This window comes from Diorhabda sublineata, chromosome 1, assembly GCF_026230105.1.
Source record: "Diorhabda sublineata isolate icDioSubl1.1 chromosome 1, icDioSubl1.1, whole genome shotgun sequence".
NCBI classification, from domain to species: Eukaryota; Metazoa; Arthropoda; class Insecta; order Coleoptera; family Chrysomelidae; genus Diorhabda; species Diorhabda sublineata.
In genome coordinates, this window is record NC_079474.1 from 1,096,960 (window position 1) to 1,169,048 (window position 72,089).

Sequence of the window (72,089 nt, forward strand, 5' to 3'; positions counted from 1 at the left end):
TAGAGGATACATTCAGTTGTGTTTTGGCCCACAAACATCCCTTTGGTTATCAAATCTACGTTAGAATTGATAAGATTTAAATCTGTCGAAAGTGCGAAAGAAAAAGCGGCGTAAGTCGTAGAAAAACTGACAAAAAAGGCCTTTTCTAGCAATGGAAGATCCACTTGGAGGTATGTAGGGCTAGAGGATACTTTCAGTTGTGTTTTGACCCACAAACATCCCTTTGGTTATCAAATCTACGTTAGAATTGATAAGATTTAAGTCTGTTGAAAGTGCGAAAGAAAAAACGGCGTAAGTCGTAGAAAAACTGACAAAAAAGGCCTTTCAGAGCAATGGAAGATCCACTTGGAGGTATGTAGGGCTAGAGGATACTTTCAGTTGTGTTTTGGCCCACAAACATCCCTTTGGTTATCAAATCTACGTTAGAATTGATAAGATTTAAATCTGTCGAAAGTGCGAAAGAAAAAGCGGCGTAAGTCGTAGAAAAACTGACAAAAAAGGCCTTTTCTAGCAATGGAAGATCCACTTGGAGGTATGTAGGGCTAGAGGATACTTTCAGTTGTGTTTTGACCCACAAACATCCCTTTGGTTATCAAATCTACGTTAGAATTGATAAGATTTAAGTCTGTTGAAAGTGCGAAAGAAAAAACGGCGTAAGTCGTAGAAAAACTGACAAAAAAGGCCTTTCAGAGCAATGGAAGATCCACTTGGAGGTATGTAGGGCTAGAGGATACTTTCAGTTGTGTTTTGGCCCACAAACATCCCTTTGGTTATCAAATCTACGTTAGAATTGATAAGATTTAAATCTGTCGAAAGTGCGAAAGAAAAAGCGGCGTAAGTCGTAGAAAAACTGACAAAAAAGGCCTTTTCTAGCAATGGAAGATCCACTTGGAGGTATGTAGGGCTAGAGGATACATTCAGTTGTGTTTTGGCCCACAAACATCCCTTTGGTTATCAAATCTACGTTAGAATTGATAAGATTTAAATCTGTCGAAAGTGCGAAAGAAAAAGCGGCGTAAGTCGTAGAAAAACTGACAAAAAAGGCCTTTTCTAGCAATGGAAGATCCACTTGGAGGTATGTAGGGCTAGAGGATACTTTCAGTTGTGTTTTGGCCCACAAACATCCCTTTGGTTATCAAATCTACGTTAGAATTGATAAGATTTAAATCTGTCGAAAGTGCGAAAGAAAAAGCGGCGTAAGTCGTAGAAAAACTGACAAAAAAGGCCTTTTCTAGCAATGGAAGATCCACTTGGAGGTATGTAGGGCTAGAGGATACATTCAGTTGTGTTTTGGCCCACAAACATCCCTTTGGTTATCAAATCTACGTTAGAATTGATAAGATTTAAATCTGTCGAAAGTGCGAAAGAAAAAGCGGCGTAAGTCGTAGAAAAACTGACAAAAAAGGCCTTTTCTAGCAATGGAAGATCCACTTGGAGGTATGTAGGGCTAGAGGATACTTTCAGTTGTGTTTTGACCCACAAACATCCCTTTAATGATAACATTTTGCTTATCTTATAGTGTGAAATCTTGTCTTGCATATTTCTAGGTTATGTTTCTGTTTTTTTTCCTCCAACAGCATTTTGTTGGTGCTTTCGTATCTATAATTTCCCAGCTATCCCTTTATAGAGTATCTATTGATCCTTTCTATCTATTTCTTCAATTTCTTCAATTTCTTTCCTTGTATTTTGTCATTACATCCAGTATCTTCATCAAAACAGAAGCTTCTGGACGTTCCCTCTTATTGTAGGTGTCCTCTAGGTCCGTCATTGAGGTATCTTCTTCAGAAAGCTTGTCACACCTCTTTCTGCATCTCCTAGTTTCTTTTCGATTTCATTCACGAACCCAAATGGTTTAATTTAATACGATGAAGCTTTAACTCCAATTCCCGCATAATTTCAAAGCTTCAAAAGCAAAAAATTTAGAAAAATCCACTTTAAAATGAAAGGACACTAATTTTCGACTAGAATCGACGAAGGCAACGGCTAAACTGATTCTTCTACAAACACATTAAAACGAGTAGACTAAACGGCTGATATATTTTTTGTTTTTGTCGAATAATATTTCGATTTCAAGTATTTTCGAATCGAAAAACTGTTTTTTTGTACAATAATTTCGATTTTGGTTCGTTGCGCATCAAAATATTTTCCATCTACCTGAAGTTTTACAAAAGAAAAGACGTTTCGAACTATTAATCTATTTAATACCGAAATGTCAGTCTATAATTTGTTTTATAAATTGCTGTATAATAAATATCTTTCTAATAAGGCCCACTTTAAGAATGGTTTCCAAACATCTGTAAAAAGGGTGTAAAAAGGGCTATTAAGTATTATAAAGGTTTTTACCACAACGTTTTGTCGGTTTTCTTAATTTTCTTTACGAAAATATGAACCGTCGATGTGTCGATATAACAAACGATTTTTTTTTGTTGTTGTTTAAAGTGCCAGTTTGATTGACGGGCGTAAAATGGGAATTTCGCAACCTAACCTAACCTCAACCATCAAATTGTTTTCAAAATAAAATCTAGTATCCCCAATAATCATTCTTCTTTTTTTGTAATCGTCATATTTCATTTCCAAGTAAAAAAACATTTCACTATTCACTAAACACTTAACTAATTCTCACTACACTAATTTATTTCGATACGATCATCACTTGTACGAAAAATTTGATTATTCAGTTGAAGTTCTGAGATTTCTATACAGTTTTTTTCGAAATAGCTTTCGTCAAACCTTCCACAAGCCTTTTATTTAGTTTTAGAAGGTTTTACAACTCGGGAAAACCTCAAATTTGCCAAACGGCCGCCCGAAATATTGAAGACAGTTTTCTATAATTAATTTTTCCTTGAAACACCCTGTATATGTATTTGCATAATGAAATTTCACTCCACTATCTATAATAATTGATCAAATACGATGAAATTGCAAGTTTTCAGTACGCCAAATAAGGTAGTACCAACCGTACATACTTAAAGAAAAAAAAAACACTAAATTAATTTTAAAATAAAAAATTTGGTAATCGAATTTAGGTAGAATCACAGTCTAAGATACGATTTATATATACAAAATCCAATTAGACTGTGTTTTATATAAGCGCCTCCACCAAAATTTTATTTATTTACATTGTAAATTCATATCTTTATCAGATTGTTTTATATTATTTTATTAAATATTCCTCCTGGTGCTGGTGGTTATTTCTTTTTAGTAAATGGGGTATTTGAAATCAAACAACGTACTAAGATCTCGTTTATATACGATTTTATTTCATATTTGATTCTGGTACACATTTAAATTTCAGTTTTGGTAATAATTTCTTCGTCTGTGATATATAAGACCGGAATTAGTTAATAACAAGCTGCCGTAGTATCGATTCGTCTCCAATTTGAAATGATAGAGCCTTAAAAATGTAAAAATCATAGAGAAAACGCAAAAGAAAAGGTTTAAAATGATTGTATTTGCTATTCGATACAATTACAAGTCGAAATAGAAGATCATTCGATAAAAAAGAAGAAAAAATCATAGAGAAACCTAAAGAGTAGAGGTGTAATATTAGTGTACGTGCAGTTTGACACAATCATCAGTCAAAATAGAAGAAAATTCGATGGAAGTAAAGGAAATCGTAGATAAAATGAAAGCGTAGAGGTTTAATATTAATGTACGACTCACTCAAAAATAAATTAAAAAAAAATTCATTAAAAAAAAGGGAAAATCGTAAAGAAAACGGAAGTGTAGGGATTTAAAATGACTGTAATTGTAGTTTGACACAATTACAAGTCAAAATAGAAGATTATTCGATAAAAAAGAAGAAAAAATCATAGAAAAATAGAAGTGGTGAGGTTTAACATGAATATAAGTACAGTTGAATACACTTAAGAGTCAAAATACAAGAAAATTCGATGGAAATGAAGGAAATCATAGATAAAACGAAAACGTAGAGGTTTAATATTAATGTACGTACAGTACGACTCACTCAAAAGTTAAAATAAAGGAAATTCGATTCAAAAAAATCATAGAGAAAACGCAAAAGAAAAGGTTTAAAAATGACTGTATTTGCTATTCGACACAATTACAAGTCAAAATAGAAGATAATTTGATAAAAAAGAAGAAGAAATCATGAAAAAATAGAAAATGGCGAGGTTCAACTCGAATATAAGTACAGTTGGACACACTTAAGAGTCAAAATACAAGAAAATTCGATGGAAGTCAAGGAAATCATAGAGAAAACGAAAGAATAGAGGCTTAAAATAATTGTATTTGCTTTTCGACACAATTACAAGTCAAAAAAGAAAATCATTTGATAAAAAAAAAAAGAAAAAACATAGAGAAAACGTAAAAGAAAAGGTTTAAAATGACTGTATTTGCTATTTGACACAATTAAAAGTCAAAATAGAAGTTCATTCGATAAAAAAGAAGAAAAAATCATAGAGAAACCGAAAGGGTAGAGGTGTAATATTGGTGTACGTGCAGTTTGACACAATCATCAGTCAAAATAGAAGAAAATTCGATGGAAGTAAAGGAAATCATAGATAAAATAAAAGCGTAGAGGTTTAATATTAATGTACGTGCAGTTTGACGCAATCATCAGTCAAAATAGAAGAAAATTCGATGGAAATGAAGGAAATCATAGATAAAACGAAAACGTAGAGGTTTAATATTAATGTACATACAGTACGACACAATTATGAGTCAGAATAGAAGTAAATTCGTTAAAAATAAAGGAAATCATAGATAAAACGAAAGAATAGAGGTTTAAAATGACTGTATTTTCTATTTGACACAATTACAAGTCAAAATAGAAGTTCATTCGATAAAAAAGAAGAAGAAATCATAGAGAAACCGAAAGAGTAGAGCTTTAATATTAATGTACGTGCAGTACGACACAATTATGAGTCAGAATAGAAGAAAATTCGTTAAAAATAAAGAAAATCATAGATAAAACGAAAGAATAGAGGCTTGAAATGACTGTAATCGCAGTTCGACACAATTACAAGTCAAAATAGAAGTTCATTCGATAAAAAAGAAGAAAAAATCATAGAAAAACGTGAAAGAAAAGGTTTAAAATGACTGTATTTGCTATTCGACACAATTACATGTCAAAATAGAAGATAATTTGATAAAAAAGAAGAAAAGATCATAGAAAAATAGAAAGTGGTGAGGTTTAACATGACTGCACTTTCAGTCTGACACAATCATGAGTCAAAATAGAAGAAAATTCGATGGATATAAAAGAAATCATAGATAAAACGAAAGAATAGAGGTTTAAAATGACTGTAATCGCAGTTCGACACAGTAACAAGTCAAAATAGAAGATCATTTGATAAAAAAGAAGAAAAGATCATAGAAAAATAGAAAGTGGCGAGGTTTAACATGACTGCACTTTCAGTCTGACACAATCATGAGTCAAAATAGAAGAAATTTCGATGGATATAAAAGAAATCATAGATAAAACGAAAGAATAGAGGTTTAAAATGACTGTAATCGCAGTTCGACCCAGTAACAAGTCAAAATAGAAGATAATTTGATAAAAAAGAAGAAGAAATCATAGAAAAATAGAAAGTGGCGAGATTTAACATGAATATAAGTAAAGTTGGACACACTAAAAGTCAAAATACAAGAAAATTCAATAAGTGGCTATTAAAAAATATGAAAAAATCTCGTATTCAAATCCTGGAAGTGAAAATATAATAGCGAAGAAAATCAGAGCGAAGAAACTGTTATATTTCGACCATTTTGAAGCCAACAAACTAAAGAATATCGATAAGTAACTGAAAATTTGAAATTTTCGACCAATTTAACTCAAAATTGTGCATAAAACATAAACTGCGTACAGAGCTCGTTATTTCGAAACGATTCACCGTTTCACTATGAATTCAAATTATTTAAACGCCCATTTCGTGATCCCGTCAATTATCTACTGGTTTTCACTATTATTTCGTACCTCTTTCAACTATCGAAACAAACAAAAAACGTACAGAAAGAAGCCTCGCTCTATAACTTTCCCGTAGATTAAAACGAATATCTCCCGAACGCTTTTATTAAAAAAAAAAAAAAGAAAACAATTAAAGACGACGAACGATGTTATTTCGAAAAGGAAATGTACAATTTGTACTTATACACACGATATTCGTGACACCTTCGGAACTTCCTCGTCCGCTACTCCGTTCATAGATAAACTATTTTTCATTTCAGACGTTCGAAACAATTATAGAACACGACGACGTCGTCCACCTGCAATTATTTTCGTCTCTAAGACGATTCAAAAATTTTTCGACCGCCAATTATCATATTATAGTTGTAGAATAGATAAAAACACGTGTCGAGATGTACGTAGACGATAAAATTAAATAAGAACGATCATCGGATGTGGTTTAACATATTTTTTGATTATATATACGGGGTACGTCCGAAGTAACGTCGATTCTTCTACTACAAGCGAAAATTTGAGGTTAGGAAACATTGAAACGTCGACGAATGACGAATTTTTTTAGCGACGTCGCGCGATTTTGTGAATATTTGCCTTTGGTATTGAAACTGTCGACGAATCGTTACTCGCTTTTCGATATCGCATCGAACTAATGGAAACCATAAAGTTGTTTTGATTTCATCTTCATCGACATCGGTTGCAGAGGCGTGAAAGAAGACTTAAAAACGACTTATCTACGATTTCACCGAACCAGAAAAATTCGAAAAGTATCATAAAGTCAATAGATATGATACGAAAGTTGGTTTTTAAAACACGATATCATCTAATTTGGAAAAAAAAACAGTCTAAAATTCACTGTACTTAACATAATATACGTAGGAGATACGAAAAATACATAAATAAACAACTTCGATAAATGTTTTTGTGTTTTTATTGTTTATTTAAATTTGTTATAACCCTCGTATGTATTTGTTGTTTTGAACGTGCCAGATACTAAATACAACCCCGTATATCTTATAAAAATTCATTTTTTGTTGATAAAACTTAACCTAGCAATCGTATTTATGTTTTTGTACAAATTTTTTTTATTGTTTATCAATTTTGAAAAGTAGCAGCACCTATCGGGTACAACATCAATTAATTAAAACTTTTTTAATGTCAAATATTCATAAGGTTAGAAATATGACGTTAAATTAATCGGTTACTGTTACTGCCAACTTAAAACGTTCAAATTCAAACCTCAGACAAAGTCAACGGTAGAAAAAGAAGAAAATTCGGTGGAAGTTGATGAAATCATAGATAAAACGAAAGCGTAGAGGTTTAATGTTAATGTACGACTCACTCAAAAGTCAAATTAAAAAAAAATTTAAAAAAAGGGAAAATCGTAAAGAAAACGGACGTGTAGAGATTTAAAATGACTGTATTGGTAGTTTGACACAATTACAAGTCAAAATACCAGAAAATTTGATCAAAGTAGAGGAAATCATAGATAAAACGAAAGCGTAGAGGTTAAAAATGACTGTAGTTGCAGTTCGACACAATCATGAGTCAAAATACAAGAAAATTCGATGGGAGTAAAGGAAATCATAGATAAAACGAAAGAATAGAGGCTCAAAATGATTGTATTTGCTATTTGACACAATTACAAGTCAAAATAGAAGTTCATTCGATAAAAAAGAAGAAGAAATCATGGAGAAACTGAAAGCGTAGAGGTTTAATATTAATGTACGACTCACTCATAAATAAATTAAAAAAAAAATCATTAAAAAAAAGGGAAAATCGTAAAAGAAAACGGAAGTGTAGAGATTTAAAATGACTGTAATTGTAGTTTGACACAATTACAAGTCAAAATAAAAGATCATTTGATAAAAAAGAAGAAGAAATCATAGAAAAATAGAAAGTGGCGAGGTTCAACTTGAATATAAGTACATTTGGACACACTAAATAGTCAAAATACAAGAAAATTCGATGGAAGTCAAGGAAATAATAGAGAAAACGAAAGAATAGAGGCTTAAAATGATTGTATTTGCTTTTCGACACAATTAAAAGTCAAAATAGAAGTTCATTCGATAAAAAAGAAGAAGAAATCATAGAAAAACGTGAAAGAAAAGGTTTAAAATGACTGTATTTGCTATTCGACACAATTACATGTCAAAATAGAAGTTCATTCGATAAAAAAGAAGAAGAAATCATAGAAAAACCGAAAGAGTAGAGTTTTAATATCAATGTACGTGCAGTACGACACAATTATGAGTCAGAATAGAAGAAAATTCGTTAAAAATAAAGGAAATCATAGATAAAACGAAAGAATAGAGGCTTAAAATGACTGTAATCGCAGTTCGACACAATTACAAGTCAAAATAGAAGTTCATTCGATAAAAAAGAAGAAGAAATCATAGAAAAACGTGAAAGAAAAGGTTTAAAATGACTGTATTTGCTATTCGACACAATTACATGTCAAAATAGAAGTTCATTCGATAAAAAAGAAGAAGAAATCATAGAAAAACGTGAAAGAAAAGGTTTAAAATGACTGTATTTGCTATTCGACACAATTACATGTCAAAATAGAAGTTCATTCGATAAAAAAGAAGAAAAGATCATAGAAAAATAGAAAGTGGTGAGGTTTAACATGACTGCACTTTCAGTTTGACACAATCATGAGTCAAAATAGAAGAAAATTCGTTGAAAATAAAGAAAATCATAGAGAAAACTAGAGTGTAGAGTGAAAATATAAGAAAATCCCATCGAAATAGAAGAAATTATCGTTCAAACGAAAGGACAGAGACTTAAAATGGACGTATTTGTAGATAGACTCACTCAAAATTCAAAATAGAAAAAAATTCGATAAAAAAGAAGAAGAAATCATGAAGAAACCGAAAGAGTAGAGTTTAAAACGAGTGTACGTACAGTTCGACAAAGTTAAAAGTCGGAATAGAAGAAAAACCGATCGAAAAAAAGAATATATCATAGAGAAAATGAAAATGTAGAGATTGCAGTTCTTAATTTTTCGATGCTTCTTTATTTACTTGTCATTTTATGTTTCTAATCAAATGTCATTGTCACTTAACCTATTTTTCAAATAATCCTAACTTTCACTTGCATTTAATAAATTAATATATTCAATTATATCAAATACAACAATTATTATGTTAAATTCTTTATAAATATCACAATATTTTACTTAAAAATATACAATATGTACTTAAATCTCGATATACGTGTATTAATTCGCGGCATCTGTTGGTTGATAATTTAATTATATACTAGTATCGCAGCCTACTATTTATTTGTAATAATACCTCCTGTTTTAACCAAACGTACGGCTTTAATTCATCTTTAATTTTATTTTAACTACAAAATGTGTTGGAAATTATTAATCATAACGTTATTCAAATATTTATTAGATCATCAAGATTAAGATCCCTTTCGAAGATAGTGTATAATAACTGCTACTAAGAAAACAGCCACGTCCGTAAAAAAAAAAAGAAGAAGAGGAAGTTAACTTCAACGTGTCATCTCTATCAAAACTGTTTGTCATATTTAAATTTTTCACTTATTTAACAAATATAAATTGCAGCATTCGCATTAGGCATAACTACGAAATTAATTAGATACGACGAAGGTGTTATTCTGACAGCAAATTAGTGGCAAGTTTTCAGCTAATTTATAATTATTGTGGCCATTGAATCTGACTTTTACCACGGATAAATGCGTTACATCGTCGATATATTTGACAGTGATTTACGTCGTGGAATTTATCCTAAGAACGCAGCACGCCATTAGCGATCTTATCGGACTGGTTATTTGAGGATCAATTTCGTTCGAACGTCAAGCCACCGTCCGACTACTTGATGCAACTCGCTTCGTCTACCGATCGAAAGACCGAATCACAATATAAAATATATTTAAAAATTGTTTTTATACGAAATAATAAATAAAAACCATTTAAATCGATGATGATTATCAATTTTATATTAAAAACGTCGTATTTTGCTGAAAAAAGAAAGTTTTATATCGAATTTTATAGGTTATCATCAACATTATATACGTGTTTGTATTTGTGGCATTTGTGCTGTGTGAAGTACCTTTCGAAATGGTACCTGATGTCGTGATTTACGTCGGGCGTATACAGAGACGAAGATTAGACTGAATATGTTAGTTTTATCGACATCCATATCTTCGGAGAAGAAGTGACACCCTCGATACAAGTCCTTACATTTTTATTCCGTTGGCTCTATTAGTCAGACGGGTTTTTTTCGATTTTTTTTTGCTGCCACCTTTTCAGCATCGATTTTATCTCGGACGCGATGTCAAATTAGTCCGAAAAGATAAATTAGTCTAATAGAAAATTGAATTTTGTTACCCCTAATTAGGGATATTGCGAAAGACGTATTACGTTCAAGATGGCGCATTGACGTACAACGATTCTTCATAAAATTGTTAATTTCGTATTATCGCGTTTAGAAATCCAATATGGCCGTACAATATATCATAGCGGCACGTAAACTCGGTGCAGTACCATTATTTCGAAAATTTGAATAAATGCCAGATAAGGGGAAATTTGCATATTAATGTAAATCGGGGTTAATGTCGTGTGCGTGCCTCCGCCGGTAAGGTAGGTAACTATAGCTAACCGATAAGCTGATTTCGATGATATTTACATATTTGACAGAGACGTCACCATACGGAAACAGAAGAATATCGAACGTGTATTATTCAATATAACCTAAAAATACGGATAATATTATGAAAAATACTTACGTAAAAAAAATTTTCCTACGTCCATGTCTCTATTTGCATATTAATATTGTTCTCAAGGAAAATATTTGCCACAATTATTTGGAACACGACATGGAATAATATCTAGGTGCATCGGCGGGTGACATTTTGTGCTGATGACGAAATTATGGAAATTATGAGGTAGGAAAGAAACACTTTTGATTTATCGTACAATGATATGAAATTCATATGGAAACGGATAAATCGATAACTATAGTTTGTTCATTACAACATTTTAAATATAAATAAATTAATAAATAATTCATTTAACCTTAATAATTCTTCTTCTTTTATACACAAAGACGTACCTTCTACATATTTAGACGTAATGTTGTTATAGTAGGCGTGGCTAGGCGTCAACTCCGCCTTATTATAAATCCGGCCTCAACTTTTTGGGTGGAGTTTTAAATTGTGTGCGTCGAAGGCCAATGAGAAATGAGCGTTTCATATAAACCGTCGGGGGATATATAGAGATGTACCGCTTACTTTTCAGTACAAATAATAACGTATTAAGTAACTGTTTAATTAAATACAGAAAAAAAATCTGTTATTTGATATTTTAATTGTTGGATTAGGAAAAAAAAAAACGTAAAAAATGGAATTTTGACATCTCCACGTTCTCTTTTTGAACTTATTTTCGAGGAGAACGAAAAATTGGGATATTAAGAAGACAGAAACCACCGTCTTCAAGCATCCGAATTCCCTGCTCGAAAAAAATCAATTACAAAACTTCCAATTGAAATTTTTGGGAGATAGGCTCAAGATCCGTGGAAAAATCGTCTATTTGGGAGGGAATTTCACGTAAATATTCAGCTGGGAGGTGGATTCGAATGATAATACGGCTCCTGCAGGACCATGGTCTTAAACCCCAAGAGAAAACTCCTCTTCAGCTGCTAACAACAGCATCCGCGGATCCAACTCAAGTTATCGGATAATTCTTCCGTTATATTTAACAAAAAAAGCGAAAAGAATAAAAAAATTACGAAATATACCCTTAAAACCTGGAAAGAATAGTTTTTTTTAAGGTTGGAGCTTTTTTTTCATCTTCCAACCCCTTTTGGTCGTTTTTTCTTTTACCACCCCCAAGTAGTGTCATCAAAAATCAATCACCACAACCGCAGATCTGCAAAATGGCGGCTGTGTTTATTAAATTCGAAAAAACTAGTCAATAATCAAAACGAAGATTTGTAAGGGAGAAAAGACTATTTGGAAGTTGAAATACTGCACCGAACTTATATAATTTGTTTTATTTTTCATCCCTGAATGCATTAAAATAGAAAAAACCGGGTGGTTCAATTAAAAATTTGATATTTATGAAGTTGAACTTTGAACACTTTTTACACACTCCCTGTATAAAATAAAAAAAATTTCAACATAGATTCAAATACGTCCGACTTTGATAAAAGTAATCGAATAGAAATAATTTTCATATTTTCAAGGGTATCCTCGTAAAAAAATAATTTATAAGGGTCAAATTATTTACAAAAAAATTAATAACTCAAAAAATACGCATTTTTCGAAAAAAGTTTTCAGACAAAAGTTCACTAAAATTTCACGTAGATTTCAAAACTGCATTAATATATAGGGTGTTCTATTTAAAATAACAAAGTTATAATCAATTTCCGGTAGAACCGGAAGTCGGCCATCTTTAAAAATATTCTATTTAAAAAGACCGTATCCGAAAACTCAAACGTAGAAATTTTCATGATTCTACTATAAGTATCTTGCCATATATACGGATAGTTTTAATTCGTCGTGGGACACCCTGTATACAAAGTCATTGTTAAACAGCAACATGATTCTTCTAGTCGTCAATATGACATCCTGTATATATATATATATATATATATATATATATATAAAGTCCCAAATCTAGTCTCATTTATTTCAACCTTAATTGCTGCGATAAGAATTCTTCCCGAAGTACAAAAAAAAAAGAAGAAAATAACCTCTGTATCTGTTGTCATTTATAAATAAAACACCTCCATGTAGACAGTAGGTATCTCGTACATATAGAAGCCGAATACGTCAATAAATCCATATCATTTATCAGTTATCTATTAGGCATTCATCTCTGTCTTACACGACTATTCCAATCGATATTCCGTCTCTGTTTCGTGCTCGAGTGGGTTGAGCACCGTTGGGTAAAGCCTGCCTATCACATGCATACAATAGCCAACCGTAATGAAGGTAGTAGCGTTAGCAACCTGTAAAAGTAGTTGGTTAGTCATTCTTTGTCGTGGTCGCGTACCGTGAGCTTCATCAACGTTTTCGAAATTATATGGAACGTGAATGTAGTGGCTATATGTAAAATGTTGATTTCGAACGGAAGTGGATTAAGTGCGGCAGGAAACGATTTTTCTAGTGTGGCAGCCCTGTCGGGGTGTTGTCCCGTTCCCGTCACTCCCGCGGCACGATCGGCGATTGTTAATTGGAAAATGGACGCCGTCGGATTGTCTAATTCGGGTGCTAATGTCTTACCGCCGACGGCCATTTCGATTTCACCCACAGGTTCGACATATTCATTCAAATATTAAATTATTTTAATAATTTATCATTCAATATTCGAATAAACGATCGTATTATTTATTAATTATTGCGTATAAATGTAGATGAACATTTTTTTATTGCATATATACGAGGGTTATCAAAAATGATAAATTTATGCAAGTATGCGCGTTCTAAACGATTAATTGAGGTGTAAAATTGATCAAAACATTAAATTTCGATTAATATCTTCACAACTATTCGACTTTTGATCTTCTTTTGTGGAATTTAATGAATTTTTGTATCGTATACACACCCAGTTTTGGAAAAAACATATTTTTCGTAGTTTTTCACCTGATTCGATTAGTTTTACGAGAATATATCGTTTCATTGATGGATTTCGTCATAATTTCGTCAATTAATTTGAATAGTATACAAAAAATACTCCTCGAAATGATTTTTAGGGTTTTCGAGGTTATTTAAGTAGTTTCCGCGGTGGATTTTTTTCAATCAACTACCGACATCTCTAATTCACGTCTGGTACTTCTGGAACCATGGAAAAATGATAAGCAATTATATAAATTGTAAAAAATGGCGTGTAGAATATAAAACAGAGCCGCCGGAGTTGAACTTATATGGCGATACAATTTGTCATGATATGTTTTTATAATTGTTTCGCTTTTTCTACTGTCCAAATGGACCTAATTATATAACAATTATTTATCGAGAGATTTACAGGTTTAACGAGTTCGATTGCCGTATCGGCATCCTCGATTCGACGCAGTATAAATATTAATTATTATAAACATTGCTCGAGTTTCTTGAATCGATTCCGAACAAAAAAAAATATATAAAAAGCTTCAAATTATGGTAAAACTACTTTCGTTAATAATACTACGATTTAAAATTGTAAAAAAATCGATTAAACGATAGAAAATAATCGATTATTCGACGAAAAGACATTTGACAACTTCAGTTGTCATATTTGGAACCTCTTGTATTTTGGACGTGGTATATATCTCAAAATGCTTTAACGGCTCTATCTCTATAATTTTGTATTGTAAACTCGCTTGATTTTGAGTATTTGTTGGAGATATTGCGATGAAAATTCAATTAGAATGTTTGTATTGATGGGAATGATTTAAAATTTGGAATTTAATCGAAAATGCGGTTCGAGTAGAGATGCGAATGTCCTTGTTGGATTTATACTGAATTTTTAAGTATTTGATGTTTGTTTTCAGTTTCTTCGTCAACTGTTATACCTAGTCAAGTGTCTGTAGCGTCTTCGGTTTCGATGCCTACTTCGCTAGGTCCTGCTGCTCTTCGAGAATTATACGGAAGCACGGCTACAACTCCAGGACATCCTCTGGCTTCCTTAGTGTCTCAACAGAGGTTCCTGGAGTTGTCTAGGTTTGGACTTAGGCATTACGACTTGGCTCAACACATGCTGACTCAACAAGGGGCAGTGACAAAATTATTAGGTGAGTGAGGCGATATCTCAGAAATGGTGGGCTCTATTGAAAAAAGTAATGGAAGAAATTTTGTAGAAAATTTTATAATCTACAAGTTTTATTTGAAAATTTTTTTGATTTAATTGAATGTTTTTGAAAAAAAATTAAAAAAACCGCGTATTTTGTGTAATTTATTTTGGTAGCCGATATCTCAGAAACGGTGAGTTGTTTTAATAAAAGTTATTGAACAAATTTTGTAGAAAATTTTATAATCTACAACTTTTATTTGAAAATTTTTTTGATTTAGTTGAATATTTTTGAAAAAAAACTAAAAAAACCGCGTATTTTGTGTAATTTATTTTGGTTTTCATTTCGAAGCCGATATCTCAGAAACGGTGGACTGTATTAAAAAAGTGTTCGAACAAATTTTGTGAAAAACTTTATAATCTATAAATTTTATTTGAGGATTCTTTCGATTTAAATGAATGTTTTTGGAAAAAATATAAAAAACCGCGTATTTTGTGTAATTTATTTTGGTTTTCATTTCTATTCCGTTATCTCAGAAACGGTGAGTTGTATTGAAAAAAGTGATAAGACAAACTTTGTAGAAAATTGTATAATCTACAATTTTTATTTGAAGATTTTTTCGATTTAACAAACTGTTTTTGGAAAAAATCTCAAAAACTGCGTATTTTATAGTAATTTATTTTGATTTTCATTTCGAAGCCGATATCTCAGAAACGGTGAGTTGTATTAAAAAAAGTGATTGAACAAATTTTGTAGAAAATTTTATAATCTACAACTTTTATTTGAGAATTTTTTCGATTCAAGTGAATGTTTTTGGAAAAAATCTAAAAAACTGCGTATTTAGTATTAATTTATTTTGGTTTTCATTCTAATCCTATATCTCAGAAACGGTGGACTGTATTAAAAAAGTATTTCAACAAATTTTGTGGAAAATTTTATAATCTACAATTTTTATTTGAAGATTTTTTCGATTTAACAAACTGTTTTTGGAAAAAATCTCAAAAACTGCGTATTTTATAGTAATTTATTTTGATTTTCATTTCGAAGCCGATATCTCAGAAACGGTGAGTTGTACTAAAAAAATTGATTGAACAAATTTTGTAGAAAATTTTATAATCTACAACTTTTATTTGAAAATTTTTTCGATTTAAGTGAATGTTTTTGGAAAAAATCTAAAAAACTGCGTATTTAGTATTAATTTATTTTGGTTTTCATTCTAATCCTATATCTCAGAAACGGTGGACTGTATTAAAAAAGTATTTTAACAAATTTTGTGGAAAACTTTATAATCTACAATTTTTATTTGAAGATTTTTTTGATTTAATTGATTGTTTTTGAAAAAAATTTAAAAAACCGCGTATTTTGTGTAATTTATTTTGATTTCCATTTCTAAGCCGATATCTCAGAAACGATGAGTTGTATTGAAAAAAGTAGTGAGACAAATTTTGTAGAAAATTCTATAGTCTGCAATTTTTATTTGAATATTTTTTCGATTTAACTGAATGTTCTTGGAAAAAAATTAAAAAACTGCGTATTTTGTAGTAATTTATTTTGGTTTTCATTTCTAAGCCGATATCTCAGAAACGGTGAGTTGTATTGAAAAAAGTGATAAAACAAACTTTGTAGAAAATTTTATAATCTACAATTTTTATTTGAAGATTTTCTCGATTTAACTGACTGTTTTTGGAAAAAATCCAATTCATTTTGTAGTAATTTATTTTGATTTTAATTTCTAAGTAGATATCTCAGAAACGGTGAGTTGTATTGAAAAAAGTAGTGAGACGAATTTTGTAGAAAATTTTATAATCTACAATTTTTATTTGAAAATATTTTCGATTTAACCGAATGTTTTTGGAAAAAATCTAAAAAACCGCGTATTTAGTAGTAATATATTTTGATTTTCATTTCTAAGCCGATATCTCAGAAACGGTGAGTTGTATTAAAAAAAGTGGTGAGACAAATTTTGTAGAAAATTTTATAGTCTACAATTTTTATTTGAAAATTTTTTCGATTTAACCGAATGTTCTTGGAAAAAAATTAAAAAACTGCGTATTTTGTAGTAATTTATTTTGGTTTTCATTTCTAAGCCGATATCTCAGAAACGGTGAGTTGTATTGAAAAAAGTGATAAAACAAACTTTGTAGAAAATTTTATAATCTACAATTTTTATTTGAAGATTTTTTCGATTTAACTGACTGTTTTTGGAAAAAATCCAATTCATTTTGTAGTAATTTATTTTGATTTTAATTTCTAAGTAGATATCTCAGAAACGGTGAGTTGTATTGAAAAAAGTAGTGAGACAAATTTTGTAGAAAATTTTATAATCTACAATTTTTATTTGAAAATATTTTCGATTTAACCGAATGTTTTTGGAAAAAATCTAAAAAACCGCGTATTTAGTAGTAATATATTTTGATTTTCATTTCTAAGCCGATATCTCAGAAACGGTGAGTTGTATTAAAAAAAGTGATGAGACAAATTTTGTAGAAAATTTTATAGTCTACAATTTTTATTTGAAAATTTTTTCGATTTAACCGAATGTTCTTGGAAAAAAATTAAAAAACTGCGTATTTTGTAGTAATTTATTTTGGTTTTTATTTCTAAGCCGATATCTCAGAAACGGTGAGTTGTATTGAAAAAAGTGATAAAACAAACTTTGTAGAAAATTTTATAATCTACAATTTTTATTTGAAGATTTTTTCGATTTAACTGACTGTTCTTGGAAAAAATCCAATTCATTTTGTAGTAATTTATTTTGATTTTAATTTCTAAGTAGATATCTCAGAAACGGTGAGTTGTATTGAAAAAAGTAGTGAGACAAATTTTGTAGAAAATTTTATAATCTACAATTTTTATTTGAAAATATTTTCGATTTAACCGAATGTTTTTGGAAAAAATCTAAAAAACCGCGTATTTAGTAGTAATATATTTTGATTTTCATTTCTAAGCCGATATCTCAGAAACGGTGAGTTGTATTAAAAAAAGTGATGAGACAAATTTTGTAGAAAATTTTATAGTCTACAATTTTTATTTGAAAATTTTTTCGATTTAACCGAATGTTCTTGGAAAAAAATTAAAAAACTGCGTATTTTGTAGTAATTTATTTTGGTTTTCATTTCTAAGCCGATATCTCAGAAACGGTGAGTTGTATTGAAAAAAGTGATAAAACAAACTTTGTAGAAAATTTTATAATCTACAATTTTTATTTGAAGATTTTCTCGATTTAACTGACTGTTTTTGGAAAAAATCCAATTCATTTTGTAGTAATTTATTTTGATTTTAATTTCTAAGTAGATATCTCAGAAACGGTGAGTTGTATTGAAAAAAGTAGTGAGACAAATTTTGTAGAAAATTTTATAATCTACAATTTTTATTTGAAAATATTTTCGATTTAACCGAATGTTCTTGGAAAAAAATTAAAAAACTGCGTATTTTGTAGTAATTTATTTTGATTTTCATTTCTAAGCCGATATCTCAGAAACGGTGAGTTGTATTGAACAACGTGATAAGACAAACTTTGTAGAAAATTTTATAGTCTACAATTTTTATTTGAAAATTTTTTCGATTTAATTGAATATTTTTGGAAAAAATCTAAAAAACCGCATATTTTATAGTAATTTATTTTGATTTTCATTTCGAAGCCGATATCTCAGAAACGGAAGGCAATATAAAAAAAAGGGATTGAACAAATTTTTTAGAAAATCTTATAGTCTACAACTTTCGATTGAAAATTTTTTCGATTTAACAAACTGTTTTTGAAAAAAATTTAAAAAACTGATTATTTTGTAATAATTTATTTTCAATACCCACGGTATAGGTGGGAAATGTCGATCGAACCAATTAATTATCACTTTGATATGAATAATTCTCCATGTTTTAATGGTAGTTATTAAAAAATCGATGGTTATCGAGGAGCACCCGTAAAAAACGAAGATCTTAATCGAGTTCTTCGATATACAATTAAAACCTATAACAAATCTTTGGATTACATTCAAATCCTATCATTTATTAAGAATTAAAGTCATAAATTTCGATATAACCGGATCGTATAAATCGTGTGGTCGCTTTTCACCAACAATTAACTTTGAATTTATGGTCTGGCGTTTTTGCCCTTTGGACAACAAAACCCGGCGTTTTGGTGATATTTTAGCCACTACTTATTGCTTCCCGAATGATTTTTATCTTTTTTTTTCTTTGAGCGGCAAGATGCCTTCGCTTATGCTGATTTTCCCTACACCCGTCTACGTGTGCTCTCTTCTATGATTACTTTATAAAATGCGTTTGTTTATTATCATTTTTTGATATACTTACTTCGGTCAGATACGGTTTTACGATACACTCTGTCAGATATGTCCGATTGCTGATTTTTTCGATATAACTCACTCAGATGCGTTCGTTTATAATGATTTTTGATAATACTCAGTCAGATGCGTTCGTTTGTGATAATTTTTCGATATATATCGGTCAGATGCATTCGTTTTCGATTATTCTTTAATCGATTACGGTCAAAAGCGTTCGTTTATAATGATTTTCGATATAATTCGGTCAGATGCGTTCGTTTTCGATGATTTTCGAATCGATTACGGTGAGAAGCGTTCGTTTATAATGATTTTCGATATAATTCTGTCAGATACGTTCGTTTATGATGATTTATCGATATATATATCGCTCAGATGCGTTCGTTTTCGATGATTTTTTAATTGATTACCGTCAAAAGCTTTCGTTTATAATGATTTTCGTTATAATTCGGTTAAATGCGTTCGTTTATGATGATTTATCGATATATATCGCTCAGATGCGTTCGTTTTCGATTATTTTTTAATCGATTACCGTCAAAAGCGTTCGTTTATAATGATTTCCGATATAATTCTGTCAGGTGCGTTCATTTATGATGATTTTTCGATATCACTCACTCAGATGCGTTAGTTTATGTTGATTTCTTAGTATAATTCGGCCAGATTCATTCGTTTTCGATGATTTTTTAATCGATTATGGTCAGAAGCGTTCGTTTATAATGATTTTTTATATAATTAAGTCAGATGCGTTCGTTTATGCTGATTTCTTAGTATAATTCGGTCAGATTCACTCGTTTTTAATGATTTTTCAATCAATTGAGATCAGAAGCGTTCATTTATAATGATTTTTAATATAATTCTCTCAGATGCGTTCGTTTATACTAATTTTCCATCTAATTCACTGAGATACGTTCGTTTATACTGATTTTTCTATTTAGTTCTGTCAGATGCGTTCGTTTATACAGATTTTTTAATCTAATGCTCTTAGATACGTTCGCTGTAACTAGTTTTGATCATTTTCGGCACTACGCGTTCGTTTATGTTAATTATTTCCACTGTTTCTATGAGATACGTTCGTTTATATGAAATTTTATAACAACCTTCGATGCGTTCGCTCATTTGCTCTTTAAAACAATTTTGGATTGACGTTGAACGTTGTAATTTCTATGGAAACTCAATTTCACTTTTTTCCATATGAATATTTCGTTTATGTAGAGCTATTTGAAGGCTACATCGATTTAAGCTGTCAATGATCGATGATATCGTGTATATAATTGTTAAACACATTTCAGTTGTCAAAAATATCTAGCACGTCACTAAATATTAACCTCACAGTTATCTATCTACATTAAATAACCATAATTAGAATAATTTACATAATTTTCATTAAAAAAAAATACGATTTTCATGCACCATGAACTAATAACATTGGATATTTCTGCTTGATCCCTGTCATTATGATAGACGTTCGTAAAATTATCCCAATCAGTTCGAATATTAGCTATTGCGTGTACACCATAACCGTTTATTTGACTTTACTAGCAAGCAGCACCGTTAATCGATCATATTTTCATCAATCGAAATAATGACGAAATAATCGAACTAAAATGCGTTCGTTTGTTATGAATTTTTGATATAATTCGGTCGGATGCGTTCGTTCTCGATGATTTTCGAATCGATTACGGTGAGATGCGTTTGTTTTCGATGACTTTTCAATCAGTTACGGTCAGAAGCGTTCGTTTATAATGATTTTCGATATAATTCAGTCAAATGCGTTAGTTTGTGATAATTTTTCGATATATATTGGTCGGACGCATTCGTTTTTGATGATTTTTTAATCGATTACGATCAGAAGCGTTCGTTTATAATGATTTTCGATATAATTCGGTCAGATGCATTCGTTCTCGATGATTTTCGAATCGATTACGGTCAGAAGCGTTCGTTTATAATGGTTTTTAATATAATTCAATCAGAAGCGTTCGTTTATGATAATTTTTCGATATTTTTGGGTCAGATGCATTCGTTTTCGATGATTTTTTAATCGATTACGGTCAGAAGCGTTCGTTTATAATGATTTTCGATATAATTCGGTCAGATGCGTTGGTTTTCGATGATTTTCGAATCGATTATGCTCAGAAGCGTTCGTTTATAATGATTTTTAATATAATTCAATCAGAAGCGTTCGTTTATGATAATTTTTCGATATTTTTGGGTCAGATGCATTCGTTTTCGATGATTTTTTAATCGATTACGGTCAGAAGCGTTCGTTTATAATGATTTTCGATATAATTCGGTCAGATGCATTCGTTCTCGATGATTTTCGAATCGATTACGGTCAGAAGCGTTCGTTTATAATGGTTTTTAATATAATTCAATCAGAAGCGTTCGTTTATGATAATTTTTCGATATTTTTGGGTCAGATGCATTCGTTTTCGATGATTTTTTAATCGATTACGGTCAGAAGCGTTCGTTTATAATGATTTTCGATATAATTCGGTCAGATGCGTTCGTTTTCGATGATTTTCGAATCGATTACGGTCAGAAGCGTTCGTTTATAATGGTTTTTAATATAATTCAATCAGAAGCGTTCGTTTATGATAATTTTTCGATATTTTTGGGTCAGATGCATTCGTTTTCGATGATTTTTTAATCGATTACGGTCAGAAGCGTTCGTTTATAATGATTTTCGATATAATTCGGTCAGATGCGTTGGTTTTCGATGATTTTCGAATCGATTATGCTCAGAAGCGTTCGTTTATAATGATTTTTAATATAATTCAATCAGAAGCGTTCGTTTATGATAATTTTTCGATATTTTTGGGTCAGATGCATTCGTTTTCGATGATTTTTTAATCGATTACGGTCAGAAGCGTTCGTTTATAATGATTTTCGATATAATTCGGTCAGATGCATTCGTTCTCGATGATTTTCGAATCGATTACGGTCAGAAGCGTTCGTTTATAATGGTTTTTAATATAATTCAATCAGAAGCGTTCGTTTATGATAATTTTTCGATATTTTTGGGTCAGATGCATTCGTTTTCGATGATTTTTTAATCGATTACGGTCAGAAGCGTTCGTTTATAATGATTTTCGATATAATTCGGTCAGATGCGTTCGTTTTCGATGATTTTCGAATCGATTATGCTCAGAAGCGTTCGTTTATAATGGTTTTTAATATAATTCAATCAGAAGCGTTCGTTTATGATAATTTTTCGATATTTTTGGGTCAGATGCATTCGTTTTCGATGATTTTTTAATCGATTACGATCAGAAGCGTTCGTTTATAATGATTTTCGATATAATTCGGTCAGATGCGTTCGTTTTCGATGATTTTCGAATCGATTATGCTCAGAAGCGTTCGTTTATAATGATTTTTAATATAATTCAATCAGAAGCGTTCGTTTATGATAATTTTTCGATATTTTTGGGTCAGATGCATTCGTTTTCGATGATTTTTTAATCGATTACGGTCAGAAGCGTTCGTTTATAATGATTTTCGATATAATTCGGTCAGATGCATTCGTTCTCGATGATTTTCGAATCGATTACGGTCAGAAGCGTTCGTTTATAATGATTTTTAATATAATTCAATCAGAAGCGTTCGTTTATGATAATTTTTCGATATAATTCGGTCAGATGCATTCGTTCTCGATGATTTTCGAATCGATTACGGTCAGAAGCGTTCGTTTATAATGTATTTTGTTATAATTCCCTCAGAAGCGTTCGTTTATGATAATTTTTCGATATTTTTTGGTCAGATGCATTCGTTTTCGATGATTTTTTAATCGATTACGATCAGAACTGTTGGTTTATAATGATTTTCGATATAATTCGGTCGGATGCATTCGTTCTCGATGATTTTCGAATCGATTACGGTCAGAAGCGTTCGTTTATAATGTATTTTGTTATAATTCCCTCAGAAGCGTTCGTTTATGATAATTTTTCGATATTTTTTGGTCAGATGCATTCGTTTTCGATGATTTTTTAATCGATTACGGTCAGAAGCGTTCGTTTATAATGATTTTTGATATAATTCGGTCAAATGCGTTCGTTTATAATAATTTTTCGATATATATCGGTCGGACGCATTCGTTTTCGATGATTTTTTAATCGATTACGATCAGAACTGTTCGTTTATAATGATTTTCGATATAATTCGGTCAGATGTATTCGTTCTCGATGATTTTCGAATCGATTACGGTCAGAAGCGTTCGTTTATAATGTATTTTGTTATAATTCCCTCAGAAGCGTTCGTTTATGATAATTTTTCGATATTTTTTGGTCAGATGCATTCGTTTTCGATGATTTTTTAATCGATTACGATCAGAAGCGTTCGTTTATAATGATTTTTGATATAATTCGGTCAGAAGCGTTCGTTTATAATGATTTTCGATATAATTCAGTTAAATGCGTTCGTTTATGATAATTTTTCAATATATATCGGTCAGATGCATCCTTTTATGATGGTATTCTGAATTTGATGAAAAATTTCTGTCAGACACGTTCGATTTTGCTGATTTATTCAATTATTCGTATGAGGTAAGTTCGTTTTTGCCTCACTTCAGTTGAGCTTCGTTTGAATTCTGTCATTATAAAAGACGTTCGTAAAATAATTACAATCAAATCGAAAATTAGCTATTGCGTGTACACCTTAACCGTTTATTTGACTTTACCGGTAAGCAACACCGTTAATCGATCATATTTCCATCAAGCTCCTATTCCTATATCAAAATAACGACAAAATAATCAAACTAAGTAAATAAATATCGATTCCCGCATACACTATGATCATCGATATCACCATCATCTCGAACGCTTCAGGGTTCGAGCCACAACAATCTTTCCCTCCCATCATCGAACAAAGCAAATAACAGAATCAAACAGAGCAATTAGTTGTTGGTACACAACACTAAGACAATTAAACATCGAATAATAGGCAGTTGGAATACTGCAATTCTCGTTGTTCGAAAACGGAAATTATTACGTTGTTTAGATCGGTAGCACCGCGTCAATTACAAAATGTCGGCATTCAATGCAGATTTTCCGTCGCTACCGTATTGAAATTGTAGCATCGCACCGTGTCGGTAATGCAGGGATCTACATTATATTTCTTGTATCATAGATAAACTGTTTTCGTAGAGGTTTCGCCGGATAAATACGAACGAATCTCTTGTTGCGATATAGTCGAACTCCCTGGTATAATACGAAGCGAGTTTAACGGCACCGAACGTTTCGGATGCTTCAGATAACGAATCGAAAGTATGCAAAACACCTCTTACTGTTTAAATGGTAGGAAAAGATCGTTGGTGTGATCCTGTATGAAATATTACAAATAATAATAGAGAATTAATCGTATTTACTCGCTTGTTTTCATCTTCCGTTGTTTGTTCTGAGCCAGACCATGACACGGACCTACAGATACCGATCATTACCGTAAATGTTCTCGCGACAGGGCCGGACCAAAAACGATTTAGATCTATTTTGTTTTTATTTGGTTTATTAGTAGTTCGTTTGAATTATTTTTTTTTTTAAATATTTTGGTGAGAAGCGTTCATTTGTGGTGGTACTATCAATCTAATTCGGCCGAATGCGTTCGGTTTTTGACAGATGCGTTCATTTGTGTCGTTTCCTCCATCTGATTGGGTTAGTTACGTTAGTTTGAGCTTAGGTGATGTGCGTTCGTTTATGCTGTTTTCCTTACACTTACAATGACAGTTTCGTTGGTCAGATGCGTTCTTTTGAACGTATTCAATGAAACGCGTTCTTTATAATGATTCTCTTATGAACATTTGTCAGATGCGTTCCTTTATATTTCTTGTTTGAGAGTTTTTGTCAAATGCGTTCGTTTGTGGTGATTTTATCCATATAATTCAATCAGATATGTTGATTCGAGCTTATTTGACCAAGTAAGAGGATGTGCGTTCGTTCATGTTGCTTTTTTTACACATACAATGACAGTTCAGATGTCAGATGCGTTCTTTTGACGTATTCAATGAAACGCGTTCTTTATAATGATTCTCTTTTGAACATTTGTCAGATGCGTTCCTTTATATTTCTTGTTTGAGAGTTTTTGTCAAATGCGTTCGTTTGTGGTGATTTTATCCATATAATTCAATCAGATACGTTGATTCGAGCTTATTTGACCAAGTAAGAGGATGTGCGTTCGTTCATGTTGCTTTTTTTACACATACAATGACAGTTCAGATGTCAGATGCGTTCTTTTGAACGTATTCAATGAAACGCGTTCTTTATAATGATTCTCTTTTGAACATTTGTCAGATGCGTTCCTTTATATTTCTTGTTTGAGAGTTTTTGTCAAATGCGTTCGTTTGTGGTGATTTTATCCATATAATTCAATCAGATATGTTGATTCGAGCTTATTTGACCAAGTAAGAGGATGTGCGTTCGTTCATGTTGCTTTTTTTACACATACAATGACAGTTCAGATGTCAGATGCGTTCTTTTGACGTATTCAATGAAACGCGTTCTTTATAATGATTCTCTTTTGAACATTTGTCAGATGCGTTCCTTTATATTTCTTGTTTGAGAGTTTTTGTCAAATGCGTTCGTTTGTGGTGATTTTATCCATATAATTCAATCAGATATGTTGATTCGAGCTTATTTGACCAAGTAAGAGGATGTGCGTTCGTTCATGTTGCTTTTTTTACACATACAATGACAGTTCAGATGTCAGATGCGTTCTTTTGAACGTATTCAATGAAACGCGTTCTTTATAATGATTCTCTTTTGAACATTTGTCAGATGCGTTCCTTTATATTTCTTGTTTGAGAGTTTTTGTCAAATGCGTTCGTTTGTGGTGATTTTATCCATATAATTCAATCAGATATGTTGATTCGAGCTTATTTGACCAAGTAAGAGGATGTGCGTTCGTTCATGTTGCTTTTTTTACACATACAATGACGGTTTAGATGTCAGATGCGTTCTTTTGAACATATTCAATGAGATGCGTTCGTTTATGTTGCTTTTTTTACACATACAATGACGGTTTAAATGTCAGATGCGTTCTTTTGAACATATTCAATGAGATGCGTTCGTTTATGTTGCTTTTTTTACACATACAATGACGGTTTAAATGTCAGATGCGTTCTTTTGAACATATTCAATGAGATGCGTTCGTTTATGTTGCTTTTTTTACACGTACAATGATGGTTTAGATGTCAGATGCATTTTTTTGAACTTATTCAATGAAACGCGTTCTTTATAATGATTCTCTTATGAACATTTGTCAGATGCGTTGCTTTATATTTCTTGTTTGAGAAATTTTGTCAAATGCGTTCGTTTGTGCTGATTTTATCCAAATAATTTAGTCAGATACGTTGATTTCAGCTTATTTCACTGACTACGAGGATGTGCGTTCGTTTATGTTGCTTTCCTTACACTTACAATGACAGTTCAGATGTCAGATGCGTTCCATTGACCATATTCAATGAGATGCGTTCGTTTATGTTGCTTTTTTTACACATAAAATGACAATTTAGATGTCAGATGCGTTTTTTGAACGTATGTGTTCGTTTATGCTGATTTTCCCAGATATATTGTGACAGATTCCTTGATTAGGTGCGTTCTTTTGAACATATTCCATGAAAGGCGTTTGTTTATCATAATTTCCTTTTAAAAACTTCTCGTGTACGTTTTGTTGTATAACTTTAAATATAAACTAACTAAAGCGGTTTTAAAATGACAATTTCACGATTTAGTCATATTTTTCAAAATTTTTATCAATATAAACAAGTTTTTATTGAAATAATGGATCGAGATTGGATGTGTGACGGTCATGGGGTGGCCCGAGGACATAATTGAGTCCGTCCATTATGTTCTTCGTTGCGTTTTGGTGGTTTGAATTAAAATATTTGAAAGTACGGTCACATGAACCCAAATTGAGTTACATTAAAAGAATTGTCCAATCTGTAGGTGCACAACCAGCTTAGTTGCGTGTTCGGTATGTTGGCATGCAATCCGAAGACCAGTGCCGTCAGGAGAATTTTTTTTTACTAAAAGAACCCTGTATCGAGGAAAGTACGGATCATTTGTTTCCAAATCACAAAGCTCCTAGTGATAAAAAATTAACCATCAAAGTAAATGCATGAATAATTATACATATTAAATACATCAGTGTTCATTTACGATAATTTTTGACAGATGCGTTCGTTTGTGCTGTTTTTTCTATCAAATTGGGTCAGTTGCGTTAGTTTGAGCTTCGGTGATGTACGTTCGTTTATGTTATTTTCCATATAGTGACAGTCAGATGCGTTCTTTTGAATATATTGATAGATAGATGATGAAGTGCGTTCTTTTGTATTAGTTTTAGACACTTTTTGTGATATACGTTCGTTTGCGCTGAATTTTTTGTTATAATTCTGTTAAATACATTCGCTCGAGCTCATATTTGATCACTTTCAGTGATACGCGTTCATTTATACAGAAATTCCGGTACTTATGTTCATTTACGATAATTTTTGACAGATGCGTTCGTTTGTGCTGTTTTTTCTATCAAATTGGGTCAGTTGCGTTAGTTTGAGCTTCGGTGATGTACGTTCGTTTATGTTATTTTCCATATAGTGACAGTCAGATGCGTTCTTTTAAATATATTGATAGATGGATGATGAAGTGCGTTCTTTTGTATTAGTTTTAGACACTTTTTGTGATATACGTTCGTTTGCGCTGAATTTTTTGTTATAATTCTGTTAAATACGTTTTCTTGAGCTCATATTTGATCACTTTCAGTGATACGCGTTCATTTATACAGAAATTCCGGTACTTATGTTCATTTACGATAATTTTTGACAGATGCGTTCGTTTGTGTTGTTTTTTATATCAAATTGGATCAGTTGCGTTAGTTTAAACTTCGGTGATGTACGTTCGTTTATATTGATTTTTATATTATGACAGTCAGATGCGTTCTTTTGAATATATTGATAGATAGATGATGAAGTGCGTTCTTTTGTATTAGTTTTAGACACTTTTTGTGATATACGTTCGTTTGTGCTGAATTTTTTGTTATAATTCTGTTAAATACATTCGCTCGAGCTCATATTTGATCACTTTCAGTGATACACGTTTATTTATACAAAAATTGCGGTAAAAATATTCATTTACGATAATTTTTGACAGATGCGTTCGTTTGTGTTGTTTTTTATATCAAATTGGATCAGTTGCGTTAGTTTAAACTTCGGTGATGTACGTTCGTTTATATTGATTTTTATATTATGACAGTCAGATGCGTTCTTTTGAATATATTGATAGATAGATGATGAAGTGCGTTCTTTTGTATTAGTTTTAGACACTTTTTGTGATATACGTTCGTTTGTGCTGAATTTTTTGTTATAATTCTGTTAAATACATTCGCTCGAGCTCATATTTGATCACTTTCAGTGATACGCGTTTATTCATACAAAAATTGCGGTAAAAATATTCATTTACGATTATTTTTGACAGATGCGTTCGTTTGTGTTGTTTTTTATATCAAATTGGATCAGTTGCGTTAGTTTAAACTTCGGTGATGTACGTTCGTTTATATTGATTTTTATATTATGACAGTCAGATGCGTTCTTTTGAATATATTGATAGATAGATGATGAAGTGTGTTCTTTTTTATTAGTTTTATACACTTTCTGTGATATACGTTCGTTTGTGCTGAATTTTTTGTTATAATTCTGTTAAATACATTCGCTCGAGCTCATATTTGATCACTTTCAGTGATACGCGTTTATTCATACAAAAATTGCGGTAAAAATATTCATTTACGATAATTTTTGACAGATGCGTTCGTTTGTGCTGTTTTTTCTATCAAATTGGGTCAGTTGCGTTAGTTTGAGCTTCGGTGATGTACGTTCGTTTATGTTATTTTCCATATAGTGACAGTCAGATGCGTTCTTTTGAATATATTGATAGATAGATGATGAAGTGCGTTCTTTTGTATTAGTTTTAGACACTTTTTGTGATATACGTTCGTTTGCGCTGAATTTTTTGTTATCATTCTGTTAAATACGTTCTCTTGAGCACATATTTGATCATTTTCAGTGATACGCGTCCATTCATACAGAAATTGCGGTAAAAATATTCATTTACGATAATTTTTGACAGATGCGTTCGTTTGTGCTGTTTTTTCTATCAAATTGGGTCAGTTACGTTAGTTTGCGTTTCAGTTATGTACGTTCGTTTATATTGATTTTTATATTATGACAGTTAGATGCGTTCTTTTGAATAAATCGATAGACAGTTGATCTAATCTGTTAATTTTGATCTAATTAGATTAAATACGTTCGTTCGAGTTAATTTTCGACACCTTTTGTGATATACGTTCGTTGGTGCTGAATTTTTTGATATAATTCTGTTAGATACGTTCTCTTGAGCTCATATTTGATCACTTTCAGTGATACGCGTTCATTTATACAGAAATTCCGGTACTTATGTTCATTTACGATAATTTTTGACAAATGCGTTCGTTTGTGTTGTTTTTTCTATGTAATTGGATCAGTTGCGTTAGTTTGAGCTTCGGCGATGTACGTTCGTTTATGTTATTTTCCATATAGTGACAGTCAGATGCGTTCTTTTGAATATATTGATAGATAGATGATGAAGTGCGTTCTTTTGTATTAGTTTTAGACACTTTTTGTGATATACGTTCGTTTGCGCTGAATTTTTTGTTATCATTCTGTTAAATACGTTCTCTTGAGCACATATTTGATCATTTTCAGTGATACGCGTCCATTCATACAGAAATTGCGGTAAAAATATTCATTTACGATAATTTTTGACAGATGCGTTCGTTTGTGCTGTTTTTTCTATCAAATTGGGTCAGTTGCGTTAGTTTGCGTTTCAGTTATGTACGTTCGTTTATATTGATTTATATATTATGACAGTTAGATACGTTCTTTTGAATAAATCGATAAACAGATGTTAAACTATCTAATTTGTTATTATTCATACCGATAAACTTGACCTAAAAGTTCAAGCGTCTTATTCTATTCGTTTTTTTTATAAAACAAAATTTTATTCGTTCATTTATGGTTATAAAACAAAGTTTATTACATTCTATCAGTCGATACCTTTCCCTATATAATTTGTCTTTTATACCGAAGCGCAAATAAACATATGTCATTGATGCATTGTTCGTTTTTCCATGGAACACAAACAGATGATGAAATAAATATAAAAGTCTTGTCACGACATCACTTAAACAAAAATTAAACGATATTATATATTGTGGTCTTCAATAAAAGGGTAATTTTTCATTGAAACAACTTTCCAAAGTTTTATAAACGAAATTTCAGTCAATTAATGTATCAAATTCCTTATCGTAGCTCAAATTTTCGAATTTATCGCATAATTATCATTATATTTTTCACCGAGAGTAGAAAGACGATAATTTTCGTGCTTTCTGGTTGTTAAGTTGATATCAAGGCGAATCGGTTGTTTGTTTACGATGTAGACCAAATTATTTGGTCTTTACTTCGTTTTTGATATCAAAATTGTCTTTTACTTTCTGAGTAGCCCTCGTATTGATAGGATTGTGAGAGATCGTTCGTATCTGTTCGGAAGGTTTCTGTGATTTAAAATTCAGAACACATTTTCGAACGCGAGCGCTACGAAATTCTACAAAAACTCGTGTCATTAAAATTGTCATCGGCTCTGATAATTATAAAAATTGATATGATTCAGCCACCTAAAATACTATGTGCAAACTTGGTTGTTGTTCAGTGTAAACAACATGGCGGATTTTAAATGACAGTTTTAAATTTAAGTCAAATTCATTTCCGATTTCACAGTTTCCTGAATTCACGATCATAGAATTGTTCATTTACAAAATTATCATCTATCTTGACAATTGACATTGACAGTAATGACACATTGGTAGAATTGAATTTATGTGGATTTATATGAATAATTCATGACTGTCAAATGTCAATTTGGATGTAATTTTCATATTATTTGTTTCATTGTTGTTTACACCATAGACAAATGACGGGAAGTTATCACAAAATACACTAGTGGGCAAAAAAATCGACTCGAGTCGTAGGCCCGCCGTTTATAGTTTATAGCAAAAAATCTACATCTTTGATTCTTTTTTTGATTTCAGTATCTCAAAGATATTAATCTTAGCTTTATAATGAATGATCTATGTGGTACCTGCAGTATGTGAATGGGCATTTTCCCGCATTAGCCCCATGCTCTACCGCTAGTTTTGATAAAAACCAACCAGGCTTTCGCTTCAATTGATTCCAATGGCATTTGGACCCACAAAACATCCAAGAACCTCCTCCAAAAGCCTAGTTTCTTGAATGTAAAACTTCGCGAATCTTTCTCCAAGTCCAGGTTAATTTAAGGCCAGTAGACAGTCTTTTTGTTTCAAGGTTTATTGCTAAAACCAACCAGGTTTTCGCTTCAATTGATTCCAATGGTATTTGGACCTACAAAACATCCAAGAACCTCCTCCAAAAACCTAGTTTCTTGAATGTAAAACTTCGCGAATCTTTCTTCAAGTCCAGGTTAATTTAAGGCCAGTAGACAGTCTTTTTGGTTCAAGGTTTATTGCTAAAACCAACCAGGTTTTCGCTTCAATTGATTCCAATGGTATTTGGACCCACAAAACATCCAAGAACCTCCTCCAAAAGCCTAGTTTCTTGAATGTAAAACTTCGCGAATCTTTCTCCAAGTCCAGGTTAATTTAAGGCCAGTAGACAGTCTTTTTGTTTCAAGGTTTATTGCTAAAACCAACCAGGTTTTCGCTTCAATTGATTCCAATGGTATTTGGACCCACAAAACATCCAAGAACCTCCTCCAAAAGCCTAGTTTCTTGAATGTAAAACTTCGCGAATCTGTCTCCAAGTCCAGGTTAATTTAAGGCCAGTAGACAGTCTTTTTGGTTCAAGGTTTATTGCTAAAACCAAACAGGTTTTCGCTTCAATTGATTCCAATGGCATTTGGACCCACAAAACATCCAAGAACCTCCTCCAAAAGCCTAGTTTCTTGAATGTAAAACTTCGCGAATCTTTCTCTAAGTCCAGGTTAATTTAAGGCCAGTAGACAGTCTTTTTGGTTCAAGGTTTATTGCTAAAACCAAACAGGTTTTCGCTTCAATTGATTCCAATGGCATTTGGACCCACAAAACATCCAAGAACCTCCTCCAAAAGCCTAGTTTCTTGAATGTAAAACTTCGCGAATCTTTCTTCAAGTCCAGGTTAATTTAAGGCCAGTAGACAGTCTTTTTGGTTCAAGGTTTATTGCTAAAACCAACCAGGTTTTCGCTTCAATTGATTCCAATGGTATTTGGACCCACAAAACATCCAAGAACCTCCTCCAAAAGCCTAGTTTCTTGAATGTAAAACTTCGCGAATCTTTCTCCAAGTCCAGGTTAATTTAAGGCCAGTAGACAGTCTTTTTGTTTCAAGGTTTATTGCTAAAACCAACCAGGTTTTCGCTTCAATTGATTCCAATGGTATTTGGACCCACAAAACATCCAAGAACCTCCTCCAAAAGCCTAGTTTCTTGAATGTAAAACTTCGCGAATCTGTCTCCAAGTCCAGGTTAATTTAAGGCCAGTAGACAGTCTTTTTGGTTCAAGGTTTATTGCTAAAACCAAACAGGTTTTCGCTTCAATTGATTCCAATGGCATTTGGACCCACAAAACATCCAAGAACCTCCTCCAAAAGCCTAGTTTCTTGAATGTAAAACTTCGCGAATCTTTCTCTAAGTCCAGGTTAATTTAAGGCCAGTAGACAGTCTTTTTGGTTCAAGGTTTATTGCTAAAACCAAACAGGTTTTCGCTTCAATTGATTCCAATGGCATTTGGACCCACAAAACATCCAAGAACCTCCTCCAAAAGCCTAGTTTCTTGAATGTAAAACTTCGCGAATCTTTCTCTAAGTCCAGGTTAATTTAAGGCCAGTAGACAGTCTTTTTGGTTCAAGGTTTATTGCTAAAACCAAACAGGTTTTCGCTTCAATTGATTCCAATGGCATTTGGACCCACAAAACATCCAAGAACCTCTTCCAAAAGCCTAGTTTCTTCAATGTAAAACTTCGCGAATCTTTCTCCAAGTCCAGGTTAATTTAAGGCCAGTAGACAGTCTTTTTGTTTCAAGGTTTATTGCTAAAACCAACCAGGTTTTCGCTTCAATTGATTCCAATGGTATTTGGACCCACAAAACATCCAAGAACCTCCTCCAAAAGCCTAGTTTCTTGAATGTAAAACTTCGCGAATCTTTCTCTAAGTCCAGGTTAATTTAAGGCCAGTAGACAGTCTTTTTGGTTCAAGGTTTATTGCTAAAACCAACCAGGTTTTCGCTTCAATTGATTCCAATGGTATTTGGACCCACAAAACATCCAAGAACCTCCTCCAAAAGCCTAGTTTCTTGAATGTAAAACTTCGCGAATCTTTCTCCAAGTCCAGGTTAATTTAAGGCCAGTAGACAGTCTTTTTGTTTCAAGGTTTATTGCTAAAACCAACCAGGTTTTCGCTTCAATTGATTCCAATGGTATTTGGACCCACAAAACATCCAAGAACCTCCTCCAAAAGCCTAGTTTCTTCAATGTAAAACTTCGCGAATCTTTCTCCAAGTCCAGGTTAATTTAAGGCCAGTAGACAGTCTTTTTGGTTCAAGGTTTATTGCTAAAACCAACCAGGTTTTCGCTTCAATTGATTCCAATGGTATTTGGACCCACAAAACATCCAAGAACCTCCTCCAAAAGCCTAGTTTCTTGAATGTAAAACTTCGCGAATCTTTCTCTAAGTCCAGGTTAATTTAAGGCCAGTAGACAGTCTTTTTGGTTCAAGGTTTATTGCTAAAACCAAACAGGTTTTCGCTTCAATTGATTCCAATGGCATTTGGACCCACAAAACATCCAAGAACCTCTTCCAAAAGCCTAGTTTCTTCAATGTAAAACTTCGCGAATCTTTCTCCAAGTCCAGGTTAATTTAAGGCCAGTAGACAGTCTTTTTGTTTCAAGGTTTATTGCTAAAACCAACCAGGTTTTCGCTTCAATTGATTCCAATGGTATTTGGACCCACAAAACATCCAAGAACCTCCTCCAAAAGCCTAGTTTCTTCAATGTAAAACTTCGCGAATCTTTCTCCAAGTCCAGGTTAATTTAAGGCCAGTAGACAGTCTTTTTGGTTCAAGGTTTATTGCTAAAACCAACCAGGTTTTCGCTTCAATTGATTCCAATGGTATTTGGACCCACAAAACATCCAAGAACCTCCTCCAAAAGCCTAGTTTCTTGAATGTAAAACTTCGCGAATCTTTCTCTAAGTCCAGGTTAATTTAAGGCCAGTAGACAGTCTTTTTGGTTCAAGGTTTATTGCTAAAACCAAACAGGTTTTCGCTTCAATTGATTCCAATGGCATTTGGACCCACAAAACATCCAAGAACCTCCTCCAAAAGCCTAGTTTCTTGAATGTAAAACTTCGCGAATCTTTCTCTAAGTCCAGGTTAATTTAAGGCCAGTAGACAGTCTTTTTGGTTCAAGGTTTATTGCTAAAACCAAACAGGTTTTCGCTTCAATTGATTCCAATGGCATTTGGACCCACAAAACATCCAAGAACCTCTTCCAAAAGCCTAGTTTCTTCAATGTAAAACTTCGCGAATCTTTCTCCAAGTCCAGGTTAATTTAAGGCCAGTAGACAGTCTTTTTGTTTCAAGGTTTATTGCTAAAACCAACCAGGTTTTCGCTTCAATTGATTCCAATGGTATTTGGACCCACAAAACATCCAAGAACCTCCTCCAAAAGCCTAGTTTCTTGAATGTAAAACTTCGCGAATCTTTCTCTAAGTCCAGGTTAATTTAAGGCCAGTAGACAGTCTTTTTGGTTCAAGGTTTATTGCTAAAACCAACCAGGTTTTCGCTTCAATTGATTCCAATGGTATTTGGACCCACAAAACATCCAAGAACCTCCTCCAAAAGCCTAGTTTCTTGAATGTAAAACTTCGCGAATCTTTCTCCAAGTCCAGGTTAATTTAAGGCCAGTAGACAGTCTTTTTGTTTCAAGGTTTATTGCTAAAACCAACCAGGTTTTCGCTTCAATTGATTCCAATGGTATTTGGACCCACAAAACATCCAAGAACCTCCTCCAAAAGCCTAGTTTCTTCAATGTAAAACTTCGCGAATCTTTCTCCAAGTCCAGGTTAATTTAAGGCCAGTAGACAGTCTTTTTGTTTCAAGGTTTATTGCTAAAACCAACCAGGTTTTCGCTTCAATTGATTCCAATGGTATTTGGACCCACAAAACATCCAAGAACCTCCTCCAAAAGCCTAGTTTCTTCAATGTAAAACTTCGCGAATCTTTCTCCAAGTCCAGGTTAATTTAAGGCCAGTAGACAGTCTTTTTGTTTCAAGGTTTATTGCTAAAACCAACCAGGTTTTCGCTTCAATTGATTCCAATGGTATTCGGACCCACAAAACATCCAAGAACCTCCTCCAAAAGCCTAGTTTCTTCAATGTAAAACTTCGCGAATCTTTCTCCAAGTCCAGGTTAATTTAAGGCCAGTAGACAGTCTTTTTGGTTCAAGGTTTATTGCTAAAACCAACCAGGTTTTCGCTTCAATTGATTCCAATGGTATTTGGACCCACAAAACATCCAAGAACCTCCTCCAAAAGCCTAGTTTCTTGAATGTAAAACTTCGCGAATCTTTCTCTAAGTCCAGGTTAATTTAAGGCCAGTAGACAGTCTTTTTGGTTCAAGGTTTATTGCTAAAACCAACCAGGTTTTCGCTTCAATTGATTCCAATGGCATTTGGACCCACAAAACATCCAAGAACCTCTTCCAAAAGCCTAGTTTCTTGAATGTAAAACTTCGCGAATCTTTCTCTAAGTCCAGGTTAATTTAAGGCCAGTAGACAGTCTTTTTGTTTCAAGGTTTATTGCTAAAACCAACCAGGTTTTCGCTTCAATTGATTCCAATGGTATTTGGACCCACAAAACATCCAAGAACCTCCTCCAAAAGCCTAGTTTCTTCAATGTAAAACTGCGTGAATATTTCTCCAGGTTAATTTAAGGCCATAAGGTCGAAGGAACAATTTTTGACACATTATTCAACGGTAGATCAATGGAATCAAATGAAGGACCAAAACGTAAACATATAAGAGCGACTTCTACGTGACACTACGACAAAATAGGTGGCATATGACAGGACAATCTACGATTCTTCTTCTTCTAATCCAAAATGGTCACAAGTCATTAAAAATCGACGTATTTCGCCGTTATACTTTTCGATGGACATCGTATATAGCATCACGATATCTACATATATCTAAATCCAATATTTTGGTTACCAAAAATCGATTTCATAGTCGACGATCTATCTGGGAACATCCACTAAAAAGGATAAATTCAAGTAACAAACATATTCTAACGGCATTGTGTATTCGGTTCGATTCTTCACGCTTTTGAACAAATTTGTTATTAAATGATTCTCGTAAGTACGAGAAATCAATTACGAAAATTGATTCCGGTAAGTAGAGTCGAGAAATAAAAAAAAAAAAAACGTATCTAACCTCAAAGTTTCGATGCGTGTGGTCTCACAATTTGTAAATTCTTTATTAAGAGACAGAAAAAAATGACAAAATAAGTTCTCGGTGATCCGTATAGAAAAAATGGTTATTACTGAAGAAATATACAGGGTCGCATTCAATGCGAGTCGAATAATAACAAGAATAGATCGTTAAAAGAAGATTGAGGTTAGTGGCGGAGACTAGAAGATATGAAAGAAGAAGATGTCATGGAAAACACGTTTCCGCTTAATATGTCAATCGTCTGTTGACATTTTGACAGTTGCGGAAGAAAGAAAAATTGTAGATTTCTGTAATTTTATGATCTGCTATTTATAATGTAAACGTACAATGAAAATTCCGTTTCGAAAACCTTCCATTTAACATTTATATTGATAAACAATACCTAGTAGTAAGTTAAAAAGCTTCATTGGTAGGTAATAAAGTAACATACAGTAGATAATTATCGTGTGGAACTAAAAATTATACAATAGTGGTTTTAACGGCAAACGTGGTTAAATAAATAATTCCGATACGATAATTTCTGTTATTATTGTAGGCAGTCGGCCATTTTGTATATAACATGTTACGTAAAACTTGGTTGTGAGTAATAGAGAATCTAGTCTGCTCGAGCAATGATATTATACGACTATATGTGAGATGTGTACTCTAATAATTAACTATTGACATCGACTATTAAGAAAAAGACGTGACCGTACTGGCCCAGATGTTTTGAAATTGAAAAAATTCAATTATCGAATTATTGACAGATATGACAGTTGACACATTGTTGTCATTGTTATTTTCATTATTAATTGACGTAATTGGGATTTTGTGATTATTAGGATACAGGAGATACCAAAAAATGTATGGAATACTAGATTATGATGAAGAAATTGAATAGGACGAATATAAACGAAACAATTGTCATAAATCACTTCAAAATTGATAAGTAAAGACAAGAAATGATGAGAAATGTCGTGAGTTTGTTAAATAAGATCGACAAGCATCTGAAATGGATGAAATATTCGTAAAATTTCTAGGTTATGATGAAGAAATTGAATAGGACGAATATAAACGAAACAATCGTCATAAATCACTTCAAAACTTATGAGTAGAGACAAAAAATGAAGGAAAATGTCGTGAGTTTGTTCAAAAAGATCGACAAGCATCTGAAATGGATGAAATATTCGTAAAATTTCTAGGTTATGATGAAGAAATTGAATAGGACGAATATAAACGAAACAATCGTCATAAATCACCTCAAAATTGATAAGTAAAGACAAGAAATGATGAGAAATGTCGTGAGTTTGTTAAATAAGATCGACAAGCATCTGAAATGGATGAAATATTCGTAAAATTTCTAGGTTATGATGAAGAAATTGAATAGGACGAATATAAACGAAACAATCGTCATAAATCACTTCAAAATTGATAAGTAAAGACAAAAAATGATGAGAAATGTCGTGAATTTGTTAAATAAGATTGTCAAGCATCTGAAATGGATGAAATATTCGTAAAATTTCTAGGTTATGATGAAGAAATTGAATAGGACGAATATAAACGAAACAATCGTCATAAATCACCTCAAAATTGATAAGTAAAGACAAAAAATGATGAGAAATGTCGTGAATTTGTTAAATAAGATCGTCAAGCATCTGAAATGGATGAAATATTCGTAAAATTTCTAGGTTATGATGAAGAAATTGAATAGGACGAATATAAACGAAACAATCGTCATAAATCACCTCAAAATTGATAAGTAAAGACAAGAAATGATGAGAAATGTCGTGAGTTTGTTAAATAAGATCGACAAGCATCTGAAATGGATGAAATATTCGTAAAATTTCTAGGTTATGATGAAGAAATTGAATAGGACGAATATAAACGAAACAATCGTCATAAATCACCTCAAAATTGATAAGTAAAGACAAGAAATGATGAGAAATGTCGTGAGTTTGTTAAATAAGATCGACAAGCATCTGAAATGGATGAAATATTCGTAAAATTTCTAGGTTATGATGAAGAAATTGAATAGGACGAATATAAACGAAACAATCGTCATAAATCACTTCAAAATTGATAAGTAAAGACAAAAAATGATGAGAAATGTCGTGAATTTGTTAAATAAGATCGTCAAGCATCTGAAATGGATGAAATATTCGTAAAATTTCTAGGTTATGATGAAGAAATTGAATAGGACGAATATAAACGAAACAATCGTCATAAATCACCTCAAAATTGATAAGTAAAGACAAGAAATGATGAGAAATGTCGTGAGTTTGTTAAATAAGATCGACAAGCATCTGAAATGGATGAAATATTCGTAAAATTTCTAGGTTATGATGAAGAAATTGAATAGGACGAATATAAACGAAACAATCGTCATAAATCACTTCAAAATTGATAAGTAAAGACAAAAAATGATGAGAAATGTCGTGAATTTGTTAAATAAGATTGTCAAGCATCTGCAATGGATGAAATATTCGTAAAATTTCTAGGTTATGATGAAGAAATTGAATAGGACGAATATAAACGAAACAATTGTCATAAATCACTTCAAAATTGATAAGTAAAGACAAAAAATGATGAAAAATGTCGTGAATTTGTTAAATAAGATTGTCAAGCATCTGCAATGGATGAAATATTCGTAAAATTTCTAGGTTATGATGAAGAAATTGAATAGGACGAATATAAACGAAACAATTGTCATAAATCACTTCAAAATTGATAAGTAAAGACAAAAAATGATGAAAAATGTCGTGAATTTGTTAAATAAGATTGTCAAGCATCTGCAATGGATGAAATATTCGTAAAATTTCTAGGTTATGATGAAGAAATTGAATAGGACGAATATAAACGAAACAATCGTCATAAATCACTTCAAAATTGATAAGTAAAGACAAAAAATGATGAAAAATGTCGTGAATTTGTTAAATAAGATTGTCAAGCATCTGCAATGGATGAAATATTCGTAAAATTTCTAGGTTATGATGAAGAAATTGAATAGGACGAATATAAACGAAACAATCGTCATAAATCACTTCAAAATTGATAAGTAAAGACAAAAAATGATGAAAAATGTCGTGAATTTGTTAAATAAGATTGTCAAGCATCTGCAATGGATGAAATATTCGTAAAATTTCTAGGTTATGATGAAGAAATTGAATAGGACGAATATAAACGAAACAATCGTCATAAATCACTTCAAAACTGATAAGTAGAGAAAAAAAAATGATGAAATATTCAAAATATTGGCGAAGTAGTTTGTTATCGAAAAATAATTCTTCCCATGGCACCCATGACATCAATCATTTCTTAGAGTCGTTTAAAATGCAAGGTGCATAATTACTTAAGGACCCATATGGTAAGGGAACCAAGATAGTACTTGTAGTGGATTCCTTTGATGCCTTTATTTGCTTAGACACGACCGTGCCTCAAGAAAATATATCTCCTCACCCAATGACAAATCACTACCATTGATTTTTATGGCATTGTCGATGTTAACATCTTTCGCGTGGTTTTTTCGGTAGTTACTTCTTTGACTGTTAGTACTGCCGGGAGAAAAAGTTTATTGCTTACTGCTTGTCGCTGGTAAGACATTCTCGTTTTCGAAGTAAAAATAATAAAAAAGTTGAGCATTGACGCAATGATTTCCTTAAATAGTGCTAATAAGGCTCTTGCATACAGAATACGTCATGAAATCTGAAGAGCAAAAACCGGGCATCTTTTCAAAAGGTACGCACAAGAATTCAGCGCAGAGACGTACCAAAAACTATTTATGTCAATCCCCTCGGATTATTTTCTCTTCCCGGCCCAAAAGATCAAAGATTTTCCATCAATTAATACGAAATGTCTGTAATTAATGGATAATTTGTGGATATTAATGATTTTCATTGTAAAAACGATACCAAACTTGTAGAAAGATCGAAATTCGTGTTTTTTTGGATCTGTTGATGTTTGATTTGTGAATTTCAATTGATTTGTGATAGATTTTCCATCAATTAATACGAAATGTCTGTAATTAATGGATAATTCGTGGATATTAATGATTTTCATTGTAAAAACGATACCAAACTTGTAGAAAGATCGAAATTCGTGTTTTTTTTTGGATCTGTTGATGTTTGATTTGTGAATTTCAATTGATTTGTGATAGATTTTCCATCAATTAATTCGAAACGTCTGTAATTAATGAATAATTTGTGGGTATTAATGATTTTCATTGTAAAAACGATACCAAACTTGTAGAAAGATCGAAATTCGTGTTTTTTTGGATCTGTTGATGTTTGATTTGTGATTTTCAATTGATTTGTGATAGATTTTCCATCAATTAATACGAAATGTCTGTAATTAATGGATAATTCGTGGATATTAATGATTTTCATTGTAAAAACGATACCAAACTTGTAGAAAGATCGAAATTCGTGTTTTTTTGGATCTGTTGATGTTTGATTTGTGATTTTCAATTGATTTGTGATAGATTTTCCATCAATTAATACGAAATGTCTGTAATTAATGGATAATTCGTGGATATTAATGATTTTCATTGTAAAAACGATACCAAACTTGTAGAAAGATCGAAATTCGTGTTTTTTTGGATCTGTTGATGTTTGATTTGTGATTTTCAATTGATTTGTGATAGATTTTCCATCAATTAATACGAAATGTCTGTAATTAATGGATAATTCGTGGGTATTAATGATTTTCATTGTAAAAACGATACCAAACTTGTAGAAAGATCGAAATTCGTGTTTTTTTGGATCTGTTGATGTTTGATTTGTGAATTTCAATTGATTTGTGATAGATTTTCCATCAATTAATACGAAATGTCTGTAATTAATGGATAATTCGTGGGTATTAATGATTTTCATTGTAAAAACAATACCAAACTTGTAGAAAGATCGAAATTCGTGTTTTTTTGGATCTGTTGATGTTTGATTTGTGATTTTCAATTGATTTGTGATAGATTTTCCATCAATTAATACGAAATGTCTGTAATTAATGGATAATTCGTGGATATTAATGATTTTCATTGTAAAAACGATACCAAACTTGTAGAAAGATCGAAATTCGTGTTTTTTTGGATCTGTTGATGTTTGATTTGTGAATTTCAATTGATTTGTGATAGATTTTCCATCAATTAATAAGAAATGTCTGTAGTTAATGGATAATTCGTGGGTATTAATGATTTTCATTGTAAAAACGATACCAAACTTGTAGAAAGATCGAAATTCGTGTTTTTTTGGATCTGTTGATGTTTGATTTGTGAATTTCAATTGATTTGTGATAGATTTTCCATCAATTAATACGAAATGTCTGTAATTAATGGATAATTCGTGGGTATTAATGATTTTCATTGTAAAAACGATACCAAACTTGTAGAAAGATCGAAATTCGTGTTTTTTTGGATCTGTTGATGTTTGATTTGTGAATTTCAATTGATTTGTGATAGATTTTCCATCAATTAATACGAAATGTCTGTAATTAATGGATAATTCGTGGGTATTAATGATTTTCATTATAAAAACGATACCAAACTTATAGAAAGATCAAAAATTCGTGTTTTTTGGATCTGTTATTGTTTGATTTGTGAATTTCAATTGATTTGTGATAGATTTTCCATCAATTAATTCGAAACGTCTGTAATTAATGAATAATTTGTGGGTATTAATGATTTTCATTGTAAAAACGATACCAAACTTGTAGAAAGATCGAAATTCGTGTTTTTTTGGATCTGTTGATGTTTGATTTGTGACTTTCAATTGATTTGTGATAGCAGTACCTCTAGAAATCGCTATCACATTGAAATATTCAGCTCAAGCTTTCCAACAAATCCAGATTGATTTGAGACACCGAATACCATTATTCAATGGAAGAATTCTTGTTAATTCCAGATTATTGTCATAAAAATATGTCTCCTAGCTCATGCGCAGTAATTATCCCAAAAAATAACGTTGCTACGATGTCTATCGGTGAAAAATAGAATCGGATTTTCGAACGATATAACTCGCGATCAAAAATTGCTCAAATTCATAAACAATCGTTATATACCGGGTGTATCATAACTGATAATTTCGTTGTAGTTCCGCCTCTGATAAATTTATAGACAACAACATTATAACAAGTCGATTTAAGATCGGCATCTGTCTTTTAGGTTCACAAAATGTATTATTCAGTTCTAAAAACATTAATAATTGATCGCAAGGTGTTTGCTAGCGAAAATATTTAGAATTTCGATACAAAAACAAAGCGGATAGTAGTCGTATCGTAAAGGGGCAGGATATTTCGTAAACAACTGCCGTTTACGTCGTCACAATTTATTGTCTAATTTTATGAACGATCCTCGTATACAAAATCCGTATTTTTCGATAAACCTCGTACACGAATTTAAATATTCGATTACATAAAACTCTAATCTACATTTAAAAACAGACTAAATATTTTTACTACATTATTATAAATGGAAATATACGGGGATTAATCGAAAATTTATATTTATAGGTTAGTTAGTAAAAAAAAACGCGATAAAAAGTTACTTAAGTTATAAAATGAAGTGCGAGCGATATTTTTTTTCATATTTTAATTTGTATTTCAGGAACATTGAGGCCTCCCGGATTAATCGGGGGTAGTAAACCTAAAGTAGCAACCCCCGCGGTCGTATCCAAAATAGAGCAGTACAAACGCGAAAATCCCACAATTTTCGCATGGGAAATTAGAGAACGATTAATTTCTGAAGGTGAGTTACAATATTGAGGTTATTTTTTCGAAAAAAATCCACTCACCTCGTAACACTGGCGTTTTATAGGTTTCTTCGCCATATGGCCTCGAGGGCCGTTGTAATTTTTAATTCGACTTAACGTCCCATACAATTTCCCGACCGAAATAAGCAGTTTTAACATTTTTTTCTTTACGAATGTCTATAATTATCTTTTTTTTTTGTGGTATTCGTACAACAACAAACCCTCGTATTTCGCCCTAAACATTGTCATTGAATCGTTATTTTTTGCGGTTCTACAAATATTCTAAAGTGTTTTTATTCACGCGTCGAAAAGTAAACGCCGCAATTTTCCATACGGGGTGAATCAAAACGATAAAAATCGAAAGTTCCTCATGTTTCACTCTGTATATTAGGAACATACACAAAGCGAATCAATTATTTACCGTATTTATATTTATTTCAAAAATTTTTCAAATTGCTTTAAAGCCGCGAACGTAATTGATTTTGTAAAACTCTTGAGGGTTGTTTTTTTGACAATTTTCCTCGAGTTCTGTCTGTTTCGCGCCATTTTCCTTTTAATACGACACGTTTTTCTCCAATTAGAAACGCTACTCGTAGTTCGTAATTAAATAAAAGGCTCGATACTTTACAATTTGAAAAAAATGCACAATCATTTGCTAATTGGAACTAAATCTATAACTCTCCCTGTACATTCGGCTAGTTTTTCGCGAATTTATCACTTTCGGTATTTTTCTATGGGGAACGTTCAAAAAATCAATGTTTTTATAGTATATACGAGGTCTGGTTATTAAATAATGCGACTGCGCGCTATAAATTGTTGGAAAAGACCTACGGGGGTAATTATTTATCTAGTACGCGCGTTTTTGAGTTGTGTAAGCGTTTTAGTACGTGTCTATAGATCGATGAAGATGACCAACTCTTGAAATAACGACCAAAATCTACGCGCACATCATCGAATGATTGCTGAGGATGTAAACGCCGATAAATCCACCTCCTGGATCAATATTTTTGCTCGGATTTCCATAGAAAAAGTTTCCCTTCGAAAGGAACCCGATTGGAGTCGATGGGAAAGCTCCTGGAGGCACTCGCTGAAGAAGACTTCCAGTACTGCTTCGATCAATGGATAAAACGTGTGGAAAGGTGTGTGGCGAGGGGAGGGGGGCGTATTTAAGGGTAGAATTCGAATTTAAACCTTTTTTCGTAACCGGTTTCGTTATTTAATAACCGGACCTCGTATATTATGAACGATTTCCGTTGCTGGAAACGTTTGAACGTTTTTTTTTTAATAAATCATATGAATTTATCTAATAATTTCTTTACACGCATCAACAAGTGAAACAACTTATAAATAACAGCAGTTCTGATTCACCAATTATCGTAACGATTCAACGACAAAAAAAAAATTCTAGACACCGTTCGGATACGTCATTACTGTCATTACTGTCATAATTATTCTCATTATCATCAATTTTTGTTATAAAAAGTCAGTCATGGGAAATTTCTCGACGTTAGTTAACAAAAAACTCAATTTAAAACGCCATTTCGCTAAACGAAATACTCCGTTACTAATTTTCGGTTTTCCAACACTTTTTTAACCCAATTTCGATCAAAATGGAGACCTGGGGAACATTCGAAACCTTAAATCAGTTTAATATATGATTTCTTCAGTATATTGTTGAAATCAACTCAAATTTCCATCTTCCGGATTAATATTCGACTATTTTCCATATAACCCTCGTATAATCTATAATATTTTTTAATTCTAAATGCGATAAAATCATCTACGATACCAACTAGATATTTTTCAGCAACTTATGACATTTCTTTGGTTATGGTTATGTGGTAAACCCGAAATCCATGTTCTAACATTGTATTTATGTATCTAATTTGTTTTTTTTGCACTTTCCACCAATTTTTTCACTATTTTCTATCAATTTTTCCGATTATCCAAGTTGTACGTCATAACTAACTTCAAATTTGACATAAGACATATGACAATTGAAATATCTTAAACTCTGTGATTTCTATGATAACTTAAATCGAAAACGTTAAAAAAGAAGATGATTTCTAACCGAAACGGAAATTATTATATAAAAATATTGATATTTTTAGTCATTTTCAACATAGTTAATGGAAATTATCCCAAAAAACCGACGCTACGACCTTGCCTGCAGTTGTTTTTTTCCATTTCTCGTATTCGGGGATTCTATTTTCGAAATTTTAACCTTGGAATGTTGATTTTGATCTCCCGCGGACAAGGAAACGTATCCAACCACAAATTAATCATGTTTATTGAAGATTAATCATTCAGCGACATCGAGGAGCGTTTGAATGATGTCATACGTCAATTTTTGATGATCCACATCACCGGAAACGTTCCGGAAGTTAGTTCAGACCTTAATGAAGATGGAACATACTACAAGTTGCTTCATATTCCTTAGGAAGCAGCTATTCGAAGAGATCCGGGAGTTACCTCGATGGGTAGCCTCGCCTTTGGGAGTTCGGTCGTTGTGGAACGTTTTTTGGAAAAGGAGTTTCGCTAAAACGGTAATTTGAATGATGCGCCAGACGTTGGAAGCTTAAGGTTTTCCGGAACGTTCTTCGCGAAGCTGTTGGTTCAGACGTGCGTCGATTTGAAGCTGCGTTTTCACAAAATTCAATTGGTGCTTGAATTGGCACCTCGGAAACTTGATTTTGTAAACCAGATGATTGATTTTGATCTTGTTTTATTATGAAAATCATTTGTAATGGGTAGTTTTGTGAAAGTGTGAAGTGTATTTGCTAAAACTGCAAAACTTTAATAGTGCAGCTGTCATGTCGAAAATATTGTGTCTCCTGGACAAAATTAGAAAATTGATGAAATTTTCGGATATAGATGCCAAGGGAAGCTAAATCCGAGTTTTCGAATAAATCTAGCCCGTGCTCGAATGGGAGTGACCGAAAAAACCACGATTTATTCGGACTTGTTTCAGTTATTGGCTTATAACTCCCAAACTACGCACTATAACAAAAAAAATATTATATATTCTTTTAAAGTAAATAAAAATCGCTATCGTTTAAGACTGATTGCAGATTTGTAGGTCTAATAGTTCTCGAGATACAGCTCTTCAAAATTAAAGAATTTTTTCCAAAAATTTGAAAATTTATGTTTTGACCGTCTTTTGCACGAAATATTGGCTAAACTATTGATCCCACGAGAAAGTTATGACAAATAAAGTTGTAGAGCGGTTATTTAACTTCAATTTAAACACAATCGCAAAGCTGTAGAACGAATAGTTTCCAAGTTATAAGGAAATATCGAAACATCAACAAAATCCGATTTCTCAAAAATTGAAGCTTTCAATAATATAGCAGTTATCCTGTACAAAATTGAGAAATTATTGATTAGAAATTTTGAGATATTGTTCAGGGATGGCTAGGGAAGCTAAATCCAAGTTTTCGAATAAATCTAGCCTGTGTACGAGTAGTGGTGGCAGAAAAACTACGATTTATTCGGACTTGTTCCAGTTTTTGGCTTATAACTCCCAAACTACGCACTATAACAAAAAAAATATGATATATTCTTTTAAAGTAGATGAAAATCGCTATCGTTTAAGACTAATTGCAGATTTGTAGGTCCAATAGTTCTCGAGATACAGCTCTTCAAAATTAAAGAATTTTTTCCAAAAATTTGAAAATTTATGTTTTGACCGTCTTTTGCACGAAATATTGGCTAAACTATTGATCCCACGAGAAAGTTATGACAAATAAAGTTGTAGAGCGGTTATTTAACTTCAATTTAAACACAATCGCAAAGCTGTAGAACGAATAGTTTCCAAGTTATAAGGAAATATCGAAACATCAACAAAATCCGATTTCTCAAAAATTGAAGCTTTCAATAATATAGCAGTTATCCTGTACAAAATTGAGAAATTATTGATTAGAAATTTTGAGATATTGTTCAGGGATGGCTAGGGAAGCTAAATCCAAGTTTTCGAATAAATCTAGCCTGTGTACGAGTAGTGGTGGCAGAAAAACTACGATTTATTCGGACTTGTTCCAGTTTTTGGCTTATAACTCCCAAACTACGCACTATAACAAAAAAAATATGATATATTCTTTTAAAGTAGATGAAAATCGCTATCGTTTAAGACTAATTGCAGATTTGTAGGTCCAATAGTTCTCGAGATACAGCTCTTCAAAATTAAAGAATTTTTTCCAAAAATTTGAAAATTTATGTTTTGACCGTCTTTTGCACGAAATATTGGCTAAACTATTGATCCCACGAGAAAGTTATGACAAATAAAGTTGTAGAGCGGTTATTTAACTTCAATTTAAACACAATCGCAAAGCTGTAGAACGAATAGTTTCCAAGTTATAAGGAAATATCGAAACATCAACAAAATCCGATTTCTCAAAAATTGAAGCTTTCAATAATATAGCAGTTATCCTGTACAAAATTGAGAAATTATTGATTAGAAATTTTGAGATATTGTTCAGGGATGGCTAGGGAAGCTAAATCCAAGTTTTCGAATAAATCTAGCCTGTGTACGAGTAGTGGTGGCAGAAAAACTACGATTTATTCGGACTTGTTCCAGTTTTTGGCTTATAACTCCCAAACTACGCACTATAACAAAAAAAATATTATATATCCTTTTAAAGTAGATAAAAATCGCTATCGTTTAAGACTAATCGTAGCTTTGTAGGTCTAATAGTTCCCGAGATACAGCTCTTCAAAATTAAAGAATTTTTTCCAAAAATTTGAAAATTTATGTTTTGACCGTCTTTTGCACGAAATATTGACTAAACTATTGATCCTACAAGAAAGTTATGGACAATGAAGTTGTAGAGCAGCTGTTTAGCTTCAATTTAAACACAATCGCAAAGCTGTAGAATGGATAGTTTCCAAGTTATAAGGAAATATCGAAACATCAACAAAATCCGATTTCTCAAAAAATGAAGCTTTCAACAGTATAGCAGTTATCCTGTACAAAATTACAAAAGTTATTGATTAGAAATGTTGGGATATAGTTCGGGGATGCCAAGGGAAGCTAAATCCGAGTTTTTTTTTTGACAAAAAAGCCTGTGCTCGAGTGCGGTGGCCGAAAAACCACGATTTTTTCTGACGTCTTTCGTTTTTTGGCCTATATCTCACAAACTATGTATCGTAAGGATTTTTTTATTCCATTTTCGGTATGAGCATTAAATTCCCCTCAAATTACACTAGTCACATTGCTTTTTTAACCGTATAATTCCGAAGATATAGGCTCAAATTTTTGAGAAATCGAATTTTGTTGATGTTTCGATTTTTCCTTATAACTTGCAAACTATCAATTCTACAGCTTTGCGGTTGTGTTTAAATTGAAGCTAAACAGCTGCTCTACAACTTCATTGTCATAACTTTCTTGTAGGATCAATAGTTTAGTCAATATTTCGTGCAAAAGACGGTCAAAACATAAATTTTCAAATTTTTGGAAAAAATTCTTTAATTTTGTAGAGCTGTATCTCGGGAACTATTAGACCTACAAAGCTACGATTAGTCTTGAACGATAGCGATTTTTATCTACTTTGAAAGGATATATAATATATTTTTCGTTATAATGCGTAGTTTGGGAGTTATAAGCCAAAAACTGAAACAAGTCCGAATAAATCGTGGTTTTTCTGCCACCACCACTCGTACACAGGCTAGATTTATTCGAAAACTTGGATTTAGCTTCCCTAGCCATCCCTGAACAATATCTCAAAATTTCTAATAAATAATTTCTCAATTTTGTACAGGATAACTGCTATATTATTGAAAGCTTCATTTTTTGAGAAATCGGATTTTGTTGATGTTTCGATTTTTCCTTATAACTTGCAAACTATCCATTCTACAGCTTTGAGGTTGTGTTTAAATTGAAGCTAAACAGCTGCTCTACAACTTCATTGTTCATAACTTTCTTGTAGGATCAATAGTTTAGTCAATATTTCGTGCAAAAGACGGTCAAAACATAAATTTTCAAATTTTTGGAAAAAATTCTTTAATTTTGAAGAGCTGTATCTCGGGAACTATTAGACCTACAAAGCTACGATTAGTCTTAAACGATAGCGATTTTTATCTACTTTGAAAAGGTATATTACATATTTTGGCAGGATGCATAGTTTTTGAGATATAGGCCAAAACCGAAAGACGTCAAAAAAATCGTGGTTTTTCATCCACCCCCACTCGAGCACGGGCTAGATTTATTCGAAAACTTGGATTTAGCTTCCCTAGCCATCCCTGAACAATATCTCAAAATTTCTAATCAATAATTTCTCAATTTTGTACAGGATAACTGCTATATTATTGAAAGCTTCATTTTTTGAGAAATCGGATTTTGTTGATGTTTCGATTTTTCCTTATAACTTGGAAACTATCTATTCTACAGCTTTGCGGTTGTGTTTAAATTGAAGCTAAACAGCTGCTCTACAACTTCATTGTTCATAACTTTCTCGTGGGATCAATAGTTTAGCCAATATTTCGTACAAAAGACGGTCAAAATATAAATTTTCAAATTTTTGGAAAAAATTCTTTAATTTTGAAGAGCTGTATCTCGAGAATTATCAGACCTACAAAGCTGCAATCAGTCTTAAACGATAGCGATTTTTATTTACTTTAAAAGGATATATAATATTTTTTTCGTTATAATGTGTAGTTTTGGAGTTATAAGCCAAAAACTGGAACAAATCCGAAAAAATCGTGGTTTTTCATCCACCACCACTCGTACACCGGTTAGATTTATTAAAAAACTTGGACTTAGTTTCCCTATATAACTTAAAAACACGGTTCTAGTAATACTGACAAACTCCACGAATTCTCAATTGATTTATACTTCGATTTAACGAAATTTCTAGTAGAAGTGACCACCGTGCAGTACCTATTTAACCCCTACGGATTTTTCCTGTAGAATTTCACGTTCAATCATACTTTAAACTGTATTTATACCATTACAAACTCCAAAGATATGATTGATTTAAAATTCCGAATATTCCAATTCCGTTATAATTTCGATTGTCGCGGAAATACTTTCCAGTCATCGCGAAAACTGAAATATCCAAATTGGAAATTATCAAACTTCCTATTACACGTCGACAGATTACGAACAGCTTTCCGATATTCGGCTTAACGTCCATCGTGGTGCTTCATCATGACTAGTCAATTATCCAAGCCGGGAATTAAAAATAAAAAATCGAATAATTGAAATATCCGCTTCGACCGCGTATTTTCTTTAATATTACGAGGGGCGATCGATAAATAAAAACTCATATTTTAATGTCAACGTCGAACAATACAAAAATGTACATTTATTTCAATTACAACCCCCGTATAACCCCCGTACGCACAAATATTGATCTAATAACGGTTTTTTACCTGGCGCGTCTTTGATTTGTTGCAGGTGTTTGTACAAATGCAACCGCACCATCGGTGAGCAGTATAAATCGAATTTTACGTAATCGCGCGGCCGAACGAGCAGCGGCAGAATTTGCCCGAGCTGCCGGTTACGGTCTGTACCATCCTCATCCGTACGCTACGGCGGGATTCCCCTGGCATTCGCCTCTATGGCCGAACGGTCCTTTAGGGATACCAGGTCCTCCGAATTCGACGAATCCTAATGTTATGTCGTCCTCGCCGGTTTCGTCGGGTTCCCCGCATCCTGATACGGGTCTAATGAGCTCCCCGCCTGGCTGCAACATTGATAAAGACGATTCGAGTCTGGATAGTTCGGAACAACCGAAATTTAGGAGGAACAGGACTACTTTCAGTCCGGATCAATTGGAGGAATTGGAAAAGGAGTTCGAGAAAAGTCATTATCCGTGTGTTTCGACAAGGGAAAGATTGGCCTCGAAGACGTCGCTTTCGGAAGCTAGAGTCCAGGTGAATATCTCGTTTATTTTGATATATGAAATACCCAAGGGAACTAATTGGTGCACTGTAACCAGGTTTGGTTTTCCAACAGACGGGCGAAATGGCGACGCCACCAGAGGATGAACCTTCTGAAGCAGTCGGACGGTTCGGGAAGAGGAACCCCTTCGAATCAATCGATGTTCGGAGCCCGGCTGACGCCGTCGCCGCACTACAAGGGAGGTTCCACCCCTGGTTCGCCGCTTACTGCGCATCTCGCCCCCCATTCGTCGCTTCTCCTCGGTATGGGAGGGGAGAATAGCGCGTTCAAGGCTCTAGTACCGAACGCGCCAACGTCGGATAGACTGAGAAGGTGCAAACAGGTGAAAAATATCATTTTATTGTTATTTAAATGGATATTATTTCAGATTGAGCGATTACATTTCTGATTCCGAGGAGGAAATAAACGTAAACGACGAATCGGACCTGGAGGAGCCGACGGAGGAGAGGATATCGACGTGTTCGAGTCCGGTCGAGGTTGTCGATGTGATGGCGGCTTCATCGAAAGATCCACCCACGTGTCAACCGCTACAACTGACAATACACAACAGGGACTAGCGAACGAGTTGAATGAGTGTTTTCGGGGAAAAAAATGAGTATTTGCGCGAATAAATTTGACAGGGTTCTCTATACGAGGGGCGGTTGAAGTAAAACTAACACAAAATTATTTTGTGATTGATTCGGATTTTTTTTATTTGTCCATCGTGTGTATTTCTATTTTTTACGAATTGATTGTTGGTTTTCAATGGAAAAATAGTTTTTTTTTTTAAATTTTTAACGTTAATTTTGACTTTTTGGAAGTTTATTTTTCTTTATTTTGATAATTTTTGTAACCGAAAAAAATTATATTGGGATGAAATCTATTGGAAATGGTGAAGAATATGATAAAAATAATTTACTAACGATCTGAAGTCGGGAAAGGAAAGGGGGGGGGGTATTTGAGGGTAAAAAACGGTTTTTTTCAATTTTCGAAAAAACTATGAGTCTTATGGAAAAAAATCACATAACAAAGTTGTAGGTAATAAAAAGATTTACAACTTTTGTATTTCAACTTTTTTCACATAACCTCAAAATTTATGTGAAAAATTGAGAAAACTAAGTTTTTTGTTTTTTATTTATATCTTTTACAAAAAATAATTTTTTTTAACGAAATTTTGTAAACAGTCGTCTTTTTATGTCCTTTATATACTGTTATTTATTTAATTTGAAAATATTCATTTTTTAACTTTATTTTGAAATAATATTGTAAAAGCACCCCAATTTTCAAACAAGAATTCTCCCATTAAAAAACCAGATTTTTTCAAAAAGTTGACGAGTTTTTTGTTCATTGAAATCTTTACTTTCTGATAGTATGAAAAAATATTACCATCACTGTAGTAAATTTTGTCAAAAAAGGTAAAAAAACGAAAAAAACCTTTTTCGAAAATTTATTTGAATCATTATGTACAATTTTCAAAAATTTTATAATTTAATAACTCATGTTTATCAATTTATCACGAAATCTTACATTTTTGGTGTAATTGGAGGGAAAAATTTTAATAAATAACTCAAAATTGTACATAATGATTAAAAAAAAAATCGAATAAAAGTTTTTTTCGTTTTTTACCTTTTTTGAGAAAATTTACCATAGTGATGGTAATATTTTTTTACACCATCATAAAGTAAAGGTTTCAATGAACAAAAAACTCACCGACTTTTTGAAAAAATCTGCTTCTTTAACGGGAGAATTCTCGTTTGAAAATAGGGGAGCTTTTTCAATATTATATCAAAATAAGGTTAAAAAATAAATATATTCAAATTAAATAAATAACAGTATATTAAGGACATAAAAAGATGACTGTTTACAAAATTTCGTTAAAAAAAATTATTTTTTGTAAAAGATATAGATAAAAAACCAAAAACTTTGTTATTTCAATTTTTCACATAAATTTTGAGGTTATGTGAAAAAAGTGTCGGAACAAAAGTTGAAGATCTTCCAATTACCTACGACTTTGCTATTAAACATTTTTTCATAAGACCCATAGTTTTTCCAAAAATCGAAAAAAAACCATTTCTTACCCTTAAAAACTCACCCCTTTCCCTTTTTCTCACCTCAGATCGCTAGTAAATAATTTTTCTTACCATTTTCAGCATATTCTCTTCGTTTTCTAATAGATTTCATTCTACTATTATTTTTTTTCACTCCTAATTATTTTTAAAAACTTCTACCCCAATATTCGATCGAAAATTTTCATAATGAAAAAACAAAATTCGAATTTTTTTCATTTTGTAAGAGAACTCTTTCAAAATATTATATTTTTAACTAGATTTTTCGATTTCGATGCTACCAAAGTATTTTTTTAGTATTAGTACTAAGAAGGACCCAGATTTATCTAAAACGATGTTTGAAAATAAATTTAACAACGAATTTCATCCAAATTTGTCCCAATTTTCTAATTTCTCTTTTCTTAACACTTAATCTCGGTTCCAACCACCACAAAATGCATCCCCGGAGAACACCAAACCTCTCTGAGGTTTGTCCATCGACAGCGAACTGGTTGGATCCGGTCTTCGAGGAAAATACCAAATCAGTCGACGAATGAGGATCCTTCGGTATATCTGACGCTCTATGAGGAAGAATTTTCGTTGATTCGTGGTATTCCGGTTATCACTGGGTCCTCGTAGTATCTATTTATGATTTTTTTCATGTAAATACGATCGTTAAAATCATATAGTTGTTGGGATTAGGTCTGGATAATAAGAAGGCTAGAACAAGAAGAAATTAAAAAGATATCGTGTAAATATGAAGTTTTTTTGATTCTTTGAATGATTTTTTATAGAAAAAAAATCGTTTTATCGACAAGTTCCATCCAATTTGTTCCTACAATTTCTGTACATAGTTTTTAAATTATTTCCTCAAGGACTTGTTTAACTACGAAAAACCCATTTCAAAATTTCAAAACCACACAATGAGTGTTTTTAAAACTAGTTATTATCAAGGAAATTTCAACATGAAACATTCAGATTTTCAGTGATTAGATATACAAGTCCAGTGTAAAGTCTGTAAAAATATTTTAAGATTATTTAATCTCGTCGTTATTGTATATTAGAATAAGGTGTAACTATTATTGTTAAAAATAAACGATTTTCTTTTGAAAAAAAACCTTTTTTTTTACTTTACAACGCGTTAAAATATAAAAAAAAATTCATCATAACAGAAAGTGTCGTAATTAACAGTCATGTACCAAACAGCATAAATGTATTCGCGAAATAACTTGAAAAGATTTTATCGTACTTCAATCAAACAACTTGTAGTTGATCAATATATTAATCAATATATAAAAAGAGTGATAAAATCATTATATTAATCACTTTATTGATCTGTAAATTGATCTAGAAAAATAACTTTAGTTTTAGGTTATAATACGACTACGCATAATTCATCATTTGGTTCATGAGAGTTACAACTAATAGTTGTAATCATAAAATTTTGCAATAATTATTAAATACGGTTAAATATCTATGTAGTTACTTCAATTTATTATACAAGGTAAGTTAAAAATTAATATTTTTCATATTATAGCCTTTTATCTTGTTTAAAAAGTGTCGTTATTGTTATTGAATCGTTATTTAATTATTTTTCTGTCTTAAATGTGGAAAATATCTCAATACATCAATGCCTTTCACGTAATAAATGTTTTAATCAATTTAAAATAACAATAAACGGTATTTTCTTTAAAAAAAACATTTTTTTTCTTTACAACGCGTTAAAATATAAAAAAAAATTGATCATAACAGAAAGTGTCGTAATTAACAGTCATGTACCAAACAGCATAAATGTATTCGCGAAATAACTTGAAACATTTTATCGTATTTTAATCAGACAACTTGTAGTTGATCAATATATTAATCAATATATAAAAAGAGTGATAAAATCATTATATTGATCACTTTATTGATCTGTAAATTGATCTAGAAAAATAACTTTAGTTTTAGGTTATAATACGACTACGCATAATTCATCATTTGGTTCATGAGAGTTACAACTAATAGTTGTAATCATAAAATTTTGCAATAATTATTAAATACGGTTAAATATCTATGTAGTTACTTCAATTTATTATACAAGGTAAGTTAAAAATTAATATTTTTCATATTATAGCCTTTTATCTTGTTTAAAAAGTGTCGTTATTGTTATTGAATCGTTATTTAATTATTTTTCTGTCTTAAATGTGGAAAATATCTCAATACATCAATACCTTTCACGTAATAAATGTTTTAATCAATTTAAAATAACAATAAACGATATTTTCTTTAAAAAAAACATTTTTTTCTTTACAACGCGTTAAAATATAAAAAAAAATTGATCATAACAGAGAGTGTCGTAATTAACAGTCATGTACCAAACAGCATAAATGTATTCGCGAAATAACTTGAAACATTTTATCGTATTTTAATCAGACAACTTGTAGTTGATCAATATATTAATCAATATATAAAAAGAGTGATAAAATCATTATATTGATCACTTTATTGATCTGTAAATTGATCTAGAAAAATAACTTTAGTTTTAGGTTATAATACGACTACGCATAATTCATCATTTGGTTCATGAGAGTTACAACTAATAGTTGTAATCATAAAATTTTGCAATAATTATTAAATACGGTTAAATATCTATGTAGTTACTTCAATTTATTATACAAGGTAAGTTAAAAATTAATATTTTTCATATTATAGCCTTTTATCTTGTTTAAAAAGTGTCGTTATTGTTATTGAATCGTTATTTAATTATTTTTCTGTCTTAAATGTGGAAAATATCTCAATACATCAATGCCTTTCACGTAATAAATGTTTTAATCAATTTAAAATAACAATAAACGGTATTTTCTTTAAAAAAAACATTTTTTTTCTTTACAACGCGTTAAAATATAAAAAAAAATTGATCATAACAGAAAGTGTCGTAATTAACAGTCATGTACCAAACAGCATAAATGTATTCGCGAAATAACTTGAAACATTTTATCGTATTTTAATCAGACAACTTGTAGTTGATCAATATATTAATCAATATATAAAAAGAGTGATAAAATCATTATATTGATCACTTTATTGATCTGTAAATTGATCTAGAAAAATAACTTTAGTTTTAGGTTATAATACGACTACGCATAATTCATCATTTGGTTCATGAGAGTTATAACTAACAGTTGTAATCATAAAATTTTGCAATAATTATTAAATATAGTTAAATATCTATGTAGTTATTTCAATTTTTTATACAAGGTAAGTTAAAAATTAATATTTTTCAAATTATAACGCTTTATTTTGTTTAATAAATGTCGTTATTACTATTGATTGATTATTTACTTTTTTCTTGGCTTCAACGTAAAAAATATTTGATTATATCAAAGCCTTTCACGTAATAAATGACTTAATCAATTAAAAACAACAATAAACTATATTTTTTTTTGAAAAAAATATTTTTTCCCTTTACAACGCGTTAAAATATAAAAAAAAATTCATCATAACAGAAAGTGTCGTAATTAACTGTTATGTACCAAATAGCATAAATGTTATCACGAAATAACTTGAAAGATTCTACCATAATTTAATCAATCAACTTGTAGTTGATCAATATATTAATCAATATATAAAAAGAGTGAAAAAATCATTATATTGATCACTATATTGATCTATAAAAACAACTTTAGTTGTGGGTTATAATACGACTACGCATAATTCATCATTTGGTTCATGAGAGTTACAACTAACAGTTGTAATCATAAAATTTTGCAAAAATTATTAAATACAGTTAAATATCTATTAAGTTACTAAAATTTATTATACAAGGTAAGTTAAAAATGAACATTCTTCAAATTATAGTTGTTTATTTCGTTTATTGATTAATTATTTACTTTTTTTCTGTCTTGAACGTAAAAAAGACCCAATTCCATCCACGCCTTTCACGTAATAAACGTCTTAATCAATCGAAAACAACAATCGAAACAAAAAAAAAATAAAACAAATAAACATACCTAACATTTTAGGATTAAGTGCATCGACCAGACCAGATTGTGTTGTTTATGGCCGGTCAACAGTCTTCTTGTTATGTGAGCGTTATCGGCCTACAAGTATTACCTCCAAATCGTAAATCGAAAAGCTACCAATGACACTCCTTATATTATGTTAACACAACAAGACGAAACAGAAAATATTGAGAAACAAATTCCGAGTTTATCGAATTTCCAAATAAATTGATTTTATATTTATTTCTTCGTCATTTTTGTTTAGTAATTATTCTAAATGATAGACCAGACACAAAATTAAATCGATCTTCTTCTTTTTTCGCCCCATCCCTTGGCTATCAAGTTTTTTCCTACAATAAAAACCCTCAGAGACAAGATCCAAATTCGATTTTACTTTTTGATCACCCCGCGTATTTTTTTCAAAAAAAGTAATTAGCGCAATCGAAAAATGAACTCGATACGTTTCAACCGCAATAAAAACGAACTTTAATCGAAGAAAAATGTTGGTAGAGAAGCCCGAGCAAAACCGATAAAGCCATTAACGTTTCGAAGCGATACCAATAATAGTGTCTCGTTAATTTGTTGAGCTTATACGAGGAAATTATTCAAATTTAATGAAATTACCTCGGATAAACAACCTACTTAAAGACGAAGGTGTCGGAGTGTATTGGATATTGAATATCCCATAGGTTAAAACAACAGATAACTTTGATTTCTTTTAAATTACAGTCGACCGTCTAGGAACTAATGATTTCGATACCGGTCGAAATTTATGGAAGGAATTAGTAGGGACGATTACGATGAGATGCCGTTAAATCGACAGGATCGTACTCAGGAACTAGCTTGACGCATAACCAATTTTATTTAATAGTTATTTCGCGTCGTGTGTCATATGTCATATGTCAAACGTTTACGTATAGTATAACCTACAAATAATGACAGATCTGTTCGATTTATGATAGCAACGACGAAAATTCGACGAAACCAAATTACAAATTGCAAAAAATAAAAGTAATCGTATATAAATTTACTTCTCTGAGATGGTTAAAGTTGTAGTGACCTATTAGATGATTAATCATCACGTGGTTATGGATTTTTTGACGTTTTCTCTTATAAATTTCCATCTAATCCTCGATTCATCAATTTTAAGAGGTCTTGGTGTTAATTATGGAGTCGTTGCTTGTTTCCTCTTAGCCCAGTTTTTTTTTTGGTACTTTGATTTCGTTATTTGGTGTTTTTAGTACGACGTTTGACATTAGAAGCTTCGTTTATTGAATTTTTATAAAATTCTTTGTCATATGTCATATGTCAAACGTTTACGTATAGTATAACCTACAAATAATGACAGATCTGTTCGATTTATGATAGCAACGACGAAAATTCGACGAAACCAAATTTCAAATTGCAAAAAAGAAAAGTAATCGTATATAAATTTACTTCTCTGAGATGGTTAAAGTTGTAGTGACCTATTAGATGATTAATCATCACGTGGTTATGGATTTTTTGACGTTTTCTCTTATAAATTTCCATCTAATCCTCGATTCATCAATTTTAAGAGGTCTTGGTGTTAATTATGGAGTCGTTGCTTGTTTCCTCTTAGCCCAGTTTTTTTTTGGTACTTTGATTTCGTTATTTGGTGTTTTTTAGTACGACGTTTGACATTAGAAGCTTCGTTTATTGAATTTTCATAAAATTCTTTGTTATATGTCATATGTCAAACGTTTACGTATAGTATAACCTACAAATAATGACAGATCTGTTCGATTTATGAAGGCAACGACGAGAATTCGACGAAACCAAATTACAAACTGCAAAAAAGAAAAGTAATCGTATATAAATTTACTTCTTTGAGATGTTTAAAGTTGTAGTGACCTATTAGATGATTAATAATCACGTGGTTATGGATTTTTTGACGTTTTCTCTTATAAATTTCCATCTAATCCTCGATTCAACAATTTTACGAGGTCTTGGTGTTCATTATGGAGTCGTTGCTTGTTTCCTCTTAGCCCAGTTTCTTTTGGTACTTTGATTTCGTTATTTGGTGTTTTTTAGTACGACGTTTGACATTAGAAGCTTCGTTTATTGAATTTTCATAAAATTCTTTGTCATATGTCATATGTCAAACGTTTACGTATAGTATAACCTACAAATAATGACAGATCTGTTCGATTTGTGAAGGCAACGACGAGAATTCGACGAAACCAAATTTCAAACTACAAAAAAGAAAAGTAATCGTATATAAATTTACTTCTTTGAGATGTTTAAAGTTGTAGTGACTTATTAGATGATTAATCATCACGTGGTTATGGATTTTTTGACGTTTTCTCTTATAAATTTCCATCTAATCCTCGATTCATCAACTTTACGAGGTCTTGGTGTTCATTATGGAGTCGTTGCTTATTTCCTCTTAGCCCAGTTTCTTTTGGTACTTTGATTTCGTTATTTGGTGTTTTTTAGTACGACGTTTGACATTAGAAGCTTCGTTTATTGAATTTTCATAAAATTCTTTGTCATATGTCATATGTCAAACGTTTACGTATAGTATAACCTACAAATAATGACAGATCTGTTCGATTTGTGAAGGCAACGACGAGAATTCGACGAAACCAAATTTCAAACTAAAAAAAATAAAAGTAATCGTATATAAATTTACTTCTTTGAGATGTTTAAAGTTGTAGTGACTTATTAGATGATTAATCATCACGTGGTTATGGATTTTTTGACGTTTTCTCTTATAAATTTCCATCTAATCCTCGATTCATCAACTTTACGAGGTCTTGGTGTTCATTATGGAGTCGTTGCTTATTTCCTCTTAGCCCAGTTTCTTTTGGTACTTTGATTTCGTTTTTTGGTGTTTTTAGTACGACGTTTGACATTAGAAGCTTCGTTTATTGAATTTTCATAAAATTCTTTGTCATATGTCATATGTCAAACGTTTACGTATAGTATAACCTACAAATAATGACAGATCTGTTCGATTTATGATAGCAACGACGAGAATTCGACGAAACCAAATTTCAAATTGCAAAAAAGAAAATTAATCGTATATTAATTTACTTTGTTGAGATGTTTAAAGTTGTAGTGACTTATTAGATGATTAATAATCACGTGGTTATGGATTTTTTGACGTTTTCTCTTATAAATTTCCATCTAATCCTCGATTCATCAATTTTAAGAGGTCGTGGTGTTAATTATGGAGTCGTTGCTTGTTTCTTCTTAGCCCAGTTTCTTTTGGTACTTTGATTTCGTTTTTTGGTGTTTTTAGTATGACGTTTATTGAATTTTTATAAAATTCTTTTTGTTTTTAAGCTTCATAAAATGGATACAGATCGAAATATTTAGAAGTTTCTTCATTTATAGCATAAATGTTAACATCTGCTTTAAATATATTTGCATTTTATCAGAAGGAAACTTATCGATTCGGAGATCTCTGCTGTTTAAAACGTTATTGTTTTGACCATGAAGTTCGTAATTTATATCGAAAATTACAACCAGATATTTGATTTTATATTTTTTGTTTAATCGTACTTGATTATTGAACGCAGATCCGTACTTATTTCGATTTTATTTTCAACAAACAATTGTCGATGGTTAATTTGAGTTTTCTATAATATCTGTATCGTTTTTGGGCTCACTTGAACAACGATATTTATTTCCTGGAAGGTCCATGTCATTTTCCATTAAAATCCTTCGTATATAAAACCTTCTGGTTTTATATTTTCATAGTATACTTTCAAATGCATAGAAAGAGCGACTGGATCAGATGGAAATTCATTTCCTTTATGTAATAAAGTTTTTTTATTTCATTAACAATATTTTTTAACAAACCTTATATAAGGTTACAAAAATTCAATAGCTGGTTAAATTTAAAAAAAAAATTCATCATTATAGAAAGTGTCGTAATTAACAGTTATGTACCAAACAGCATAAATGTTTTCGCGTAATAACCTAAAAGATTTTATCATAATTTAATCCAGCAGCTTGTACTTGATCAATATATTAATCAATATATAAAAAGAGTGAAAAAATCATTATATTGATCACTATATTGATCTATAAATTCATCTAGAAAAATAACTTTAGTTTTAGGTTATAAGACAACTACGTTTAATTCATCATTTGGTTCATGACAGTTATAACAATCAGTTATAATAACAGAATTTTGCAAAAATTATTAAATACGTTTAAATATCTATGTAGTTACTTCTATTTATTATACAAGGTAAGTTAAAATCAATATTTTTCAAATTATAGTCCTTTATTTTGTTTAATAACTGTCGTTATTACTATTGATTGATTATTTACGTTTTTTCTGTTTTAAACGTAAAAAATATCCAATTACATCAACGCATTTTACATAATAAATGTCTTAATGTGTTAATTTTTTTCTTTACAACGCTTAAAACATAAAAAAAATTATCATTACAAAAAGTATCGTAACTAACAGTCATGTACCAAACAGCATAAATGTTTTCGCGAAATAACCTAAAAGATTTTATCATAATTTAATCCAGCAGCTTGTAGTTGATCAATATATTAATCAACATATGAAAAGAGTGAAAAAATCATTATATTGATCACTATATTGATCTATAAATTCATCTAGAAAAATAACTTTAGTTTTAGGTTATAAGACAACTACGCTTAATTCATCATTTGGTTCATGACAGTTATAACAATCAGTTATAATAACAGAATTTTGCAAAAATTATTAAATACGTTTAAATATCTATGTAGTTACTAAAATTTATTATACAAGGTGAGTTAAAATTATCATTTTTCAAATTATATCGCTTTATTTTGTTTAATAAGTGTCGTTACTACTATTGATTGATTATTTACTTTTTTTCTACTTTAAAGTAAAAAATATTCAATTACATCAACGAATTTCCTAATTCCTAAATGTCCTTATCAATCTAAAACAACAATAAACTATATTTTTTTTGAAAAAAACCATTTTTTCCTTTACAACGCTTAAAATATAAACAAATTCATCATTTACAAAAAATGTCGTAACTAACAGTCATGTACCAAACAGCAATAAATGTTTTCGTGACGTAACTTGAAGCTTTTCTAAATAACCGTCAATTATCAACATAACCTCTAACCTCCACGTCGTTTTTTAGATCTAGGAACAGATAATAATCCAAGGGAAATAAATCTAGCCAATAGAGTTCACGAAATACCCAATATTTTACTATTTATAACGAAGAAACAGTCTACTTTCCAATACAATGTTTTTCGAATAACTAACTCCATCTATAGATCAGGCCTGGTACTACTGTAACCATTTTTATGTCTTTTTGAACCCAATTCTTGATGATCTGTTAAGGAAACTGAAAGATTAAGACTTCTTAGAGTTGTGAAGGTTTTTATTCACATTCCAACATTGATATTTCGTTTCTTTTTAGTTGAAATTCTGATATAATAAACGTATCAAGTTTTTATAAGGAATCCAGAGGTTTACAAGTGATAAAAATAGTTTAAATAAGATCAAATTTATGAATTCTTGCATTTTCAATAGATTCTGTGGAAAATATGGCCCTAAATTTGTTTTAAACCCAAAGTGTTTGTTATATATTGATTATAGAAAGATGGAAAGTAGTCGGAAACTTTCCAAACATCCCTCGTAAAATAACTATCTGATTTAAACATTAGGTTTTGATAGAACATAACCTCTTTATTGAAAAAGTATTTTGGGTTTTACTATTCGTAAAGAAATTGCATTCGGGATGGGATATTAGATATAAAAATCATCCAATTTCGAGGTTAACATCTGGGATACAATATTTTTCAACAAACCTCGTATACAGTTACAAAAATTCAATACCTGACAGCTGGTTTCTACAGGGTGTCCCACGACGAGTTAAAACTATCTGTATATGGCAAAATACTTATAGTAGAATCATGAAAATTTCTACGTTTGGGTTTTCGGATACGATCTTTTTAAATAAAATATTTTCAAAGATGGCCGACTTCCGGTTCTACCGGAAATTGATTATAACTTTGTTATTTCAAATAGAACACCCTATATATTAATTATTTTTGAAATCTACGTGAAATTTTAGTGCACTTTTGTTCGAAAATTTTTTTCGAAAAATGCATATTTTTTGAGTTATTAATTTTTTTACAAAAAATTTGACAGTTGCAGACCCTTACAAATAATTTTTTTACGATGATACCCTTAAACATACGAAAATAGTTTCTATTCGGTTGTTTTCAACAAGGCTAAACGTATTTGTTTGTATGTTGAAAAATTTTTCATATTATACAGGGTGTGCATAGAAAGTGTTCAAAATTTAACTTAATAAATATCAAATTTTTTAATTTTTTTACGTTGAATCACCCGGTTTTTTATATTCTAATGCATTCGGGGGTGAAAAATAAAGAAAATACATATATACTTCCCTATATCTAAACCGTACCGTTATCCAGATATTAAATATTAACTGTAAATTTTTAGAGATAATTTGAACACTTTCTATACACACCCTGTATGAAATATAAAATTTTTCAAAATAGATTTAAATACGTCTGACCTTATTAAAAGTCACCGAACAGAAATAATTTTCATATTTTTAAGGATATCCTAGTAAAAAAATAATTTATAAGGGTCTGCAAGGCTCAAATTTTTTACAAAAAAATTAATAACTCAAAAAATATGCATTTTTCGAAAAAAGTTTTCAGATAAAAGTATACTAAAATTTCACGTACATTTAGAAAATTTATTAATATACAGGGCGTTCCATACAAAATAACAAAGTTACAGTCGACTTTACTATAAATATTTATAACTCGTCGTGGGACACCCTGTATACGATCTTAACATGTTATTTCATTTTACGTGGTAGTAGACCCGAACCCCGAATAAAAATCAATTATTATTAATAATATTAGAAAGGTTAGAACACGATTTTTCGAAATAATCGATTTGCCAAATAATGCGCTGTGAAGTTTCAACATACCCATAACAATAACCACCAACCCACGATGGTTTGTCCCTTTTAATAAACCATGATTTTGTAGAAAACGCCAATAGCTTCAATAAGGTTAATTTTCATGATTTTCATTGTTACGAAAAAGCAGTAGCGCCGAAAAACACTTTTACTCGAGTTTTGGTAATCTCCAAGCTCACGAAGACGATCCTGGTAACCAGAACGCAGTCTTCTGAAGAGTAAAAACCCTTTGGACTCCTCTAAAGTTGCCTCATATCGCTCAATAATACCAAACTAGATTCACAAATTTTCTAAATAAGATTCAAAGTTTTATACTTTTGAATCCGTAGTTTTCCATCTTAAAAAAATAAAATGTTCGATTTTACGCAGTCAAAGGCGTTATTTAGATCATTGATAATGACATACGTGTTTTTAATTTCATCAATACCCCCAATCAACCACCGAATAACGTTCAAGTTGACCCGAATCATTTCCGAAACCTAATCAGTATCCAAGTTTAGTTTTTATCAATTTTTCAGATATTTTTGAGTTCTAAGGGAGTTTTTTTACAATTGACAGTACCCCCACTAATCGAATAATGATTTTTTAGAATTAAATTCATACCTAATTGTCTCAAATTGACTGTAATCAATCGATAACTTGATGGATTCGTCTAGAATCGTACGTACAAATAATTGAAGAATTTGACGTGTCTTATCACCATAAATCCTGGTTTTGAAAGTTTATTGACCTCCACTATACATCGAATTAAAGTTATTTTAAGGATTAAAAGCTTGAGTTGCCTTAGAAATTTTCTACAACAACTAAAACTATCAAAAAAGTTTAATAAAACAACTAATGAAACAACAAACTAAAACAACAAAATCAAGTTGATTAATGAATCAATTTCGTTATTAATTTGTTATAAATTGTTTAAAACAATCATTTTTATGGAAAAAAATTAGTTTAAAGACTCAAAAGTTATGTTAAAGCTAGAAATTTGCTTTTCGAAAATTTTGATATTAATTTTGACTAACCCTCGTATTTAACTAATAAATATTACGTTTTTTATTAATTTTAGTTCATTAGGACGTTAAAAAATAACATTTTCGACCCCTAATTAATAAAACGACCCCTTAATTTTTGTCTAAATTTCATCGTCTTCATAATTAACATCGACATTTATTACGTGTGTATATTTTTACGTGGTACGCCACTGGGAATGATTCGCCATTCCTCCCCAATATTTAAGACAATTAATCATCGAACAATTGATTGAAAATTAATCAAAATTGTAACAAGACAGGTGATTGCCTATGAGAGTTAACACCATAGGCGTCAAATTAGTTATTTAGTAATGCCTTCTTTTCTAATAATTGTAGTATAATGATCTACGCATCTCTTTCGGTACACTGTGTACCAAAACTTTTGTTTTCTCGTTTATTTTATCACAATAAAACCTCGAGACTCGAATCTATTGTTCGAGAAAATTAGTACCTGTCTTATTATCACGTCTCGTAACGAGATTTCTTTAAAAATTCAATGCTCGACAACTCGATTTTAATCCTCGAAATGTTTTAGACCAATAACCGACGATTATTCGCTTCGAATTTAGCTCAAACTAAAGGTTTACCTTCAGTCTCTGAAGATGATAAGTTGGTTAACGAAACGCGCGTCAAACCTACCACGGAGCGTGTCTAGAGTTGCCGGAAGTAGAATTTTTATACCAAGATGATTTATCGAAAGTTTGGACTAACCAATTGAAGATATTTCTATGTCACAATCCACATTAATAGCAGTAGAAATATCGATAGTTTTCGCAGGATGTGGCGTGTCTATCTTCTAAATGAATTAATATCGTACAGGTTATCGTTCTGACCCATCGACTGATTTGGTATTTTATTCGAAGACCGATGGACCGATGGACAAACCTCAGAGAGGTTTGGTGTTCCCCGGGGATGCATTTTGTGGTGGTTGGAACCGAGATTAAGTGTTAAGAAAAGAGAAATTAGAAAATTGGGACAAATTTGGATGAAATTCGTTGTTAAATTTATTTTCAAACATCGTTTTAGATAAATCTGGGTCCTTCTTAGTACTAATACTAAAAAAATACTTTGGTAGCATCGAAATCGAAAAATCTAGTTAAAAATATAATATTTTGAAAGAGTTCTCTTACAAAATGAAAAAAATTCGAATTTTGTTTTTTCATTATGAAAATTTTCGATCGAATATTGGGGTAGAAGTTTTTAAAAATAATTAGGAGTGAAAAAAAATAATAGTAGAATGAAATCTATTAGAAAACGAAGAGAATATGCTGAAAATGGTAAGAAAAATTATTTACTAGCGATCTGAGGTGAGAAAAAGGGAAAGGGGTGAGTTTTTAAGGGTAAGAAATGGTTTTTTTTCGATTTTTGGGAAAACTATGGGTCTTATGAAAAAATGTTTAATAGCAAAGTCGTAGGTAATTGGAAGATCTTCAACTTTTGTTCCGACACTTTTTTCACATAACCTCAAAATTTATGTGAAAACTTGAAATAACAAAGTTTTTGGTTTTTTATCTATATCTTTTACAAAAAATAATTTTTTTTAACGAAATTTTGTAAACAGTCATCTTTTTATGTCCTTAATATACTGTTATTTATTTAATTTGAATATATTTATTTTTTAACCTTATTTTGATATAATATTGAAAAAGCTCCCCTATTTTCAAACGAGAATTCTCCCGTTAAAAAAGCAGATTTTTTCAAAAAGTCGGTGAGTATTTTGTTCATTGAAACCTTTATTTTATGATGGTGTGAAAAAATATTACCATCACTATGGTAAATTTTCTCAAAAAAGGTAAAAAACGAAAAAAACTTTTATTCGATTTTTTTTTTAATCATTATGTACAATTTTGAGTTATTTATTAAAATTTTTCCCTCCAATTACACCAAAAATGTAAGATTTCGTGATAAATTGATAAACATGAGTTATTAAATTATAAAATTTTTGAAAATTGTACATAATGATTCAAATAAATTTTCGAAAAAGGTTTTTTTCGTTTTTTTACCTTTTTTGACAAAATTTACTACAGTGATGGTAATATTTTTTCATACTATCAGAAAGTAAAGATTTCAATGAACAAAAAACTCGTCAACTTTTTGAAAAAATCTGGTTTTTTAATGGGAGAATTCTTGTTTGAAAATTGGGGTGCTTTTACAATATTATTTCAAAATAAAGTTAAACAATAAATATTTTCAAATTAAATAAATAACAGTATATAAAGGACATAAAAAGACGACTGTTTACAAAATTTCGTTAAAAAAAATTATTTTTTGTAAAAGATATAAATAAAAAACAAAAAACTTAGTTTTCCCAATTTTTCACATAAATTTTGAGGTTATGTGAAAAAAGTTGAAATACAAAAGTTGTAAATCTTTTTATTACCTACAACTTTGTTATTTGATTTTTTTCCATAAGACTCATAGTTTTTTCGAAAATTGAAAAAAACCGTTTTTTACCCTCAAATACCCCCCCCCCCTTTCCTTTCCCGACTTCAGATCGTTAGTAAATTATTTTTATCATATTCTTCACCATTTCCAATAGATTTCATCCCAATATAATTTTTTTCGGTTACAAAAATTATCAAAATAAAGAAAAATAAACTTCCAAAAAGTCAAAATTAACGTTAAAAATTTAAAAAAAAAAACTATTTTTCCATTGAAAACTAACAATCAATTCGTAAAAAATAGAAATACATACTATGGACAAATAAAAAAAAATCCGAATCAATCACAAAATAATTTTGTGTTAGTTTTACTTCAACCAGCCCTCGTATAGAGAAACCTCGCAGATTTAGGTACTAGTGAGTGTCAAAAGTGGAAATTAACCTCACAAATAGATAATTGTGTTAATTTTAAGCGAAAAAAGTTGTATCCTGTATCTCCGATCATAAAATTCATATTTTCCAATCTATCTATAATACTTAATTAAAAATTTTTGAAGAAATTGGTTTTTATTCAATTTCCAGCTCCAAAAACTTTTTTAATGACCAATTTTCAGATTAAATTGTTTCAAAACGTCAAAAAATCGACGTGTTCTATCAGATTTGGACCTCATCTGTTTAGGATTCTCGCCTTACATAAATTGAAGTTATCCAACAATTTCTACGACAAATTCCTGAATTTACGTAAAACTACATACGAAATAAGCGTTTTTCTAAACCGCCCTTCTCGCAACTGTCAGTTAAATAAATTAATACGGCACCGGTATATGTTACAATAAACAATAATAATCTGCCAGTTTGTAAATTAATGATAAACCTCCTACTATAAAAGGAAGTCGAATTATAACTAAACTGCTTCATCATCCTGTGGTGTTTAGTTTTTTTTTTTAATCGTCAAAATATTATTATTGCGTTTCGGTTTCGAATCTCTCCGATCGATCTATATAGCTACCGGTATCCCTGATTCAACACGTTCACTGATGTGTATTCGAACTAATACAAACCACTAACGAGTTGAGAACGTGTTTGAGTTGCCGAGACATCTAAGTACATCGAATATCGTCTCAAAATGAATTTCCTCGTCTTGAAGACGTTTGGCTAAGACCGTGTAAAAGACAAAATTTCTATTAGCGGATACTCTAAGCATCTAAGCATCAAAAACTTCGCGGAAACTGCTTAAGCGTGTGCTTAAGAAAGCTTTTGCGAAAAGTAAACGTACTAACGATGAAGTTTGATCAAATCGGCACGGTAAATTGAAGATCTTAATTAAAAAACTAATAAAATATTATTTCAATGCTTACTATACAAGATACTTGCTTTTAAAGATGAAAAATGACATTGGGAAAACATCTTCTGTCATTTTCAGTCATATTCTGTCATTTTCAGTCATCTTCTGTCATTTTCAGTCATCTTCTGTCATTTTCAGTCATCTTCTGTCATCTTCTGTCATGTTTTGTCGTCTTCTGCCATCTTCTGACATCTTCTGTCATTTTCAGTCATTTTCTGTCATCTTCAGTCACCTTCTGTCATCTTCTGTCACCTTCTGTCATCTTCTGTCATCTTCTGTCATCTTCTGTCATATTCAGTCATCTCCAGTCATGTTTTGTCATCTTCTGACATCTTTAGTCATCTTCAGTCACTTTCTATCACCTTCTGTCCCCTTCTGTCACCTTCTGTCACCTTCTGTCACTTTCTGTCACCTTCTGTCACCTTCTGTCACCTTCTGTCACCTTTTGTCACCTTCTGTCACCTTCTGTCACCTTCTTTCACCTTCTGTCACCTTCTGTCACCTTCTGTCACCTTCTGTCACCTTCTGTCATCTTCTGTCATCTACTGTCACATTCAGTCATCTCCAGTCATGTTCTGTCTGTCATCTTCTGTCATCTACTGTCACATTTAGTCTTCTCCAGTCATGTTCTGTCATGTTCTGTCATGTTCTGTCATGTTCTTTCATGTTCTGTCATGTTCTGTCATGTTCTGTCATGTTCTGTCATGTTCTGTCATGTTCTGTCATGTTTTTTCAACTTGATAAACTGTATTATTAGTAAATAATTATTTATAATAGTTAATATATATTTTAAGGAAATATTTAGGTTATAATCTTTAGATAAAAGATTTTTATTCAGTTGAATAATACAAAAATGAACAATTTAAAATTGTAATAAGATTTCAAAAGAAATTAAAGAATGTTCTCGATAGAGATGTGTTTGAAACGATTCGATGTCTGTTTCTTCTTTTTTTATCACGTAGTTCTTCTTCTTTTTTACAAATAATTGATTGGTAATTATTGCTGTCATTTCGAACAATGTTCGTTTGGAATCCAGTTCTGATTTATGTATAATTTGTAACGAGAATATTTTTTTAAACGCGTCTATCATTGCGTTTTAAAAATAGATGGTAATTGTTTGTATTATTTCGTTTTTGTTTTCAAAATCGAAAAAATTATTGAGATCGTTAAATGACAACTGACAACATTGCAGGTTATCTAACAACTTTTGACGTTTATCGTGACGTTTTTTGGGTTGAGATTGATAAATCAACGATTGTAAGTTTGAAAAATCGAAATAGATATACAGGGTGTCACACGACGAGATAAAACTAACTGCATATATGGCAAAATACTTATAATAAAATCATGAAAATTTCTACTTTTGGGTTTTCGGATACGATCTTTTCAACTAATATATTTTTAAAGATGGCAGACTTCCGGTTCTACCGGAAGTCGACTGTAACTTCGTTATTTTAGATAGAACACCCTTTATATTAATACATTTTTAAAATCTACGTGAAATTTTAGAATGATTTTGTCTAAATACTTTTTTCGAAAAATGTTTACTTTTTGAATTATTAATTTTTTTATAAAAAATTTAATTCTTATAAATTATTTTTTTACGATGATACCCTTAAAAATATAAAAATGATTCCTATTCGGTTGCTTTCAGTAAGGTCAGACGTATTCGAATCTATGTTGCGAAATTTTTTTTTCTATACAGGGTGTATATAAAAAATGATCAAAGTTTAACTTCATAAATATCAAATTTCTTAATAATTTTAAATAGAACCACCCAGTTTTTTCTATTTATTTATATTTTCTATTTATATATATATACACCCTTGAATGCATTAAAATGGAAAAAACCGGGTGATTCTATTTAAAATAATTAAGACATTTGATATTTATTAAGTTAAACTTTGAACACTCTTTATGCACACCCTGTATGAAATAAGAAATTTTTCAACATAGTTTCAAACACGTCTGGCCTTGTTAAAAATAACTGAATAGAAATCATTTTCATATCTTCAAGGGTTTCTTCGTAAAAAAATAATTTATAAGGGTCTGCAACTGTCAAATTTTTTACAAAAAAATTAATAACTCAAAAAGTATGAATTTTTCGAAAAAAGTTTTCAGGTAAGAGTTTACTAAAATTTTACGTATATTTCAAAATGTATCAATATACTGGGTGTTCTATCAAAAATAACAAGGTTACAGTCGACTTCCGGTAGAACCGGAAGTCGGCCATCTTTGAAAACATTTTAGTTGAAAAGATCGTGTCCGAAAACTCAAAGATAGAAATTTTCATGATTCTACTATGAGTATTTTGTCGTATACAGATAGTTTAACTTGTTTTGGGACATCCTGTATAGCAACCACCAAAAACTACTCATTGAAATTGCTGCTAGGAGAGGGGTGAGGCTATTTTGCATCCTTTTGCATCCAACAGGCATGATTCTAGTCATGTGATTAACCAAGATGCTTGCTTCGAGTGTCTCAATATGGCAACACGGCGATGTCATATTTGACATAATCACGTCATTGATGCCAATCGCGGAACTTATGTAGCAAACTTCGTTGTTGACTTTGGGTCTCTTCTCTTTTAAAATTAGTTTTGTTTAATAAGATTTCAAACAGATAAAAACTGACGTTTCGATTTATTTCAATCTTTATCAAAATATTTCGAAAAACGTTGTAAATTTGAATCACGTTTCAATTAAATATAAAATTACCATCATACCGAATGAAATTAGCTCCCCATACAAATAAAACTAATTGAACATTCTTCTTCTTCTTTTTTCCATTTGGCGTAGATGAAAACAAGTTACAAGTTACCCGATTTTTGATGTACGCAAATCGTAATTGCATAATATGCATAAAATAATAAGTTACCTACAGCGTAATGCTATAGGGATAATGCAAATCGGTTTCTCGGAATTGCTTCCTCATTTGACACGTTTTCTTCGAGTTTAAATATCGTTTTAACTATACAGGGTGTCTTTATTTTCGTCATTATATCCCAAGAAAACAAATCCGATTCTCCACAACTGCAAAGTAATTGTAGCACGAAAGTTGGGCGGTCCTAAAGTAGAAAATCGATTCCACAGGTTAAAATCATAGATAAAAAATGCTGTAATTGTTCGAATTGATGATTATTTTGATCAAAAATTCCTCAAAAGAAAAGCAGCTCCGGTGACGTACGTCAAAATGTCCGCGAAGAGCTCCAAACTCTTCTTCTATTGTAGCACGGAAGTTGGGCGGTCCTCTACTGAAAAATCGATTCCA

The 72,089-nt window shown here is 31.3% G+C and overlaps 1 protein-coding gene across 1 annotated transcript; it reads left to right on the forward strand.

Moving 5' to 3' along the window:
- Nucleotides 1-13,011: 13,011 nt before the first annotated feature.
- Nucleotides 13,012-51,807, forward strand: LOC130449103 (paired box protein Pax-6-like). The gene is made up of 6 exons (XM_056786781.1): nt 13,012-13,210; nt 14,428-14,667; nt 43,061-43,201; nt 50,599-51,077; nt 51,143-51,417; nt 51,473-51,807. Exons 1-6 carry the CDS (start codon nt 13,012-13,014, stop codon nt 51,660-51,662), a joined length of 1,524 nt encoding a protein of 507 aa, XP_056642759.1. The 3' UTR covers nt 51,663-51,807.
- Nucleotides 51,808-72,089: the final 20,282 nt, after the last annotated feature.

Excerpts from the sequence above, each read along its gene's own strand:
- LOC130449103 (XM_056786781.1), top strand. The coding sequence starts at position 13,012 with ATGTTGATTTCGAACGGAAGTGGATTAAGTGCGGCAGGAAACGATTTT. Across the intron at positions 14,668-43,060 it reads GGCAGTGACAAAATTATTAG|GAACATTGAGGCCTCCCGGA; the intron begins GTGAGTGAGGCG and ends TTTGTATTTCAG. Across the intron at positions 51,078-51,142 it reads TTTCGGAAGCTAGAGTCCAG|GTTTGGTTTTCCAACAGACG; the intron begins GTGAATATCTCG and ends CACTGTAACCAG.